Genomic DNA, 65,892 nt, shown 5'->3' with positions numbered 1-65,892 from the left:
CAGCGTCCTAGGGATTACTAACGTTCTGCAGCGTCCTAGGGATTACTAACGTTCTGCAGCGTCCTAGGGATTACTAACGTTCTGCAGCGTCCTAGGGATTACTAACGTTTTGCAGCGTCCTAGGGATTACTAACGTTCTGCAGCGTCCTAGGGATTACTAACGTTCTGCAGCGTCCTAGGGATTACTGACGTTCTGCAGCGTCCTAGGGATTATTAACGTTCTGCAGCGTCCTAGGGATTAACATTCTGCAGCGTCCTAGGGATTAACATTCTGCAGCGTCCTAGGGATTAACATTCTGCAGCGTCCTAGGGATTAACATTCTGCAGCGTCCTAGGGATTAACATTCTGCAGCGTCCTAGGGATTAACATTCTGCAGCGTCCTAGGGATTAACATTCTGCAGCGTCTTAGGGATTAACATTCTGCAGCGTCCTAGGGATTAACATTCTGCAGCGTCCTAGGGATTATTAACATTCTGCAGCGTCCTAGGGATTATTAACATTCTGTAGCATCCTAGGGATTATTAACATTCTGTAGCATCCTAGGGGTTATTAACATTCTGCAGCGTCCTAGGGGTTATTAATATTCTGCAGCGTCCTAGGGGTTATTAATATTCTGCAGCGTCCTAGGGGTTATTAACATTTAGAAGACATATTTTACATTTACGTCAATTAGCAGATGGTCTTTTCCAGAGCGATTTCCAGAAGCAATTAGAGTTAATCGCCTTGTTCAAGGGCACATCAGATTTTTCACCTTGTCGGCTCGGGGATTCGAACTAGCAACGTTTTGGTTACTGGCCCAACACTCTAACCTCCACTCATCATGAAACATATATCTTACCTCCACTCATGCCACATATCTTAGCCACTTGTGCGCGACACCACCTCTCCTGTTGGGGGAACCAGGCCATGACGTAGGTCCCGATGTCGGGAATACACTTCAGCTCTGCTAAACTACTGCAAGACAACCAGCCAACGACAGGGTTGAGAAAATGACTAAATGTAAAGGACTTGGGTAAAGTCCTGTTTTAGACTGGCGCTCTGCTTAAAAAGTAGTGCACTACATCAGGAATAGAGTTCCATTTAGGACACACCCTGAGTGTGTGTCTACTATATTTCTTACACCAATCCAATGCTTCTTCAGAGGGAGTGAATAAGAGCGCACTTTGAGGAGAAGGATACTACGGAGTACAAATGTTAGCTCAATGTGGCACCATATGGGCCCTGGTGAAAAGTAGTGCACTATATAGGGAATAGGGTACCATCTTGGACACTCAATATAACTCACTCAGTGTTGAGGTCCTCCAGCTGGAGGGTGGCGTCGGCCTGTTGGATGTAGAAGTTCCCAGGATGCACCACGTGACTCACCACAACTGCCATCTCCTCAAACTTACGGATCTGGAACTCCGGAATGCTCAGACACTGGTTGCCTGGGATTACAAAGGAACAACAGTTCTGGAATCTCTGGAGTTCTGAAGTCAAACTGATATTGTTGATATCTTCCTGAACCTCCCCCGTCACATGTCCCTCTTTGATCTGTAGGCTGTGGACGGATGGAGCTGTGGGGTGGAGGGTCGTATTAGAGATCTCGACACTCTGACACTGGAGACTAGCGGCAGACATCTTGTTCTCTGAGGTGGTGATGACGTCAGAGGAAGGACCGCTCCTTGTCGCCTCAGTAAAGACGTCTCCTATATCCCAGAGCTCTGTCTTGGTGGCAATGATACAGCTGAAGATCAGAGAGCCTCCAGAATCCACACGCTTTACTGTGAACACCGGGGCCTGGGAGGGGAGGAGAGGGTAGGGTAGGAGAGGGTAGGACAGGAGAGGAGATTGTAGGGTAGAAGATGGTGGGGTAGGGTAGGATATGGTAGGGTAAGAAAAGGGTAGGATGGGAGATTGTAGGGTAGGGTGGGACAGGGTAAGATAAGACAAGGGTAGGAAATGGTAGGGTAGGGGAGGAGATGGTAGAATAGGAGAATAGACGGTAGGGTAAGAGAGGGTAGGTTAGGAAATGGTAGGGATGGAGAGGATAGGGTAAGAGGGTAAGAGAGGGTAGGGTAAGAGGGGGTAGGATAGGTAGGAGAGGATAGGTAGGAGAAGGTAGGGTAGGTAAGAGAGGGTAGGGTAGGTAAGAGAGGAGATAGGAGAGGATAAGGTAAGAGAGGGTAGGATGGGAGAAGGTAGGGTAGGTAAGAGAGGGTAGGATAGGTAAGAGAGGAGATAGGAGAGGATAAGGTAAGAGAGGGTAGGATGGGAGAGGGTAGGGTAGGAGAGGACATGATTAACTTGAACGTCCTGAGGTGAAAATTGTTTTAGACACACAGTAGTGCTGTATATAAAATAGAGACTTTACATTACACTCAACATAATACATACATATTGGTTCAGCTGGTTATCTGGCAGCTCTGAGAACAGCTCCTTCTTCAGGACGCTGACGTTGTGGTTCTTAGTTTCAAGAACATTCTTTGTTTCCTGGGCATGCTTGGTTTCCGTGAGGGGGTCAGAGGTCGTTCCCGGGGCAGTGGAATCAGAGGAGGTGTACTGGTAGTAGTTGGTGTGCTGGAAGAAAGCAGCCAACTCCATGAATGGCTCGTTCCTGCAGTTGGTTTGCAGGAATTGCATGAGCTGAGAGGAAGTTTGCTTCTTGTGCTGCACTCTGGTGTCACTTCCTGGCTCTAGAGGGGGAGGAGGCAGGGCTGTCATCTGGTTGGCTGGGTTACTGAACCCTGAGAGGAGTTTACCTGGAGCAGGTAGGCCTAGATCTGTTGCTCCAGGTGTTTGTGTGATTTGAGTGGTTGTAACCGTCATTGTATTTGGCTGCTGCGGTGTCTTCTCCATGGAGATAAAGATCCCATTGTCTTTGGTAGGGTTCAGACTGGCTACGCTGGTTGAGGAGCTGGGGATTGGGAGCTTTGCCACGTCGCTGGAGGAGATGCTGCATATAAAGACCTGATCCTTCTGGAAGACCTCATCTTGAGAGGAGGAAGAGGAGCAGAAGAGTTTGAGTTGCTGTAGGGACAGCAAGGCTCCCAGCATCTGTACTGCCTTGGTGATGGAGCCGGCGATGAGGACGTTCTGCAGCATGGGACCAAACTTCAGCACGTCTGACGATGTCATGATGCCTCGGTCTCTGGATAGCGCTGGCTGCAACAGGCTGTTTAGCTGTCTGGTGGAAGCTGGGACACTGAATTGTGGATCTGTGGAACCAATGGCAGGGGGAGGGTGGGGGGGTAGAAAACATCCCTAAGAAATACAGACTATCCCAAAATGTTCCGTTGGACCAGGGTTCCCCCCTGGGTGCCCATTTGAGTTGTTGCCTTAGCACTACACAGCAGATTAAAAACAAGAACATAGCAAGCTTTGATTATTTTAAAAATCAGCTGTGTAGTGCTAGGGGGAAAACTAAGACATTCACCCAGTGTGTGTGTGTGTGTGGTGGGGGGGGCAGAACAGAGTTGGGGGATCCTTGCTTTAGACCAGTGGCCCCCACTAAGGGCTGTTGAATCAAGTGCACCTTCATTTAGCTGTTGGCGGTAGGTGCACTTGATTCAACAGCCCTCGCGCCGGGAAGGCAAAGTGTTGAGGTAGAACTCCGCCTACCCGGCAGGCCCAGAGAGCAAATCAAGTACACCTATAGGCCTACCTGTGGCCAATCAGATAGCTCGGATCACCATGTCTGCAGTTTCCTCCAGCCATAGGCTGTAAAAAGATACCTCGAGCGCACAGCAAAGCTGATACTGTGACTCAACCATTACAGCAAAGTTGTTTTTATAAGTTATTATTTAGCACTGTCAACACTTTGTTCAACACTTTTATAAGCCATAAGATGTGCTTTTCTCCCTACTTCCACTCACGCTGCACTACAGCTGTAATGAATGAGTATAGCAACATGTTCCCATATGATTGGCTGTTTTTATTAGAGGCTTGTCTTTTTTAATGACGAGGAATATTTCACTGTCTCTGGTCATAGGAGGAACATCAATTGGTGCATGAGGCAGAAACAATGCAGTGCAACTTGAGTTTCTCCATCAAGGAAGGACGGTGAGTCAGGTGAGAGGCAGCCTCACTGCTACTCCCTCCCTCAGACTGAGCATCAGACACAGCCCATCAGTCCAGTAACTCAGCTGGGCCTTACCAGTAATACAACAAATTATATATTAACACTGATCATATAGTGCATTCAGAAAGAAAAAATATTTGTATCCATTTTTGAAAGGCTGTAACGTAACAAAATGTGAAAAAGTCAAGGGGTCTGAATAAAAATAGAAATGGTATGAGAAGAACAACACTGGCAGGGCAATTCACAGACAATATGTGTAACAGTTTAGCTTCCGTCCCTCTCCTCGCCCCTACCTGGGCTCGAACCAGGGACCCTGTGCACACAGCCACCCTCGAAGCATCGTTACCCATCGCTCCACAAAAGCCGGGGCCCTTGCAGAGCAAGGGGAACAACTACTTTGCCACCGCTGCTGGAAGCAATTCTATGGGAAACACTTGTTGCCGCAGGTACAGCCAACTAGCGATAGCTAACAAAAAATGTATAATTATTGGGGTCAAAGTATCAATATAATATACACTGAACAAAAATAAAACGATTTTACTGAGTTAGAGTTAATATGAGGAAACCAGTCAATTGAAATACGTATAGAACTTTGTTTCCGGGTTTGTAGCGGGTAGTCGCACTTCGCCTCGGTCCACAGGTAATATTACATTTCATTACAACGGTTTGATTTGTTTGATCTGAGCAATTTTTTCTTAGCTAGCTACATAGCCGTCTTTGTATCAAAGATAATTGTGTAGTTCAGAGTAATTATCGAGGTTAGCTTGCCAGCCAGCTGTTTTCGTCCTCCTAACTTAGTCAACACTGCTAGCTAGCCAACTTCTACCGACTAGCAGCACTGTAGAAACTATTACATTACAACGGAACGACTTGATTAGTGTAGTGCTAGCTAGCTACATAGATGTCTTTGCTGTCTTTGTATCTAAGATAATTGTGTAGTTTAGAGTAATTATCGAGGTTAGCTAGCCAGCCGCAACGCTGTTGTCCAGACTTAGTCAACACACCTAGTCATCATCAAACCCACTGCTAGCTAGCCAACCTTTACTGACTAGCAGCACTGTAGAAACTATTACATTACAATGGAACGATTTGACTAGTGCAGTGTTAGTTGTCTTTGTCATAGTTTGATAATTGTGTAGTTTAGAGTAAGTATCGAGGTTAGCTAGCCAGCTATTTTCGTCGCCCGCGACGTCATTTTTCCAAACCTAGCCAACTATTACCGACGAGCAGAATTGTAGAAACTAAATACATTACAAAGGAATGTCTTGATTAGTGCTATGTTAGCTAGCTACATAGTTGCTTTTGTATCATGATAAGGTGTAGTACTGAAACTATCGAGGTTACCTAGCCAGCTACACGTTCAAACAAAGTAAACAACGCAGCCACTGCTAGCTAGCCTACTTCACCAGCCAGCAGTACTGTATCATCTTCGTCATTTTAGTCAATAAAATTTTTGCAACGTAAGCTTAACTTTCTGAACATTCGAGAAGTGTAGTCCACTTGTCATTCCAATCTCCTTTGCATTAGCGTAGCCTCTTCTGTAGCCTGTCAACTATGTGTCTGTCTATCCCTGTTCTCTCCCCTCTGCACAGGCCATACAAACGCTTCACACCGCGTGGCCGCTGCCACTCTAACCTGGTGGTCCCAGCGCGCACGACCCACGTGGAGTTCCAGGTCTCCGGCAGCCTCTGGAACTGCCGGTCTGAGGCCAACAAGGCAGAGTTCATCTCAGCCTATGCTACCCTCCAGCACCTCGACTTCTTGGCACTGACGGAAACATGGATTACCACGTGTTCTCGCATACCCCGAGAGCATCTGGCCAGCGGGGTGGTGGCACTGGAATCCTCATCTCTCCCAAGTGGACATTCTCTCTTTCTCCCCTGACCCATCTGTCTATCTCCTCATTTGAATTCCATGCTGTCACAGTTACCAGCCCTTTCAAGCTTAACATCCTTATCATTTATCGCCCTCCAGGTTCCCTTGGAGAGTTCATCAATGAGCTTGACGTCTTGATAAGTTCCTTTCCTGAGGATGGCTCACCACTCACAGTTCTGGGTGACTTTAACCTCCCCACGTCTACCTTTGACTCATTCCTCTCTGCCTCCTTCTTTCCACCTCACCCTCTCACCTTCCCCCCTACTCACAAGGCAGGCAATACGCTTGACCTCATCGTTACTAGATGCTGTTCGTCCACTAATCTCATTGCAACTCCCCTCCAAGTCTCCGATCACTACCTTGTATCCTTTTCCCTCTCGCTCTCATCCAACACTTCTCACTCTGCCCCTACTCGGATGGTATTGCGCCGTCCCAACCTTCGCTCTCTCTCTCTCCCGCTACCCTCTCCTCTTCCATCCTATCATCTCTTCCCTCTGCTCAAACCTTCTCCAACCTATCCCCTGATTCTGCCTCCTCAACCCTCCTCTCCTCCCTTTCTGCATCCTTTGATTCTCTATGTCCCCTATCCTCCAGGCCGGCTCGGTCCTCCCCTCCTGCTCCGTGGCTCGACGACTCATTGCGAGCTCACAGAACAGGGCTCCGGGCAGCCGAGCCGAAATGGAGGAAAACTCGCCTCCCTGCAGACCTGGCGTCCTTTCACTCCCTCCTCTCTACATTTTCCTCTTCTGTCTCTGCTGCTAAAGCCACTTTCTACCACTCTAAATTCCAAGCATCTGCCTCTAACCCTAGGAAGCTCTTTGCCAACATCTCCTCCCTCCTGAATCCTCCTCCCCCTCCCCCCTTGCGGATGACTTCGTCAACCATTTTGAAAAGAAGGTTGACGACATCCGATCCTCGTTTGCTAAGTCAAACGACACCGCTGGTCCTGCTCACACTGCTCTACCCTGTGCTTTGACCTCTTTCTCCCCTCTCTCTCCAGATGAAATCTCGCGTCTTGTGACGGCCGGCCGCCCAACAACCTGCCCGCTTGACCCTATCCCCTCCTCTCTTCTCCAGACCATTTCCGGAGACCTTCTCCCTTACCTCACCTCGCTCATCAACTCATCCTTGACCGCTGGCTACGTCCCTTCCGTCTTCAAGAGAGCGAGAGTTGCACCCCTTCTGAAAAAAAACCTGCACTCGATCCCTCCGAAGTCAACAACTACAGACCAGTATCGCTTCTTTCTTTTCTCTCCAAAACTCTTGAACGTGCCGTCCTTGGCCAGCTCTCCTGCTATCTCTCTCAGAATGACTTTCTCGATCCAAATCAGTCAGGTTTCAAGGCTGGTCATTCAACTGAGTCTGCTCTGCTCTTCACGGAGGCTCTCCGCACTGCTAAAGCTAACTCTCTCTCCTCTGCTCTCATCCTCCTAGACCTATCTGCTGCCTTTGATACGGTGAACCATCAGATCCTCCTCTCCACCCTCTCCGAGTTGGGCATCTCCGGCGCGGCCCACGCTTGGATTGCGTCCTACCTGACAGGTCGCTCCTACCAGGTGGCGTGGCGAGAATCTGTCTCCGCACCACGTGCTCTCACCACTGGTGTCCCCCAGGGCTCTGTTCTAGGCCCTCTCCTATTCTCGCTATACACCAAGTCACTTGGCTCTGTCATATCCTCACATGGTCTCTCCTATCATTGCTATGCAGACGACACACAATAAATCTTCTCCTTTCCCCCCTTCTGATAACCAGGTGGCGAATCGCATCTCTGCATGTCTGGCAGACATATCAGTGTGGATGACGGATCACCACCTCAAGCTGAACCTCGGCAAGACGGAGCTGCTCTTCCTCCCGGGGAAGGACTGCCCGTTCCATGATCTCGCCATCACGGTTGACAACTCCATTGTGTCCTCCTCCCAGAGTGCTAAGAACCTTGGCGTGACCCTGGACAACACCCTGTCGTTCTCTACTAACATCAAGGAGGTGACCCGATCCTGTAGGTTCATGCTCTACAACATTCGCAGAGTACGACCCTGCCTCACACAGGAAGCGGCGCAGGTCCTAATCCAGGCACTTATCTCCCGTCTGGATTACTGCACTCGCTGTTGGCTGGGCTCCCTGCTTGTTCCATTAAACCCCTACAACTCATCCAGAACGCCGCAGCCCGTCTGGTGTTCAACCTTCCCAAGTTCTCTCACATCACCCCGCTCCTCCGCTCTCTCCACTGGCTTCCTGTTGAAGCTCGCATCCGCTACAAGACCATGGTGCTTGCCTACGGAGCTGTGAGGGGAACGGCACCTCCGTACCTTCAGGCTCTGATCAGGCCCTACACCCAAACAAGGGCACTGCGTTCATCCACCTCTGGCCTGCTCGCCTCCCTACCTCTGAGGAAGCACAGTTCCCGCTCAGCCCAGTCAAAACTGTTCGCTGCTCTGGCACTCCAATGGTGGAACAAGCTCCCTCACGACGCCAGGACAGCGGAGTCAATCACCACCTTCCGGAGACACCTGAAACCCCACCTCTTTAAGGAATACCTGGGATAGGATAAAGTAATCCTTCTAACCCCCCCCCCTTAAAAGATTTAGATGCACTATTGTAAAGTGGTTGTTCCACTGGATATCATAAGGTGAATCCACCAATTTGTAAGTCGCTCTGGATAAGAGCGTCTGCTAAATGACTTAAATGTAAATGTAAAGTAAATGAGTAACGTCACCGATTGAAACACTATTAGCGCGCACCACCACTAACTAACTAGCCATTTCACATCGGTTACATATGCAGTCATAATGCATTTGGCCTACTGCACTAACCTTATGGTTCTAGATCTGTTTCTAAATGGTTAATGTTGCAACAGCTCACACTTTTTAAGTCCTGTTTAAAAAAATAAAATAAAAAAAACACATCCGAGTGGTAGATCTCTGCTTTCTTTGGAACTCAAAGTGATCTGGACTCAGAAAAGGTTGGTGACCTTAGACCCCTCACACTTGTGGAGATTAGAGAAGATCCTATTGTGCAATTACTCTTGGGCAGTACACCGTCTACCGGTGTATTTGGAAATTGCCACAGGATGGTATTTCAATACCATCAAAACAAATGTTTAAACTTTTTCCAATGCATTTTAATATTTGTAGCTATTTTGTTAAGTAAATACCTGCAGTCAACTTGTGCAATGCGTTAGGATATAAAGCAGATTGCATTCGTATCTCAACGGTCACATTAACATTATGAAGCTTATTTAGTTCCCCAGCACAGTTGAGACAGTTTGTTTGTAAGCAGGAGAAAGCGGGAGCAGGTGAGTCCAGCCGTGAATTGACAGAGGTCATGTTTTATATTGAAAGTCAGTGTTTTTTTGCTTCAATAGAGATGTTCAACTAGAGTTGTCCTTCACCGAACATACATTATTTCAACACATTCGGCAGAAAAAAAAGCTTAATTTTCATCAGATGACAACAGAAATGCAATGCAATTTGGATGGCAGCCACACAAGTAAATGAGCATATAATGAAAAAGCAACGTATTGTTTTGCAAAAAGATGCATGGCAATAATTTTTCAAATGTTTAGGCCTATCATAGAAAGAATGTAGCCAGCTACATGTCCTAATGTTTTGCAAAACCACCTGAAAACAGTAGCTCCACATCAGTCAGAGAGCTGTCTGCTGATAGAATGATGGAGAACAGTAGCTCCACATCAGAGCGCTGTCTGCTGATAGAATGATGGAGAACAGTAGCTCCACATCAGTCCGAGTACTGTCTGCTGATAGAATGATGGAGACCAGTAGCGCCACATCAGTCAGAGTGCTGTCTGCTGATAGAATGATGGAGAACAGTAGCTCCACATCAGTCAGAGAGCTGTCTGCTGATAGAATGATGGAGACCAGTAGCGCCACATCAGTCAGAGTGCTGTCTGCTGATAGAGAAATTCACGAACGGCATTCTGAGTTTAGAAGTGCAACTGAAGCACAAAATGAAAACCGCAAAATAACATGTTATCACAACCCCTAGTTTAACTTGCTATCTAAGCAAGTGGCTGAATTAATATGGTGACGGGACATCATATTGTGTTAGCTTTCTGCCGTGTTTGAGAAGTCAAAGCCCTTGGATCAGTTTTCTGTACAGCTGCTACTGTCATTTTGATTTCCTTGTGTTTATGGCCCGTCTGCTCCTCCCCAGTCTGCCTGTTGCCCTAGCGACTCCAGACAGACTGTAGACATGCTGCCGGAGAGCCAGTACTGCATGCGTCAAAACTGTGTTCATTTGTACAACGTCTCTCGTACAGTAAATGTCAATTTTCGTCTGCGCTCATTAGCATGTTAAGCTAGCAGCCTCCATGGAAATTCTCTATTACTTGTGCTAATTTAGTTGGCATTCTGTTTGTTTTTTTAGCGCCTTATTGTGTACTAAGCCGGCACTACCATAAATCCTGGGAAGGATACGAACATCTGGATACCGTTCAACCCTTTGTTCAACCAATATGGTAATAGCACCACCTTGCCCTCTGATAGGCCAAGTGGAAATATCACCATGTTACTTAAACCAATCAAATCCTCTCACAAATCCATAAGGGTCTCGGGTCCATTTGGGATTGGGCCATGATAGAATTTTATAGCTACACAAGTGGTTTCAATATTCTTTGTGTTCTAGTCATGATGACAGATACAACTGGCATAACAATCACTCAATGGAACTTATCGGTCGTCAGGTTTTTGAGTGCAGTTGAAAGTTTCTCAATGGCATAACATTTAGCATCCAAAGACCTGACGAGGTTGTCCAACACATTGATAGGATGAGGCGTGCTCAGGAAGCGTTGGACATCCACGTTGGCCTGTAGGAATTCAGAAACGTGTCAGTCTTGGGATCTTTTATTACAAAATATAGCTTATATGGACAAGTTACCCAACAAAGTCAGAGTTAGGTAAATAAGTCTGAAAATATAGTTTACCAAGCTAGACATGACTAAACACTGGAAGAAGATAAGCTACACTAAATCTACTTTAAGAAAAATATATTTACATAGGTCACTGCATCTAAATGACTTTGTGAAAATTGTGATACAGTGAATACCTACAGTTCCTTCAGAAAGTATTCATACCCCTTGACTTATTCCACATTTTGTTGTGTTACAGCCTGAATTCAAAAATGGTTTAAAAACAATTCACACCATACCCCATAATTAAAACATGTTACATAAATCTAATTTACATAAGCATTCACACCCGAGTGTGAATGCTTTCACAGCGATTACAGCTGTGAGTCTTTCTGGGTAAGTCTCTAAGAGCTTTGCACACCTGGATTGTACAATATTTGCACATTATTCTTTTTTTAATTCTTCAAGCTCTTGCTGTTTATCAATGCTAGACAGCCATTTTCATGTCTTGCCAAAGATTGTCAAGCCGATTTAAGTCAAAACTGTAAATATGCCACTTAGAAATATACGGAATAATAGTAGAGAGAATGATTTATTTCAGCTTTTAGTTCTTTCATCACATTCCCAGTGGGTCAGAAGTTTACATACTCAATTAGTGTTTAGTAGCATTGCCTTTAAATTGTTTAACTTGGGTCAAACGTGTCGGGTAGCCTTGCACAAGCTTCCCACAATAAGTTGGGTGAATTTTGGCCCATTTCCTCCTGACATAACTGGTGTAACTGAGTCAGGTTTGTAGGCCTCCTTTCCCGCACACGCTTTTTCAATTTTGCCTACAAATTTTCTATAGGATTGAAGACAGGGCTTTGTGATGGCCACTCTAATACCTTGACTTTGTTGTCCTTACGCCATTTTGTCACAACTTTGGAAGTATGCTTGGGGTCCATTGTCCATTTGGAAGACCCATTTGCGACCAAGCTTTAACTTCCTGACTGATGTCTCTCTACTATTATTCTGACATTTCACATTCTTAAAACAAAGTGGTGATCCTAACTGACCTAAAACAGGGATTTTTATTAGGATTAAATATCAGGAATTGTGAAAAACTGAGTTTAAATGTATTTGGCTAAGGTATATAAAAACTTCCGACTTCAACTGTACAGTACACTGACATTCTAAAATGATAAATCCTCCATCTCCTGAAGCTAATTGTAAGGATTTTTTTTGTTCTATTAATAATGTAAAATGAACATCTGTACAGAGACTCATGTGAAGGTGAAATTACAGAGGAGGAACTTGACGCAATTAAAGCCTTTAATTCCGGGAAAACTCCAGGGCTGGATGGCATACCAGTGGAAGTATACCAAACCTTTTCTGATATACTCAGAGGACTGTTACTAGCATGTTTTAACCACTCCTATATAAAATGGTTGATTATTAGACACTCAACAAGAAGGTCCGATATCATTATTACTGAAACAGGATCCAAGTAGGAAATATAAAGATCCAGTCCATTTAAACAATGGAAGGCCCCTTACACTTCAGTGTTGTGAAGCAAAAATTCTAGGCAAAATGTATAGCACATAGAATTTAAAAAAAGTATTGTCAGACATTATTCATTCTAATCAGACAAGTTTTTTTTTACATGGACGATACATTGGAGACAAAAGGCAAGTACTGGAAACAATAGAACACTATGAAAAATCTGGGAAACCAGGCCTGCTATTCATAGCTGACTTTGAAAAGACTTTTGATAAAGTACGACTGGAGTTGATATATAAATGTCTGGAACATTTCAATTTAGGAGAATCTATTATTAAATGGGTTAAAATCATGTATAGTAACCCTAGGCGTAAATAATGGCTACTTCTCTGAAAGTTTTAAACTGTCATGATGAGTAAAACAAGGTTGTCCACTATCGACATATCAATGTATTACGGCCATTGAAATGTTAGCTGTTAAAAATCAGAACCAACAATAATATCAAGGGATTAGGAATCCAGGGCTTAAAAACAAAACATGCCATTGTAAAATGATGATTCATGTTCTTTTAAATCCACAATTAGGATCCCTCCACAGCCTCATGGAGGATCTAGATATATTTTCTAACCTCTCTGGATTACAACCAAATTATGATAGGTGTACTATATTACATATTGGATCACTAAAGAAAAGTACAACTTTTACATTACCGTGTGGTTCACAAATAAAATGGTCTGACGGTGATGTGGATATACTTGGTATACATATCCCGAAAGAAAGAAATTCTCACTCCAATACATTTTAATAGAAAGTTAACAAAAATAGATAAGATCTTACTACCATGGGAGGGAAAATATATTAGTTTAGAAATCACCCTGATTAACTCTTTAGTCATATCACAGTTTACCTATTGTATCATGGTCTTGCCTACACCTATCAAACCGTTTTTAAATTATTTGAGAACAAAATATTAAATTTTATTTGGAACGGCAAGCAGATAAAAATTAAACTTGGTTATTTATATAATCAATTTGAATTTGGAGAGCAGAAATGATTACATTTTAAAGCATTAGACCTCTCACTAAATGCATCAGTCATACAAAAGTTATACTTAAAATCTAAGGATGCACGATATATCGGTGAGCATATCGGAATCGGACGAAATTAGCTAGAAATGCCAACGTCGGCATGATGCCGATGTCAAAATTGACGTGCGTACCTATATAATATAGCTCGATGACGCCACGAAAAATGTTGCTCTATACATTCAACACAGCATTCCTGAACTAGCCCACAATGTCTGATGTGATGGATCGAGCTGTCAACATGTCGAGCAGTCATTTGAAAGAGTAACAAAATTTCAGTGAGACAACTCAAAAGGCGAAATCCATTAACGTCAAGATAATAGAATTCATTGCCCTTGACAATCCACCATTCTCTGTCGTGGATGATGTTGGCTTTCGCCGAGTCTGACAGCACAGTGGGTCGACAAGGATTTCGTACTGAGGAAAGCCGTATTGCATGGTCAAGAATCTGCTGGTTCTCATACTGCTGCTGCCATTTCATTGGCATTTGAGAATATGTTTGAAACATGAACACACTCCTAGCTCCATTTGAACAACTGACTCGAGAAATAAGCTCATCAACTGCGTCTGCAGCAGACGTGATACCCTCTGTCATGGCATTGAAACGCCTGCTCAACAAAACTGCCGACAAAGACCGTGGGGTTAAAACTTACAAAAGTACTCGAGGCTGTGAACAAGCGATTGAGTCGGTTGCATTCTCTCTGAGCCTCTTCACTGTGTCGCCACCATGCTCGATGCTAGGTACAACGACCGCTACTTCGATGCAGACAAGAAACAGGGTTTACGTGAAATGTTAGACACAGCTGGACCAGATGGAAACGGGCACAGTGACAGTGTGCACCGAGGAAGAGAGGCCACGGACAGACAGAGCTGAAACTTCACTGCTTGACATGCATGATGAAATCCTGGTTGAGAATGAAATGACTGAACAATGAAACAGCACAGCAAGAAGGGGGAAGAAATAGGTTTTGATTATGTTTTACTGGTAATGGGAACATACAAATGCCAACAAAATAACTTTTTGGTCAGTGTGGGGTGTGTGTAACCTTTATTTAACTAGGCAAGTCAGTTAAGAACAAATTCTTATTTACAATGACGGCCTACACCGGCCAAAACCGGGCCAATTGTGCGCCACCCTATGGGACTCCCAATCATGGCCGGATGTGATACAGCCTGGATTCTAACCAGGGACTGTACTGACACCTCTTGCACTGAGATGCAGTGCCTTAGACCGCTGTGTCCATGTGTGTGTTAACTATTTAACTTTACTAGAATGCTTAAATGGCCACAAAAAAATTGTAAATATCAGTTATCGGTATACATTTTTTTGGCAAGGAAAATATTGGATATCGGTGCATTCCTACTGGTTCTCTAGCAAATTAGTAAGAATGTCTCACCCTATGTTCAAGAATGTTCTTTCTCCCTTTATTCAGATTACAACCTCTCACTTTCAGTTTTTTGAAAAGGAAATCTCCCAAATATCGCAATTCAATTCAATCCACCAGAAAAGACAGAACAAATAATACAACAAATATTGTGGTTAAAATACATAATTAAAATATACTAATTGATAAAAATATAATTTTTTGAAAAAAGCTTCATAAATTATATCATAAATAGGACTGGTGGAGTTGTCACACATGCATCTAACTAAAACATATGGAAATGTCTGCTCTTCCCAAAATTACAACCAACTACAATGAGGGAAAAAAGTATTTGATCCCCTGCTGATTTTGTACGTTTGCCCACTGACAAAGAAATGATCAGTCTATAATTTTAATGGTAGGTTTATTTGAACAGTGAGAGACAGAATAACAAAAAAATCCAGAAAAACGCAGGTCAAAAATTGATTAGCATTTTAATCAGAGTAATACGTTTTTAACCCCCTCTCAAATCAGAAAGATTTCTGGCTCCCAGGTGTCTTTTATACAGGTAACGAGCTGAGATTAGGAGCACACTCTTAAAGGGAGTGCTCCTAATCTCAGTTTGTTACCTGTATAAAAGACACCTGTCCACAGAAGCAATCAATCAGATTCCAAACTCTCCACCATGGCCAAGACCAAAGAGCTCTCCAAGGATGTCAGAGACAAGATTGTAGACCTACACAAGGCTGGAATGGGCTACAAGACCGTCGCCAAGCAGCTTGGTGAGAAGGTGACAACAGTTGGTGCGATTATTTGCAAATGGAAGAAACACAAAAGAACTGTAAATCTCCTTTGGCCTGGGGCTCCATGCAAGATCTCACCTCGTGGAGTTGCAATGATCATGAGAACGGTGAGGAATCAGCCCAGAACTACACGGGAGGATCTTGTCAATGATCTCAAGGCAGCTGGGACCATAGTCACCAAGAAAACAATTGGTAACACACTACGCTGTGAAGGACTGAAATCCTGCAGCGCCCACAAGGTCCCCCTGCTCAACAAAGCACATATACATGCCCGTCTGAAGTTTGCCAATGAACATCTGAATGATTCAGAGGACAACTGGGTGAAAGTGTTGTGGTCAGATGAGACCAAAATGGAGCTCTTTGGCATCAACTCAACTCACCATGTTTGGAGGAGGAGGAATGCTGCCTATGACCCCAAGAACACCATCCCCACCGTCAAAGATGGAGGTGGAAACATTATGCTTTGGGGGTGTTTTTCTGCTAAGGGGACAGGACAACTTCACCGCATCAAAGGGACGATGGACGGGGCCATGTACCATCAAATCTTGGGTGAGAACCTCCTTCCCTCAGCCAAGGCATTGAAAATGGGTCGTGGATGGGTATTCCAGCATGACAATGACCCAAAACACACGGCCAAGGCAACAAAGGAGTGGCTCAAGAAGAAGCACATTAAGGTCCTGGAGTGGCCTAGCCAGTCTCCAGACCTTAATCCCATAGAAAATCCGTGGAGGGAGCTGAAGGTTCGAGTTGCCAAACGTCAGCCTCGAAACCTTAATGACTTGGAGAATATCTGCAAAGAGGAGTGGGACAAAATCCCTCCTGAGATGTGTGCAAACCTGGTGGCCAACTACAAGAAACGTCTGACCTCTGATAGCCAACAAGGATTTTGCCACCAAGTACTAATTCATGTTTTGCAGAGGGGTCAAATACTTACTTCCCTCATTAAAATGCAAATCACTTTATAACATTTTTGACATGCGTTTTTCTGGATTTTTGTTGTTGTTATTCTGTCTCTTACTGTTCAAGTAAACCTACCATTAAAATTATAGACTGATCATTTCTTTGTCAGTGGGCAAACGTACAAAATCAGCAGGGGATCAAATACTTTTTTCCCCCTCACTGTAATTGTAGCATTACCACAAAAATGAAAATGGAAAGTGGAAGGGGGAAAAAGTAAGGAACTTGTCTGTCAGTCCTGCATTAAAGACCATATTTGGTTAAAGAAAATTGCAATAAATAAAAAAGTACACCAGTTTCATTTAAGGACCAACATTTTTTTAACATACTGATTACATGACACATGGTTTATGAACTGAGTCGCAAAACGACACCGGATTCAATTTAAATTATTATACAAAATTCTTGCAACCAATAGAATGTTATTTATATGAGGACACAACCATTCCAGCTCTGCAGATTTTGCTGCGAAGAGGCAGAGTCATTAGATCATTTGTTTTGGTACTGTCCATATGTAGCTTGTTTTTGGTCACATGTCCAGGAATGGCTGAAGAATTTGAATATTTACCTGGAGTTAACCCTGCATATAGCACTACTGGGTGATTTGAAAAGTCTTATCAATCGATCAACAATATAATAATACTTTTAGCAAAAATATGTATTTTAAATGTACAATCTATAGAAACTATGAGAATAGAAAGGTTAAGAACTTTTGTGAAACATCACAGCACAGTTGAAAAATAGATGGCAAATAGAAATCCAATATGGATGGTGTTAAGAGATAGATGGGAGGGGTTGAATGGAGCTGAAGGTTGGGACTAATAACAACAAGATAACTAATGTACAACATACTGTGTCCGTAAAACCTATATAGGTTCAGAACTTTTGTGAAAGAGCACAGTTTGAAAGATATGGCAAATAGAAATCAAACCGGAAGGACATCAGTAATAGATGGGAGAGGCTAGAGGAAGGACATCAGTAATAGATGTGAGAGGGTAGAGGAAGGACATCAGTAATAGATGGGAGAGGTTGAGGGTAGAGGAAGGATAGGAGTAAAAAGAAACTAAATAAAACTATTGTAAAATAGACTGTGTCGATAAAATGTATATAGTATTACCTCTGGTAATGAGTCATATTGAACCGTTTAGACTAGAGACCTCTGATAATATGAGTCATATTGAACCGTTTAGGCTGGAGACCAGACCTCTGGTAATATGAGTCATATTGAACCGTTTAGGCTAGAGACCTCTGGTAATATGAGTCATATTGAACTGTTTAGACTAGAGACCAGACCTCTAGTTACCTAGATTTTAATTTAGTTCAACTTCTACCAAGCCACTGGAAAATGTAATTAAAAACATTAGTTGAACTAGCTAGCTACATGTAACTAGTAGGGGTGAGCCGGGTACTCTGACAGAAAGACTATCATAACGGATAAGGAGAATTTTCAGAATACGATTATAAAACAAGTATATTTTGTAATTATCCGTGATCTGAAAGAAGTTATTTTCAACTGCCTGCACGCCTCTCTCTGTCACTCAGCGTGAAGCGCAGTGTGCTCCAAACAAATATTGGCTAGTTAGTCTGTCTGTAAAGAAACGAGCGGGTTATCGATTGAGGCTGTTGCAACGATTGGACTGGAACAAGCCGCTCTCATTCACCAGACAGGCACGCCGTGGCTCTGTTTCACTCATGTGACTTGTGTTGTCTCAGGGTACAAGTCTCCCCTTCTCCAAACATCCTGTATGAACCAGAATCCGGAGCTGGTCAATCTAGTTATTTTTCCTGTAGACTTTTCTGGGGCCATATGGTTGTTTTTCTCTGTCTACTTGGCGTTGTTTAGGAGGCCGACTTTGGGATCCTGAGTGGCGCAGCGGTCTAAGGCACTGCATCACAGTGCTAGAGCTGTCACTACAGACCCGGGTTCGATCCCGGGCTGTATCACAACCGGACGTAAATCGGGAGTCGCGGTTGGCCCAGGGTCGTCCAGGTTTGGCCATCATTGTAAATAATTATTTGTTCTTAACTGACTTACCTAGTTAAATAAAGTACTTTGTCTGTATCCAAGCCCATGCTTGCTATTATTAATGTTTACTGAGCGACAGATTATTAGAAAATAAAACTACAAATGTTGATTGTTTATTTTGATTGTACAAATGTTGTGGCGATAATGTCGGGAGAGAAGTTTAACTCCTCTATAAAGTCAAAACGTTTGGGGCAAGCGAATTAGCCTCCCTTCGCCTAAATCTGTATCTGGAATAAATGACAGTAGTAGCCAACCACGCATTGGTCTATTTATTACAGTATTTAGTTGATAATTAAATAGGACTAAATGGTGCATTTTCATCTGTCGGGGTCATTTACTTGTGAACATCGTATGGGAATAAGTGAAGGAACATAATGATGGACTCTGATATGTGCTTGAGCAATAAATAGTCGAGTAATGCGCACTTCAGGTATAGGCACAACCTTAGCTAGTTCACTACTCCCCAAAACTGCCTAAATGTTCACTAGCTAACCACCATATTCATTACCTTGCTAGCTAGTTATCAGTCAAAGAGTAACTCATGATTGAAAGCTCAATCACAAACAAAAATGGGACATTTACCCGTATATTTTTGCTCAATCTAGTTGACGTTTGCAAACTAGGTAGCTGGACCCCCAACTCTGCATTCCCACGTTTCCAGCTGGTGTTAGCATAGCCAGTTAGCTAGTTAATGCCTACCGATGTAGTTATTTAACTAGCTGTAGTTATTCTAATTACCTTTTCTGTTAAATGCCGTAGTTGTTTGTCCAATGTATCCCTGGCGTTCTCCAAGACGAGCAGTTTGTACATGACACATCTTTTGGAGACATTGAGGTCGGTGGGAAGCCACACAGGACTCGGCTGCAGCGGCATTATGGTGACTGTTGAGGCTGTCACACTGGACCAACGCTTTTTGTTTGAGAATGTAACCTGACAGCTTGTCACTTGATTTTATTCTTCTTTCAGGTTTATTAATGGCGGCGTGGCCGGAATTATGGGTGCGTTCGTATAATTGCCTCCAGTGGGTCAGAGTGTGCTCTGGGTCATTGGTAAATTCAGAGCGCACACTGTCGAAAACAAAAATATAAGCATCATGCAACAATTTCAAAAGGTTTTAATAAGTTACAGTTCATATAAGGGAATCAGTCAATTGAAATAAATTAATTAGGCTCTAATCTATGGATTTTACATTACTGGGAATACAGATATGCATCTTGTTAAAGTTGCGTCCTGTTCGTTTCTGGTATCAGAACAAAATAGTCAGCACATAGTAACTTCTGATTTAGCTGTACTTTAATTAATGCAAACACGTGTATGGTAAATATGTCGTTCGTATACGGTCTCTCTGTGACACCTCGCAGGGCAGACAGAAGAAGAGGACGTCACATTCTATTGTTCTCTCTTTTATACTCTGACAGAGATAGTTCCCGCCCAATGCTGGCCTGTCAGAGGGAGGAGGAGCGTGGTTTAAACTTGCTCCTCCTATTGTCGGCGTGCAGGCTGGTCCCAGCCTAGTGACGCACTTCCTGTCGCCGGGTGTCGTTCTTCCTGTCTTCAGCAGTTGATTTATCCGTAGTTTATATACTTAATATTGTAGCATAGCTTCCCCGGTATATTATAAAGGTTACGCATACAAATAGCCAGTTCAACCCTAACAATCTGTTGGTCACAAATAAAATTAAAAATGTAGGGGCATGGATCAGAAAACCGGTCACTATCTGGTGTGACCGCTATTAAAAATAAAACATTTACATAAGTATTGAGACCCTTTACCCAGTACTTTGTTGAAGCACCTTTGGCAGTGAGTACAGCCTTAAGTATTCTTGGGTATGACGCTACAAGCTTGGCACACCTGTATTTGGAGGGTTTCTCCCATTATTCTCTGCAGATCCTCTCAAGCTCTGTCAGGTTGGATGAGGAGCGTTACTGCACAGCTATTTTCAGGTCTCTCCAGAGATGTTAGATCGCGTTCAAGTCCAGGCTCTGGCTGGGTCACTCAAGGACTTGTCCTGCGCCCCAGTTTGAGGTCCTGAGCACTCTGGAGCAGGTTTGCATCAAAGATCTCTCTACTTTGCTCCGATCATCCTTCCCTCGATCCTGACTAGTCTCCCAGTCCCTGGGAGCATGATGCTGCCAACACCGTAGGTATGGTGCCAGGTTTCCTCCAGACATGATGCTTGGCATTCAGGCCAAAGAGTTCAATCTTGGTTTCATCAGACTAGAGAATCTTGTTTCTCATGGTCTGAGAGTCTTTAGGTGCCTTTTGGCAAACTCCAAGCGGGCTGTCATGTGCCTTTTACTGAGGAGTGGCTTCCATCTGGCCACTCTACCATAAAGGCCTGATTGGTGGAGTGCTGTAGAGATGGTTGTCCTTCTGGAAGGTTCTCCCATGTCCACAGAGGAACTCTGGAGCTCTGTCAGTGTGACGATTGGGTTCTTGTTCACCTTCCTGACCGAGGCCCTTTTCCTCCGATTGCTCAGTTTGGCCGGGTGGCCAGCTCTAGGAAGAGTCTTGGTGATTCCAAACTTCTTCCATTTAAGAATGATGGAGGCTAATGTGTTCTTTGGAACCTTCAATGATGCAGAAATGTTTTGTTACCCTTCCTCAGATCTGTGCCTCGACACAATCATGTCTGGGAGCTCTACGGACAATTCCTTCGACCTCATAGCTTGGTTTTTGCTCTGACATGCACTGTCAACTGTGGGACCTTATATAGACCGGTGTGCGCCTTACCAAATCATGTCCAATCAATTGAATTTACCACAGGTGGACTCCAATCAAGTTGTAGAAACATCTCAAGGATGGTCAATGGAAACAGGATGCACCTGAGCTCAATTTCGAGTCTCATAGCAAAGGGTCTGAATACTAATGTAAATAAGGTAAAACATTTTTGCAAAAATTATTCCAGACTCTTGACATTCTAGACTCTGACATTGCTCGTTCTGGTATTTCGTAATAAATGTTTTACTTTTTGGATGATGTGGAGCTAGACTACTGTTGGAGTTAGAAACACAAGCATTTCGCTGCACCTACGATAACATTTGCAGATCTGCGTACGCGATCAATAAACTTTGTATTTATCACATGCGTTGAATACAACAGGTGTAGACCTTGTAGTGAAATGCTTACTTATAAGCTCTTTCAGAGATATCACACCACGCACACTTTTTTGTTATTTGTTTGTATATTTTATTTAACCTTTATTTAAACTTTATTTAACTAGGCAAGTCAGTTAAAGAACAAATTCTTATTTACAATGACGGCCTACCAAAAAGGCAAAAGGCCTTCTGCGGGGACAGGGGCTGGGATTAAACATTTTAATAAATTAAATAAAAATATAGGACCAAACACACATCACGACAAGAGAGACCTAAGACAACCACACACACACACACACACACACACACACACACACACACACACACACACACACACACACACACACACACACACACACACACACACACACACACACACACACACACACACACACACACACACACACACACACACACACACACACACACACACACACACACACACACACACACACACACACACACACACAAAAAAAAAAACGGCAGGTAGCCTAGCGGTTAGAGTGTTGGGCCAGTAGCTGAAATGTTGCTAGTTCAAATCTCCAAGCCGACAAGGTGAAAAATCCCAGCCGGGGGCAGGAGGCCTTTTCCCTTTTCCTAGGCCGTCGTTGTAAATACGAATTTGTTCTTAACTGACTTGCCTCGTTAAATAAAGGTTAAATAAAATATACACATAAATAAATAAATTGTGTGTGTGTTGTGATATCTCTGACAGAGCTCATTAGTAAGCATTTCACTACAACACAATACAAACACTTAGAATACAGAACACATGACTAACATAATACAAACACTTAGAATACAGAACACATGGCTAACATAATACAAACACTTAGAATACAGAACACGACTAACATAATACAAACACTTAGAATACAGAACACATGGCTAACATAATACAAACACTTAGAATACAGAACACATGACTAACATAATAAAAACACTTAGAATACAGAACACCTGGCCAACACAATACAAACACTTAGAATACAGAACACATGGCTAACATAATAAAAACACTTAGAATACAGAACACCTGGCCAACACAATACAAACACTTAGAATACAGAACACATGGCTAACATAATACAAACACTTACAATACAGAACACATGGCCAACATAATACAAACACTTTCAATACATTATAGACTGCCGAGCATTTATTCTCTGGATGGGAAAACAGTATTGTGTAAAAAAAAAAAAATATGACAATTTGAACAGCCATAAATGATTTAAGTTACAGTGAGCCGTTTAAACGGAAATGAATTTCAGTACTGGACAGATCCTGTAAGGATGCAGTAAAGTTTCACTTTGTAAGGAGTACACTGCAAGGTGGTTTTGGAAAACACGTGTGACGTCTTTGGCGGTTATTTTTACGATGCATTGTTAAAACGTATCATTAAAAAACGTTTACTATTTCGTAAAAATTCATTACAATGTAAGGTTAGAAGGGTTAGGCCCATTTTAAAGAAGACCATTTTAGAAATAGCCGGGGTTTATGACTTTGTGATTGTGGTAACGAGTGACGGACCTTATGGGGTGGAGACTACACGGTATAAATACCGCTCCGGTGGCGGACAGCGTCACTATCTACCCACCTTCACAACGGGAAAAATGTGGCTCTATACACGACTGACTCTCACCCTTGTCTGTGTTGCCGGTGAGTGTTTAACTCTACTTTTACTTCATTCGTTTCAAGAGGCAGTCAAATAGTTGTGTTAAATAACAAATAGCTGTACATTAACTTCTAGGAGCAGACTTCTTAACTTATTTAGACAAACCATCGATACTACCGGCGGACTGCCTTTGTTGGCGAACGCACAAATGTATGACTAGAGAGAACATGCACCGTCTCCCGTTTAGATTGGAGATGTGCCGTTAAATCACAGTGAGACTGACACTTGCCATCTCTGTACTTGTAGTTTTGGCACGGGGAGCGCGTCTCCCTGACGGCACCACGGAGGTAAGCGACCTGTTTGTTTTATGGGGGAGGGAAAGACTGCGCATTCAAACACTTTGTCCTATGTGCTCGGTTAACAGTTTAATGTTACATTTTATTCTATCTTAGTCTATGCCACTCTGACATTGCTCGTCCATATATTTATACATTCTTAATTCCGTTACGTTAGATTTATGTGTATTGGGTATAAATTGTTAGATAGTACTGCACTGTTGGAGCTAGGAACACAAGCATTTCGCTACACCCACAATAACATCTGCTAAACACGTGTATGTGACCAATAAGATTGGATTTGATTATGTTTAGTCACTCCCTAATTAACAATTGGTTGACATGACAGTCTGGTGTATTCATTTTATTTAGCTAGTCAGTTAAGAACAAATTCTTATTTACAATGATGGCCTTCTGCGGGGTCGGGGCCTGGGATTAAACAAATAAATACAATATAAATATAGGACAAAATACACTTCTCAACACTACATAAAGAGACCTAACACAACATGAAGGCAACACAACATGGTAACAGCACAAACATGGGGCAAAGTCAACAGCACAAAGGTCAAGAACGTAGTGATAACACATCACACAAAGCAGCCACAACTGTCAGTAAGAGTGTCCATGACTGAGTGTTTGATAAGATTAGGAACTGTCCAGTTTGAGTGCTTGTTGCAGCTTGTTCCAGTCGCTAGCTGCAGTGAACTGAAAAGAGGAGCAACCCAGGGATGTGTTTGCTTTGGGGACCTTTAACAGAATGTGACTGGCAGAATGGGTGGAGGATCAGGGCTTCAGTAGATATCTCGGATGGTGGGGAGAAGTGAGACTTAAGAGTCTGATTACAAAACATTTTGCAACAAACGGTGTACTCAATGTTTTTCAGCAAATGAGAATTTATTGTACATTGTCCCTGTTTTTGCCTCATTTGATCTGTTTGATTTCTAGAGTTCAAGGTTTCCATTGTGAAATGTTTTGCAATAGAATCTAACTAATGAAAGCACCCTGGGTGCACTGCCAGTGGAAGGGCTGGGAAACGTATGGTTTGTTCCCTGTAATCTGTTCTCTTCCTAATGGTGTCATACCAGAACACTACCAATAACTTGCTATATTTATTGAGACCGAAGTCCTTTATTATATAACCTGGTTTGTCCAACAGCCTGACTGTTCCCAGTACAACATGCCCATGTGCACCCGCAACTACGAGCCAGTGTGTGGAAGCGACGGCATCAGCTATGCTAACGAATGCATGCTGTGCTTTGAAAACATGTAGGTATCCAACTAAAGCGTTCAACTGACTTGTCTCTCTCTCTTGCTCTGCATGTCTTAATTATGTTCTGTGTGTTCCCAGGGAGCAGAAGAGTAACGTTCACATCAGGAGTAAAGGAGAGTGCTGAACCAGACATGATCGTCCATTGTCTCGGCGACCCACCAGGCCACTCAACATTACCATTTCCTGTTGCCTTGTCAAAACACTGGCATAGTTTATTTTTGCGTCTAAACGCTGAGGAGTCAGTAAGCAACCTGTCAAGTGCCTCAATATACTTTGAACTGGTTCCTCAACACCCATTTCCTTTTTCCTGTCTGTCATAGTGTTCTGTAGACGACTCAACCCTTCACTACCTGGTCTTTAAGACTTGTGTAGTGTACTTGGTAAAATGGTATTCTTTTAGATGGAATAGTCATGTGTATTTTACTTGTCTACCTGTTTATCTGTAATTAAAACTATTTTAGTGAAATAGATTGTTTCCTTGTCAGTTGTCAGGGTCTGGATGAATAGTTGGAATGTGGAGAAACTGGTTCAGCTGGACCCATGACGTCTGGTTGTTACGATTTCTACAAAAGGTACAGTGGGAATGGAAAAAGATGTCCTTTAAAAGGGTAAGTGAAATGTGATTGTCATGCTGGCTGAGTTGGGACGGTTACCACTTTTCAAATCCAGATGCTGCCCCCCCAGGTGTGAATGACCTAAATCCACCATACTCACTGAACACCTGCATGAAGTTAGGGGGATGTTTCTTTGTTAGTGAAAACACCCTCAATCACATCTTGATTCCTGTGCACCATACAATAAGGATTCTCTTCAATCTGTAACGCTGAAGTGTTACAGATTCCATGATAGAAATATGAAGGTAATTGATCCGACATATGCAGTGTTTTAACCATGCCGCCTCCACTACAGCAGAAACGTTGCCATTCCACCCTCACTGTGTACTGGCTCTTCCAACCTGTTCACATTCCACCCTCACTGTGTACTGGCTCTTCCAACCTGTTCACATTCCACCCTCACTGTGTACTGGCTCTTCCAACCTGTTCACATTCCACCCTCACTGTGTACTGGCTCTTCCAACCTGTTCACATTCCACCCTCACTGTGTACTGGCTCTTCCAACCTGTTCACATTCCACCCTCACTGTGTACTGGCTCTTCCAACCCGTTCACATTCCACCCTCACTGTGTACTGGCTCTTCCAACCCGTTCACATTCCACCCTCACTGTGTACTGGCTCTTCCAACCCGTTCACATTCCACCCTCACTGTGTACTGGCTCTTCCAACCCGTTCACATTCCACCCTCACTGTGTACTGGCTCTTCCAACCCGTTCACATTCCACCCTCACTGTGTACTGGCTCTTCCAACCCGTTCACATTCCACCCTCACTGTGTACTGGCTCTTCCAACCCATTCACATTCCACACTCACTGTGTACTGGCTCTTCCAACCTGTTCACATTACACACTCACTGTGTACTGGCTCTTATAACCTGTTCACATTCCTTTCCTCTGGAAAAAGAACACAGTTAAAAGCACAAATAAACTCATATCGACCCCGCACTAGCTGTACCCCGTCCAGAGGTTGATCATCGTCCGGTACCCCGTCCAGAGGTTGGTCATCGTCCGGTACCCCGTCCAGAGGTTGGTCATCGTCCGGTACCCCGTCCAGAGGTTGGTCATCGTCCTGTACCCCGTTCAGAGGTTGGTCATCGTCCGGTAGTAAATCGCTCTCTTTTTAAAGCCAGTTTAAGGTTCTTCAAGAGTCTATAAGATATTATTCAATATAAGTGTCACAAAATGAATATGAGAAATGTGAAATACTGTTATTAAGAATGAAGATTCTAGAAAAAAGAAACGCACACCTATAAAGGTGAGGTGCTGGCTAGCGGAGTAGAAAACTAGAAAATAAGGGAAAGCAGCACACTAAGAGCTCAGATGCAAAGATTTAATAACCAACGTTTCGACAGCAAAGCTGTCTTCATCAGGGTATCATCACAAACACTGCGAGATGAGTCATTTATATAGTGTCAAGAGACACACAGGTGTTTGTAATCATGGCCAAGTGTGGCCTAATATCATTGGTTAACTCAAATATTTAAAAAAAAAAATGGCATACAAAGAACATACAAATGGATAGCATACGATCATATATTTTAGACTCCAAATGCTATCTAACAATTACAATGGCAAAATCACAATAACAAGAATGGCTTCAGATCAAAGTCTATGTTGAGACCGAAGGGAGCAAGGGTCTTTAAATTAAAGATCCAGGCAGCCTCTCGTTTTAACAATAAATTATCAAGGTCACCCCCTCTCCTCGGGAGGGTGACATGTTCGATGCCAATATAACGCAGAGACGAAATCGAATGGTTTGCTTCTAAAAAGTAGGCCGCAACTGGGTAAGTCAAGTTTTTGCACCTAATGGTGCTACGATGCTCTGAGATACGTACTTTTAATTCACGCTTTGTTTTACCCACATAATTTTTACCACAAGGACAAGTTATAAGATAAATAACTGCCTTAGTGGAACATGTAATAACACCTTTAATTGGGATAGATTTCCCTGTTTGGGGGTGTTTGAAGGATCTATATTAATAAGTGCCATTGCATTGAGCACAGCCATTACACTTGTAATTTCCATCCAGTATGGGCGCAAATAGACGTTGTTCAGGAATATCTTGGGGTGGTAAATCAGAGTGTACCAATTGGTCTCTGAGATTTCTGCCCCGCGAGAATACGACCAGGGGAAGGTCAGAAAACACATTACCGAGACTATTGTCATGACGTTGGCCTCTTTTGGTACAGGGAGGACAGTTGACCCCCCCCCTCCCTTTTGCACCACCAACCAACCTACCTTCCCCCAATCCACCCTGTGTGTAAAGGGTCGTAAAAACTCTACAATTCCAGGAGAGTCTCTGGCCACATGGCCCATAGAGAGACACAGGAAATTCTTCCAACTCATAGAATTGGAGAGCCAAGCGACATTTTGTGTTCTGGAGAAGGTATGGAAGATTGGTGAAGAATCCAGCTACGAACTGATCCGCTTGGTACAATTCTGTGATACTCAGAAGAGACAATATAGCCATATTACCATAAAACTGTTTATATAATAGCATCATAATGGTTGTATAGAATGTATTAATAAGGATAAAGCTTTTGTAAGACATTGAGATGCTATGTACTGATGTAATGTGATAGAATTGTATTTCTGTAACCAAATCTAACTCAGTCATAGGCACGCCCCCAGGGACCCAATAAGGACCAGGCGTCATTTGACAAGCTGTTCTATGGGCACTATAAAACACCCCCTGATTCACATTTCTTCAGACCAGGCCTACACTCCGTTGGCCAATAGGTTGACCATCCAAGTATTCTACTGAAAGTGAACCATACCACGTGGTTAACTTTTAGACTATTGATAGACCGAATAAGAACAAGTCTTTGATATTAATTATTAGTCTGTAGCTAAGTAAATTATATCATCGAACGCGAAGACCAACGAAACAACCATTCGATGACGACATTAATGAATGTCGCTCTGAAAGATCCATTCTAACCGAGAGAGAGAGAGAACGCGGACAAAACTCCCCAACAGAACAGAACTCTCGAACAAGGATCACGACGACACATGAGCGTAAATATATATTGATTGCAATTGTTCCCGAATGAGTGAGCCTTCAATTGTCAATTGTTAACCTCTATGGGCTAGGTGGGACGCTTGCGTCCCACCTACTCAACAGCCAGTTGAATCCTGTGGCGCGTTATTCAAATACCTTAGATATGATATTACTTCAATTTTTAAAAAATATGACTATTTTACACCATTTTAAAGATAAGACTCTCGTTAATCTAACCACACTGTCCGATTTCAAAAAGGCTTTACAACGAAAGCAAAACATTAGATTATGTCAGCAGAGTACCGAGCCAGAAATAATCAGACACCCATTTTTCAAGCTAGCATATAATGTCACATAAACCCAAACCACAGCTAAATGTAGCACTAACCTTTGATGATCTTCATCAGATGACAACCCTAGGACATTATGTTATACAATACATACATGTTTTGTTCAATCAAGTTCATATTTATATCAGAAACCAGCTTTTTACATTAGCATGTGACTAGCATGTGACTAGCATTCCCACCGAACACTGCCGGTGAATTCACTAAATTACTCACAATAAACGTTCACAAAAAGCATAACAATTATTTTAAGAATTATAGATACAGAACTCCTCTATGCACTCGATATGTCCGATTTTAAAATAGCTTTTCGGTGAAAGCACATTTTGCAATATTCTCAGTAGATAGCCCGGCATCACAGGGCTAGCTATTTAGACACCCAGCAGGTTTAGCACTCATCAAAGTCAGATTTACTATAAGAAAAATGTTATTACCTTTGTTGTCTTCGTCAGAATGCACTCCCAGGACTTCTACTTCAATAACAAATGTTGGTTTGGTCCAAAATAATCCATCGTTATATCCAAACAGCGGCGTTTTGTTCGTGCGTTCTAGACACTATCCTAAAGGCTAAATAAGGGTGACGAGCATGGTGCAATTCGTGACAAAAGAATTCTAAATATTCCATTACCGTACTTCGAAGCATGTCAACCGCTGTTTAAAATCAATTTTTATGCTATTTTTCTCATAAAAAAGCGATAATATTCCGACCGGGAATCTGCGTTTAGATAAACAGACAAAGGAAAAGAAAGCATTCGGTCGAAGCAGGCACGCGCCTAAGCCCATAGTACTCTGAGTGGCCACTTGCCAAAAGCGATAAAGTGTTTCAGCCAGAGCCTGCCTCGATATCGTTCAACGTTTTCCTGGGCTCTGAGACCCTATGGAAGACGTAGGAAGTGTCACGTTATTGCACAGATCCTGAGTCTTCAATAAAAAGAGCCAAGATGAAACACTACTTCTCAGACAGGCCACTTCCTGCTTGAAATCTTCTCAGGTTTTGGCCTGCCATAGGAGTTCTGTTATAGTCACAGACACCATTCAAACAGTTTTAGAAACGTTAGGGTGTTTTCTATCCAAAGCCAATAATTATATGCATATTCTAGTTACTGGGCAGGAGTAGTAACCAGATTAAATCGGGTACGTTTTTTATCAAGCCGTGTCAATACTGCCCCCTAACCCTAACAGGTTAATATTAATGAACTCTGTGTAACTGCCACAGCTGACCTTTTATGATCCATTGTTCAACAGGCCGACCTGCCTGTTTAGCCCACAAGGGCACATTCCTATACCAATCCTTTGTGACGATAATTACTGTTTGTATGTTTTTCTGTTAATTACTTAGTGTAGTAAATAAATGATTAAGACAATTGATGTATGGATGATTGTAGTAAAGACTGGGTTCGTGCAGATACAACAATTTACGACGTTTGGAATGAGACTGGACTAGAGGTAAAATACACCATTGAAACTAGAAGATAATCGGCCTATACTATAATAGAATAGAATATTATAGTACAGGAAAGTTATATTAGGAAAATTATAGCTTTGTAATCTGAATATTCTCCTTGGTGCCCCGATCTCCTAGTTAATTACAATTAAACGATTAATCAGTTTAATCGCGTGATAATAATTACAGGGAGCTAATTGATAAACATATCTTCCGTTTAATGGTAACCCAAAGACACGACACTATCATCATATTTCAGAATGTGCCAATGTTTGTGAACGATTCCTTTAATTTGTTCAGAGCACTTTGAATAGCGGGTAGTGAGAACGCAAGAATGCGTCTTTTTGCGAGACTGACCTTGAAAAAGGTCATGTCTCGTTTTGTTTTGAATTTTCTCAATGGCAATATTAATCTGATCATTGTTGTACCCCCTCTCCTTGAACTTATCCTGCGTCTCAGCCATATTTCTGTCGAAATCTGATTGTTTTATACAAATTCTTTTGATTGGACAGAATTGGCTGTAGGGCAAACTATTTTTCAAGGGAAGTGGGTGACAACTATCAGCCCTCAACAAACTGTTACAATCAGTAGGTTTCCTGTAAAGATCAGTGTATAGAACATTATCTTCACACAAGATCAGAAGATCAAGAAAACTGATTTGACGTGTATCAGATTGCATAGTAAATCTCAAATGTTCAGAACAGGAGTTAATAAGAAAAGCATGGAATGCCTGGAGCTGTTCTGCATCACCCCTCCATAGAACAAAAGTTAAGGTAGACATGTTCAAGTTTTTTAGAAACATCCGTTTAAGGGAATACTTTAGCTCCCCTAATCCTGACATTTCTATTGAACCAGTAGGTTACTCACCTGTACATACTCCGACTCCTTTTAGAAGCAAGAGTTATTTTGTACCTCCAGCCAATCGCAATCACTCTATCGAGACATATTGCAGACTTGTTGAAAAAGATGTTGCTCATTTCCTTAAGAATAAACAGGAGTTCAAATCTTTCCATAATTTATCTAAGGATGAAAAACAAGCTTTGCTTGATTTACAATCCGATACGTCAGTCCTTATTCATCCTGCTGATAAGGGTGGGTCGGTTGTACTCATGGATAGGACAGCTTATGTAAATGAGTGTCATAGACAACTGCTTGACAACACCTTTTACAAGAAACTCAGAAGTGAACCGACTTCCCAATTTCAGAATAGTATCTTTACTGTCCTAGATGGTTATTTAAATTCTGGTCAGATAACCAAAACATAATGACTTTCTGGCCATTCAACACCCTAAAATTGCCACTTTCTATACTTTGCCGAAATTACACAAGAATGTTACAAACCCTCCAGGGCGCCCTATTGTAGCGGGCATTGATGCAGTAACGGCCCCTCTATCTACTTTTGTTGACTTTTTTATTAGACCACTCGCAGAACAGCTCCCCTCCTCCTTTTGTAAAGGACACCAGCAGTATGATCTCTATCATTGAATCCCTTGGTCCTCTCCCTGAGAACACCTTGTTAGTTACTTTTGATGTTGAGTCATTATACACAAATATTCCACACGAGGGCGGTATTGAAGCCATGGAACATTTTCTTCTGCAACGTGACCCTAATGAACTTCCTTCCAGTGCCTGCATTATAACATTGGCTGAAATAGTACTCACACATAACTATTTCATGTTTCTAAATGATTTCTTTATTCAGACGAAGGGTACTGCTATGGGATCCCCCATGGCTCCTAACTATGCTAATTTGTATGTGGGTTACATGGAGAAACAATCCATTTTCAACCCTCTCAAAAATGTTTTCTTGCATAACATCATTATTTGGAAACGGTATATTGATGATATTTTTGTTCTATGGAGGGGTGATGCAGAACAGCTCCAGGCATTCCATGCTTTTCTTATTAACTCCTGTTCTGAACATTTGAGATTTACTATGCAATCTGATACACGTCAAATCAGTTTTCTTGATCTTCTGATCTTGTGTGAAGATAATTTTCTATACACTGATCTTTACAGGAAACCTACTGATTGTAACAGTTTATTGAGGGCTGATAGTTGTCACCCACTTCCCTTGAAAAATAGTTTGCCCTACAGCCAATTCTGTCCAATCAAAAGAATTTGTATAAAACAATCAGATTTCGACAGAAATATGGCTGAGACGCAGGATAAGTTCAAGGAGAGGGGGTACAACAATGATCAGATTAATATTGCCATTGAGAAAATTCAAAACAAAACGAGACATGACCTTTTTCAAGGTCAGTCTCGCAAAAAGACGCATTCTTGCGTTCTCACTACCTGCTATTCAAAGTGCTCTGAACAAATTAAAGGAATCGTTCACAAACATTGGCACATTCTGAAATATGATGATAGTGTCGTGTCTTTGGGTTACCATTAAACGGAAGATATGTTTATCAATTAGCTCCCTGTAATTATTATCACGCGATTAAACTGATTAATCGTTTAATTGTAATTAACTAGGAGATCGGGGCACCAAGGAGAATATTCAGATTACAAAGCTATACTTTTCCTAATATAACTTTCCTGTACTATAATATTATATTCTATTATAGTATAGGCCGATTATCTTCTAGTTTCAATGGTGTATTTTACCTCTAGTTCAGTCTCATTCCAAACGTCGTAAATTGTTGTATCTGCACGAACCCAGTCTTTACTACAATCACCCATACATCAATTGTCTTAATCATTTATTTACTACACTAAGTAATTAACAGAAAAACATACAAACAGTAATTATCGTCACAAAGGATTGGTATAGGAATGTGCCCTTGTGGGCTAAACAGGCAGGTCGGCCTGTTGAACAATGGATCATAAAAGGTCAGCTGTGGCAGTTACACAGAGTTCATTAATATTAACAATTGACAATTGAAGGCTCACTCATTCGGGAACAATTGCAATCAATATATATTTACGCTCATGTGTCGTCGTGATCCTTGTTCGAGAGTTCTGTTCTGTTGGGGAGTTTTGTCCGCGTTCTCTCTCTCTCTCGTTTAGAATGGATCTTTCAGAGCGACATTCATTAATGTCGTCATCGAATGGTTGTTTCGTTGGTCTTCGCGTTCGATGATATAATTTACTTAGCTACAGACTAATAATTAATATCAAAGACTTGTTCTTATTCGGTCTATCAATAGTCTAAAAGTTAACCTCTCTGGGCTAGGCGCGACGAATTCGTCCCACCTACGTAACAGCCACTTTAAGCCTGTGGCGCGATTTTCAAAACCTTAAAAATCCTATTACTTCAATTTCTCAAACATATGACTATTTTACAGCTATTTAAAGACAAGACTCTCGTTAATCTAACCACACTGTCCGATTTCAAAAAGGCTTTACAACGAAAGCAAAACATTAGATTATGTCAGCAGAGTACCAAGCCAGAAATAATCAGACACCCATTTTTCAAGCCAGCATATAATGTCACCAAAACCCAGAAGACAGCTAAATGCAGCACTCACCTTTGATGATCTTCATCAGATGACAACCCTAGGACATTATGTTATACAATACATGCATGTTTTGTTCAATCAAGTTCATATTTATATCAAAAACCAGCTTTTTACATTAGCATGTGACGTTCAGAACTAGCATACCCCCGCAAACTTCCGGGGAATTCGCTAACATTTTACTAAATTACTCACGATAAACGTTCACAAAAAGCATAACAATTATTTTAAGAATTATAGATACAGACCTCCTCTATGCACTCGATATGTCCGATTTTAAAATAGCTTTTTGGTGAAAGCACATTTTGCAATATTCTAAGTACATAGCCCAGGCATCACGGGCTCGCTATTTAGACACCCGGCAAGTTTAGCACTCACCATAATCATATTTACTATTATAAAAGTTTGATTACCTTTTGTTGTCTTCGTCAGAATGCACTCCCAGGACTGCTACTTCAATAAAAAATGTTGGTTTGGTCCAAAATAATCCATCGTTATATCCGAATAGCGGCGTTTTGTTCGTGCGTTCCAGACACTATCCGAAATGGTAAAGAAGGGTCGTGCGCATGGCGCAATTCGTGACAAAAAAATTCTAAATATTCCATTACCGTACTTCGAAGCATGTCAACCGCTGTTTAAAATCAATTTTTACGCCATTTTTCTCGTAGAAAACGATAATATTCCGACAGGGAATCTACTTTTCGGCAAACAGAGGAAAAAAATCACAAAGGCGGGGGCGGTCGGGTCACGCGCCTAAGCCCAGTGTCCCTTGATCGGCCACTTGAGAAAGGCGATAATGTGTTTCAGCCTGGGGCTGGGATGACGACATTCTGTTTTTTCCCGGGCTCTGAGCGCCTATGGACGACGTAGGAAGTGTCACGTTAGAGCAGAGATCCTTAGTAAAAGATAGAGATGGAAAAGAAGTTCAAGAAATGGTCAGACAGGCCACTTCCTGAAATGGTCAGTACAGGACGTTTCTTGCCTTTAGCATGGGTTTAACGCAATTCAAAACTTAATTGCAGATCATAGTGTTAAACGCAAAGAGAATGGTTTTCTGAACGTTTTGTAATATTGACCTTAGGGACCTGCATAATGGACATGCATATTGGCACATCACATTGATCCATATTTGATATGTACAAGTTGTACTTCTTTTGATTGAATTAATTTAATTGTATTCTATTTTTGTAGTTATTCTATGGTATGTTCACATTGAGGGCTTCATTTTAAATGAGACTAAGATTTCATGACTCAACTTTTAAGAAAAGTCATCGGTGCTAAAGTTGATAGACCACCTTTAAATGAACCTCCATTAAATGAATTAACTACATATTGCATTTAAGTTATTTACATGAAGGGCATCTGTACTTGAAAGTACTTAAAACATCATATCAGGTATTAAAAAAGGACATCTTACAAGTGTCATGCAAAATGTCACATATCCTGTTCTTCCACAAACTGAAATCATCACTGGAGATATACTGTTCTTCCACATTCTAAAAATGAAAACGGCAATAAAAAAAGTATTTTTTGAAATAACAAAAAAATATCAATTGTTGTTGGAAGATATGAGTATGGTGAATTATTTGTCAACCATAAAACACCCAATGTGGTACACACAATGAATAATATAAAAATAACAGATTATCTTAAAATGGAAATATTGTCACATATATGGTTCTTCGTCTGTAGGATTCAATTGGTACACTCTGATTTACCACCCCAAGATATTCCTGAACAACGTCTATTTGCGCCCATACTGGATGGAAATTACAAGTGTAATGGCTGTGCTCAATGCAATGGCACTTATTAATATAGATCCTTCAAACACCCCCAAACAGGGAAATCTATCCCAATTAAAGGTGTTATTACATGTTCCACTAAGGCAGTTATTTATCTTATAACTTGTCCTTGTGGTAAAAATTATGTGGGTAAAACAAAGCGTGAATTAAAAGTACGTATCTCAGAGCATCGTAGCACCATTAGGTGCAAAAACTTGACTTACCCAGTTGCGGCCCACTTTTTGGAAGCAAACCATTCGATTTCGTCTCTGCGTTATATTGGCATCGAACATGTCACCCTCCCGAGGAGAGGGGGTGACCTTGATAATTTATTGTTAAAACGAGAGGCTGCCTGGATCTTTAATTTAAAGACCCTTGCTCCCTTCGGTCTCAACATAAACTTTGATCTGAAGCCATTCTTGTTATTGTGATTTTGCCATTGTAATTGTTTGTTAGATACATTTTAGACTCCAAATGCTATGATCGTATGCTATCCATTTGTTTGTCTTTTTGTATGTTCTTTGTATGCCATTTTTTTTTAAAATTGAGTTAAGCAATGATATTAGGCCACACTTGGCCATGATTACAAACACCTGTGTGTCTCTTGACACTATATAAATGACTCATCTCGCAGTGTTTGTGATACCCTGATGAAGACAGCTTTGCTGTTGAAACGTTGGTTATTACATTTTTGCATCTGAGCTCTTAGAGTGTGCGGCTTTCCCTTATTTTCGAATTAAGAATGAAGATATCTCACCTGAAGTTGTTGTACTCTTCTTTTGGTTTACATTTTCATTTGCATTGAATACACCGCTAATTGCAGCCCAACCACTCTTTATCTGCCGTTCAGTAGCAGTACTATGGTTTTTACTTTCAATAACTAGATGGTTTTTGACAATTTGTTTTAGTAACGTTTTTTTCATACTCGTACAAATTATTTTTGCGTCTGCCATTGTTTTGTCTCAAGATTCACACCAGTAATGGTGTTTTCTATTCCAGGTTTTTATGAGCACCATTAGACCAACAGCATGTGTTCATACTGGACCTAATCAGGATTAACCCAGGTGTTCATACTGAACCTAATCAGGATTAACCCAGGTGTTCATACTGGACCTAATCAGGATTAACCCAGGTGTTCATATTTAGGCTTACTTTTCTTACTCCAGGACTCCATAGTCTCCGACTACTAAGTCAAATTTAAGCCACATTCATGAAAGCTTCTTAAATGTCCTAGTTTAACTATTACACATTAAGGCTTACTCCTGGCTTAATCTAAGCCCTGTCTGTGAAACCAGACCATAATGTTTCAATGTATATTTACAGTGCTTTCAGAAAGTATTCATACACTTGGACTTATTCCACATTTTGTTGTTACAGCCTGAAATCAAAATGGATAAAATAGATTTTTCATCCTCACCCATTTACACACAATACCCCATAATTACAAGGTGAAATGTTTTTAGACATTTTTGAAAATGTTTATTGAAAATTAGATCCAGAAATATCTCATTTACATAAGTATTCACACCCCTTTGCTATGACACTCAGGTGCGTCCAATTTCCGTTGATCATCCTTGATGTCGCTACAACTTCATTGAAGTCCACCTGTGGCCAATTCAATTGTTTGGACATGATTTAGATAGAAACACACCTGTCTATATAAGGTCCCACAGTTGACAGTGCATGTCAGAGCAGAAACTAAACCATGAAGTCTAAGGAACTGTCCGTAGATCTTTGAGATAGAATTGTGACGAGGCATATATCTGGGGAAGGGTATTAAACAATGTCTAGAGTGTTGAAAGTTTCCGAGAGCACATGGGTCTAGATTATTGGGAAATGGAAAACATATGGAACTACCCAGACTCTGTCTAGAGCTGGCTGTCCGACCAAACTGAGCAACCGGACAAGAAAGATCTTGGTCAGGGAGGTGGCCAACAACCCAATGGCCACTCTGACAGAACTACAGAGTTCCTTGGCTGAGATGGGAGAACCTGCCAGAAGGACAACAGTCTTTTCAGCACTTCACTAATCTGGGCTTCATGGGAGTGTGGCCATTTGGAAGCCACTCCTTAGAAAAGGCTCATGACGTCACACCTGGAGTTTGCAAAAGGCTCATGACGTCACACCTGGAGTTTGCAAAAGGCTCATGACGTCACACCTGGAGTTTGCAAAAGGCTCATGACGTCACACCTGGAGTTTGCAAAAGGCTCATGACGTCACACCTGGAGTTTGCAAAAGGCTCATGACGTCACACCTGGAGTTTGCAAAAGGCTCATGACGTCACACCTGGAGTTTGCAAAAGGCTCATGACGTCACACCTGGAGATTGCAAAAGGCTCATGACGTCACACCTGGAGATTGCAAAAGGCTCATGACGTCACACCTGGAGATTGCAAAAGGCTCATGACGTCACACCTGGAGATTGCAAAAGGCTCATGACGTCACACCTGGAGATTGCAAAAGGCTCATGACTGACGTCACACCTGGAGATTGCAAAAGGCTCATGACTGACGTCACACCTGGAGATTGCAAAAGGCTCATGACTGACGTCACACCTGGAGATTGCAAAAGGCTCATGACTGACGTCACACCTGGAGATTGCAAAAGGCAAAAGATTCTGTGGTCTGATGAGACAAAACAGAACTCTTTGTCCTGAATGCAAAGCGCTATGTATGGAGAGGAAAAAAACAGGCACAGCTCATCACCCGTCTAACACAATCCCTACCGTGAAGCATGGGGGTGGCAGCATCATGCTATGGGGACGCTTTTCAGCAGCAGGGACTGGGAGACTGGTACGGATAGAGAGAACAATGAATGGAGCCAAATACAGGCAAATCCTTGATGAGAACCTGCTTCAGAGTGCAAACAACCTTAGACTGGGGCGCAGATTTACGTTCCAACAGGACAACGTGACTAAGCATACAGCCAAAGCAACTCTGGAATTGCTTCAGAACAAGAATGTGAAAATCCTTGAGTGGCTTAGCCAAAGCCCAGAAGTGAATCCCTGTGGAACGACTTGAAGATTGCTGTTCACCGCCATTCCCCATCTAACTTGAGAACTCAAAAAAATCTGCAAGGGAGAATGGGAGAAAATCCCCAAATCCAGATGTACAAAGCTGATGAAGACATGCCCGAGACGACTCAAAGTTTATACAGATATACCCCAAGACGACTCACAGCTGATAGACATACCCCCAGACGACTCACAGCTGATAGACATACCCCAAGGATGGGTGCGAGAAGAAAAGAAATGTAATCCATTTTAAATTCAGGCTGTAACAAGTCAAGGGGTATGAATACTTTCTGAAGGCACTGTCTTCATAGTAAAAATCCCTGAACAATAAGCCAACATACGGTTCTATCTTGTTCTCATTTACATTAGACAGTCTTCTTATTTTGTTGCATAAAGCTGTCTGCTGTGACCAATGTGCTTCTTAATCAAATCCACAACACTTTGAACTAGAAGGTTCTGTTTCATTGTCAGCTGTCAGGGTCTGGATGAAGGGTTGAAATGTGGGGGAACTGGTTCAGCTGGACCCAAGACATCTGGTTGTTTTTGTTTAGTCATTATGATTCCTACAAAGGTACAGTGGGAATGGAAAATTGTGTCCTTTAAAATACAAAATGTTGTGATTGCCGTAGTGCGGACTCTTGATTTAGGATGGTTATTACGTCTCAATGCAGAGGCTACCCCCTAGGGGTGAATTAACTAAATACATCCTGTCTCTCTCCTCTCACAGAAGCCCTGTTTATACCTGGTTCTAACTTACTCCTTTGTCCTGATCTTGTCCACATTCTGATTGTGCCAACATTTTTTGACCGATGTAGACAAACAAAAGACACATTGTGATCAGATCTTCCTGATCACCTCCAGAGGTAGTCAGACACGCATTGTGTCTGGATATTTTACAAGTGTAAACAGATCTGGACAGAGAAACCATTTAAATAATAATTATTCTGCTCTCTAAAATCATTGACAGGTGGCTCCATTGATTTAATCTAGGTATCTTACAATAAATAAATAAATATTATTTTGGCAGAAGAGCTGTGAAATAATTTGCATAAAGGAAAGGACCAGGTAATCTGGTCACGATGCAGACACAGTAGACGGATAACAGACGCATGTTAATACCATGTGTAGACATATTTCTTGAAATGTGGGCACAATCAGAATGTAGACAAGATCAGGGCCAGAGGGATCAGGACAAAGCACCAGGCTTAAACGGGGCCAGAGGGATCAGAACAAAGCACCAGGTATAAACGGGGCCAGAGAGATCAGGACAAAACACCAGGTATAACCGGGGCCAGAGGGAACAGGACAAAGCACCAGGTGTAAACGGGGCCAGAGATCAGAACAAAGCGCCAGGTGTAAACGGGGCCAGAGAGATCAGAACAAAGTACCAGGTATAAACGGGGCCAGAGAGAACAACTGAATACACAACTAATCACATTTACATTCCAGCACACCACAGAATAAGGATGCGTCCCAAATGGCACCCTATTCCCTATATAGTGTGCTACTTTTGACCAGGGTAGTGCACTATAAGGATTAGGGTGCCATTTGGGACGAACACTGAGTAAATAAGGACTCATCAATATACTCTGTACAGCATACAGCACGTTCCTGGACTCATCCATATACTCTGTAGAGCATACAGCACGTTCCATGTGCAACATTATCCATTCTTCACTGATTGTCCAAAAAAACGTTTAAACACATACACTATATATACAGCAGTATGAGGACATCCCTTCAACATACACTATATATACAGCAGTATGAGGACACCCCTTCAACATACACTATATATACAGCAGTATGAGGACACCCCTGCATACACTATATATACAGCAGTATGAGGACACCCCTTCATATATATATACAGCAGTATGAGGACACCCCTTCAACATACCCTTCCCAACCTACCTGCCTGCCCTCTTTCAGGGCCCTGCCTTCCTACCTGCCTGTCCTCTTTCAGGGCCCTGCCTTCCTACCTGCCTGCCCTCTTTCAGGGTCCTCCCTACCTACCTACCTTCAATGTAGCCTTGCCTACTAGATAGATACTGACACGCAGAGTATCACACTGGTCCCAGGGTTATTTATGTACCATTAATATACAGTCAGACATTTCATTTCACCTCATCTCTAATGCTCAGAATAATCTTGGCCAGCCATTCAGCGGTCAAGTGACTTGACTCTGGGCAGTTAAATCAAGTGTTAGATTTCACATAATGTCATAATGTGATGTTGTTAATAAAGTTATTTCCCTTTGATAATCTGATAGGAAGTTATTACGTATAAATCATCTATCTGATCATATAGTAGTGATACATGTGGAGAGAAACGAGCTCTTAACTGCCATATGGTGGAAAACATTTATTTAACCTTTATTTAACTAGGCAAGTCAGTTAAGAACAATTTCTTATTTACAATGACAGCCTACCAGAAGAAAAAGGCCTCTTGTCTTGAAAAAGGCCTCTTGTCGGCATGGGGGCCTGGGATTAAAAAAATAAATACAATATAAATATAGGACAAAACACACATCACAACGAGAGACAACAACAGTAGCTCTACGTTTTCAACGCTAGGGGGCGCTCACATACCATGTCTTCCAGCAGGACTCAGGAGGAAGTTTACAGTGTTCTGGAGAGCTACAGGCTTTAGATCCAACCGGGGAACTAACCCACCCAATTAATTACTCACCAAGACCTTGATTAGTAGAATCAGGTGTGTTTATGCTGGATGGGAACAAAAGCATGCACGCCCCTGTAGAACTGTAGAACCAAGATTAGAAGAACGTGCCTTGTAGAAGTGAACTACACCACTAGGTTGATTCCCAAATGGCTAGGGAATAGGTTGACATTTAGGACACAATCCTACACTCTTTGACAGAACAACAGTTACAGATGTTGTGTTCTGTTGTTACAGATGTCGTGTTCTGTTGTTACAGATGGAATATTCTGTTACAGATGGAATGTTCTGTTACAGATGGAATGTTCTGTTGATACAGATGTTGTGTTCTGTTACAGATGGAATGTTCTGTTACAGATGGATTGTTCTGTTGTTACAGATGGAATGTTCTGTTGTTACAGATGGAATGTTCTGTTGTTACAGATGGAATGTTCTGTTGATACAGATGGAATGTTCTGTTGTTACAGATGTCGTGGTCTGTTGTTACAGATGTCGTGGTCTGTTGTTACAGATGTCGTGGTCTGTTGTTACAGATGTCGTGGTCTGTTGTTACAGATGGAATGGTCTGTTGTTACAGATGTTGTGCACAACGTTTTTGTGAATGTTATTAAAACTTTCCAATACTATTTCATTTAAACATTTACTGAACATGGGATGTTACATTCCTAATGTTAGATAAAACACTCAATCGACCTTAATGTGAAACTAATGTTCCCGGTTTGTTGATAAACACACACACGGTAGGCTTTTAGTGGTTAGAGCGTTGGGCCAGTAACCGAAAGGTTGTTGGTTTGAATCCCCGAGCTGACAAGGTATAAATCTGTCGTTCTGCCCCTGAGCAAGACAGTTAACCCACTGTTCCCCGGACACCGAAGACGTGGATTTCGATTAAGGCAGCCCCCCCCCACTGCACCTCTCTGATTCAGAGGGGTTGGGTCAAATGAGGAAGACATTTCAATTGAATGTGAGAGAGAGGTGTGTGTGTGTGTGTGTGTATAAGGTGAGATGCTTTATTCAGGATCTCATTTCTGCCTGCCGGGCACAAAGAGAGCGAGAGAGAAAGATTCTAAAGGAAATGATCTCAACAGAGAAACATGTCCTCCTGTGTGCTTACTTACCCCAGTAGAATCCACCTACTTTATTAAAGATAGCGTCTCCATCCTAGAAGGGGAGATCAATCATTTCCAGGCCCAGAAAACACATACTGGTCTGTGGTGACCTACCCGTCACTGACCTCAACCCAGAGTCTCTCAGAGCGTTCAGTCAGCTCACTGACACCACCATCAGAACACAGTCTACTTGAACAGAGCAGTAGTCAACCATGAGGCATCGAAGCCAAACAAACCGCACACTATTAAGATTTAATATAACCTTTATTTAACTAGGCAAGTCAGTTTAGAACAAATTCTTATTTTCAATGACAGCCTAGGAACAATGGGCCTTGTTCAGAGGCAGAACGACAGATTTGTACCTTGTCGGCACGGGGATTCAATCTTGCAACCTTTCGGTTACTAGCCCAACACTCTAATCACTAGGCTACCTGCCACCTCTACACTCTAACCACTAGGCTACCTGCCACCTCTACACTCTAACCACTAGGCTACCTGCCGCCTCTACACTCTAACCACTAGGCTACCTGCCACCTCTACACTCTAACCACTAGGCTACCTGCTGCCCCAAAACACACTATAGATGGAAGGAAAGTAGTGTAGAAACTGGGTGTGGGTGTAGAGAGTATATAGATAGCGGGAGGGGTTGTAGTCTGGGTGTAGAGAGTATATAGATAGCGGGAGGGGTTGTAGTCTGGGTGTAGAGAGTGTATAGATAGCGGGAGGGGTTGTAGTCTGGGTGTAGAGAGTGTATAGATAGCGGGAGGGGTTGTAGTCTGGGTGTAGAGAGTGTATAGATAGCGGGAGGGGTTGTAGTCTGGGTGTAGAGAGTGTATAGATAGCGGGAGGGGTTGTAGTCTGGGTGTAGAGAGTGTATAGATAGCGGGAGGGGTTGTAGTCTGGGTGTAGAGAGTGTATAGATAGCGGGAGGGGTTGTAGTCTGGGTGTAGAGAGTGTATAGATAGCGGGAGGGGTTGTAGTCTGGGTGTAGAGAGTGTATAGATAGCGGGAGGGGTTGTAGTCTGGGTGTAGAGAGTGCATAGATAGCGGGAGGGGTTGTGGTCTGGGTGTAGAGAGTGTATAGAGAGCGGGAGGGGTTGTGGTCTGGGTGTAGAGAGAGCGGGAGGGGTTGTGGTCTGGGTGTAGAGAGAGCGGGAGGGGTTGTGGTCTGGGTGTACAGAGTATATTAATTTTTATTTTATTTTTTATTTCACCTTTATTTAACCAGGTAGGCAAGTTGAGAACAAGTTCTCATTTACAATTGCGACCTGGCGATATAGATAGTGGGGGGGGTTTGTAGTCTGGGTATGGAGAGTATATAGATAGTGGGGGGGGGTTGTAGTCTGGGAATAGAGAGTATATAGATAGTGGGGGGGTTGTGGTCTGGGTATAGAGAGTATATAGATAGTGGGGGGTTGTGGTCTGGGTATAGAGAGTATATAGATAGTGGGGGGATTGTAGTCTGGGTATAGAGAGTATATAGATAGTGGGGGGTTGTAGTCTGGGTATAGAGAGGATATAGATAGTGGGGGGGTATAGAGAGTATATAGATAGTGGGGTGGTTGTAGTCTGGGTGTAGAGATTATATATAGATAGTGGGGGGGTTGTAGTCTGGGTGTAGAGAGTGTATAGATAGTGGGGGGTTGTAGTCTGGGTGTAGAGAGTATATAGATAGTGGGGAGGGGTTGTAGTCTGGGTATAGAGAGTACATAGGTGGGGGGGGGTTGTAATCTGGGTATAGAGAGTATATAGATAGTGGGGGGGGGTGTAGTCTGGGTGTAGAGAGTATATAGATAGTGGGGGGGTTGTAGTCTGGGTATAGAGAGTATATTGATAGTGGGGGGGTTGTAGTCTGGGTATAGAGAGTATATAGATAGTGGGGGGGGGGGTTGTTGTCTGGGTATAGAGAGTATATAGATAGTGGGGGGTTTTAGTCTGGGTGTAGAGAGTATATAGATAGTTTTGAGTTTTTGTAAATTTGTCAGTTATCCTGCGCTCTGGGACACTCAGACGAGAGTGCTCTGAAATTGGAGTAGGTAGCCAGAGCGAATTTACCAGCTACGTCTATTGACAGTTGTTGCAGTGACTTCATGAACATGCTATTGAAATGGTTACTTGCATAGTGGAGTCTTTTGTTTAGACATGTAGCTAGCTAGCTAAATTATGACCCATAATCCTAACTCATAATGTTACTACCCTGCATGAATCTGCAGGTAGCTAACCAACCAGGTTCAATGTTAGCTAGCTAACATTAGGCTACAACTAGTAATGCAAATGTCTCTGCGATACAAATAATATTACTACACAGATCATATACGTAACATTAGCTAGCGAGTCAGCCAGCTAACGTTAGCTAGCTAGCTAACAGTACACTTTAACTTAACCAATTTAGAAACGTATAATATCTGAAAATGTAGCTAGCTAGACTATCTTACCCGAATACATGGATGGACGCTTCTCCCTCTCTGTCACAGATGCCATGGTTGCTCTTAGTTTGAAGATGTAATCCGGAGACAGCTGTTTTATACAACAGCCTTCTGTGTGTTCTCTTTCGACCCCGTCTGCATAATTGCAATCAAACGCCAGAATGTTCTCCATCTCCTTAGCTATCATACTCTAATTCCACTGATTTCTAAACTCAGTCCTCCAGAAAGTGGAGAGCAACACTGATGCAGTTTTACTACGTGATATCTTTATTAAAAGCAGCGTTAGAAAGGATGACCTACACATACTGACCATTCTCATATTATAGACAGAAACGTGCTACATGGCAGACCAATCCGAACTCATTATATCAGCCAATCATGGCTAGCGGGAAGGTCGCTTACTTTTTCCCTTGCTAAACTAACTACGCTCGTAATTTAACAATTGTATTCGTATTTACAGATGGTATACAAGTTTTATTAAGGCACATGAAAGTTCACATTTTTCCGAAAGCATTTCTGCCAAAAAACGCATTTTGATTTAAAAATAAAAGTAAAAATGGCTCTCTTGTGAAGTAGTGACGCCCGACATATGCGTAGTTTCCTGAAACGAGTCACAACTGTGAAGCATCCACTTGGAGTTTCCACACACTACCAAATATGGTAGAGAGAGGAAGTCCAGTGGCCGGCAGTGGTAGAAGATGGAATGAGATGGATTTTTTGCCGGCATTCTGCACATTTTCTCATTAATGAAACATTTGATCTAAATATAGTTTTCAGTTCCCAAAACTAAAATATGTAACGAACAGAGTGGTCTAAGTTTTGTAGACTTTACCCTTTGCCAAAGTTTTAAAAAATGGTGTTGTTTAGAAAAGAAAGTAAATGCTGTATGGCCAAACAGCGGATTGACCAGAGTCTCAGAATCAGAGATGGCAGAACTTTACTGATGTCAACTATACTGAATAAAAATATAAAAGCAACACGCAACAATTTTCTACGATTTTACTGAGTTACATTTAATATGAGGAAATCAATCAATTGAAATAAATTCATTAGGCCCTAATCTATAGATTTCACATGACTGGGAATACAGATATGCATCTGTTGATCACAGGTACCTTTAAAAACAAAGTAGGGGCGTGGATCAGAAAACCAGTCTGTATCTGGTGTGACCAACGTTTGCCTCATGCAGTGCGACACAACTGCTTCGCATAGAGTTGATCAGGATGTTGATTGTGGCCTGTGGAATGTTGTCCCACTCCTCTTCAATGGCTGTGTAAAGTTGCTGGATATTGGCGGAAACTGGAACACGCTGTTGTACACGTTGATCCGGTGCATCCCAAACAGGGTCAATGGGTGACATATCTGGTGAGTATGCAGGCCATAGAAGAACGAGGACGTTTTCAGCTTCCAGGAATTGTGTACAGATCCTTGCGACATGGGGCTGTGTATTATCATGCTGAAACATGAGGTGATGGCGGCGGATGAATGGCATGACAATGGGCCTCAGGATCTCGTCACGGTATCTCTGTGCATTCAAATTGCCATCGATAAAATGCAATTGTGTTTGTTGTCTGTAGCTTATGCCTGCCCATACCCCCACCATAGGGCACTCTGTTCACAATTTTGACATCAGCAAACTTCTCGCCCAAACGACGCCATACACGTGGTCTGTGGTTGTGAGGCCGGTTGGACGTACTGCAAAATTCTCTAAAACAACATTGGAGGCAGCTTATGTTAGAGAAATTAACATTCAATTATCTGGTAACAGCTCTGTTGGACATTCCTGCAGTCAGCGTGCCAATTGCACACTCCCTCAAAACTTGTGACATCTGTGGCCCAGCACAAGGTGCACCTTTGTAATGTCCATGCTGTTTAATCAGCTTCTTGATGTGCCACACCTGTCAGGTGGATGGATTATCTTGGAAAACTAGAAATGCTCAATAACAGGGATGTAAACAAATTCAGACAAACAAAAAGGGGTAATGGGTCTGCCCTCAAAAAGATGTCTCCTAAAGTTTACTTCATTATTCCATGTTTTTACATTATTTTCACTGCATCGGGGATAACGTACACAGGCGTTGTGGCTTTACAGCCTTCAGTGTGTAAGTACTATTTTATTTTAATTCAAAACAGCATCTGTAAAGAACAACCAATGAGCAGCAGGTGCTTCTAATCAGTGTTGCCACCCATCTGCCAATCAGGGAGGGGGCTTCTCTGGTCTACCTGTATACAAGTTAGTCACAAAGAAATACTGAATTATAGGGTATGGGAGCTGGCACGAAGTGCAACTCACAAATCAACAGCCCCAGGTATCTGCTCACCTTAATACATAATATCAATTCATGAGATGGCCCACCACAAAGGACATCCGGTACAGCCGTTCATAAATATGTTGGGCCAACTCATAAACGATATACAAAATCTGATATGGACAGTGTTCGGGGTTTAACAGTCTAAATTTGGCCTTTAAGAAGGAGGTGAAATCTAAGTAGTGAGTAGTTTGGTTCATCAGGCTGACCCCCTGTCTTCATGGAGGAGATTACTGAGTAGTTTGGTTCATCAGGCTGACCCCCAGTCTTCATGGAGGAGATTACTGAGTAGTTTAGTTCATCAGGCTGACCCTCAGTCTTCATGGAGGATATTACTGAGTAGTTTGGTTTATCAGGCTGACCCCCAGTCTTCATGGAGGAGATTACTGAGTAGTTTGGTTCATCAGGCTGACCCCCAGTCTTCATGCAGGAGATTACTGAGTAGTTTGGTTCATCAGGCTGACCCCCAGTCTTCATGGAGGAGATTACATTTTTACATTTTACATTTTAGTCATTTAGCAGATGCTCTTATCCAGAGCGACTTACAGTGGTGAATGCATACATTTCATACATTTAAAAAATGAAAAAATTTTTTCTTTCGGTGCTGGCCCCCCGTGGGAATCGAACTCACAACCCTGGCGTTGCAAACACCATGCTCTACCAACTGAGCTACAGGGAAGGCCTGTACTAAGTAGTTTGGTTCATCAGGCTGACCTCCAGTCTTCATGGAGGAGATTACTGAGTAGTTTGGTTCATCAGGCTGACCTCCAGTCTTCGTTTTGAAGTTATTGAGAGATTATGAGGTTTTGGCAATGTGAAGATAAGAATTCCAGAATATTCCAGTAGTGTCTGATTCAATAGCCAGCCATTATTCTCTTTCACAGCCCTGATGGCGCTCATTACCAAAGACTCTTACTGAGTTAACACTTTCTAGTCTATGGCCAAATAATAGTTTATTTCCATAGACAGCAACAAAGAAGCACCATAAGCAACAAATAATCAACAACAACATAATTAATCCCTTTGAGGGACTGGCCACCCCTCATAGCCTGGTTCCTCTCTAGGTTTCTTCCTAGGTTCTGGCCTTTCTAGGGAGTTTTTCCTAGCCACCGTGCTTCTACACCTGCATTGTTTGGGGTTTTAGGCTGGGTTTCTGTACAGCACTCTGAGATATCAGCTGATGTAAGAAGGGCTATATAAATACATTTGATTTGATTTGGAAACACTAACTTTATCAGGAGATAAAAAGTGATGAGTAAAAAGTAGTATAGATTATATTGAAGTAAATTAGTGTAATATTTTCCAGGTGGTCCACAGCACCAAGTTGGTCAAGCTGCTCACAGGCTGTCAACATTAAGAGGCCACCATTTCCTATTTCAACGGTTTTAACATTATCTGTCACTGTGTTGACACACCAAACGGTGTGATCCTCCTCTCTGTCCTGTGTGTGATTTGACTGAAGGTTTTTCTCACATGTGCTTGCTTCTAAAGATGGTCCAATGAGGTGACACACACACACACACACACACACTCCCATCTCCTCTTTATCCTTTTGACCTCATCCTTAACAACAGGAAGTGAAAAGACACAAAAGAACAGGAGGCTGGGAGGAGAAGTGGGGGGAGAAGGGGGAAGAGGAGGGAGAGGAAGGGTGAATGGATGAGGTGGAGAGAGAGAAGGGGGAGTAGCACATATGTCACCAAACTCCCAGCTTGTCTGTGGTTAGTTGGTGGGGTGAGGTAAGCACTTCCCAGCTAGCACATAACGTTCTGAGAACCATACAGTGGCGTTAAAAAGTATTTGCCCCATTTCTAATTTTCGCTACTTTTGTATATTGTTGATACTGAATGTTATCAGATCTTCAACCAAAACCTAGTATTAGATAAAGAACCTGATATTAGATAAAGAACCTGATATTAGATAAAGAACCTGATATTAGATAAAGAACCTGATTATTAGATAAAGAACCTGAGTTTTTCAAATAACAACAAAAAGTTGACTCAAGTTACGCCAAGAAGCACCTGGAAGAACATGGATGATCATCATTTCCATCCCTAACTAGAACATTTTCTGACAAGATAGAACTGTCAAAGGGGGCTGTCATACTATCCAGGTCTGTACCCAAACAATTCAAACTTCTACTTTTAAAAATCCACCTTTCCAGAAACAAGTCTCTCACCGTTGCCGCTTGTTATAGACCACCCTCTGCCCCCAGCTGTGCCCTGGACACCATATGTGAATTGATCGCCCCCCATCTATTTTCGCACTGTTAGGTAACCTAAACTGGGACATGGATCTCAGCGATCACTGCCTCATTGCCTGCGTGCGTACTGGGTCCGCTGTCAAATGAACACCCCTCATCACTGTCAAATGCTCCATAAAACACTACAGCGAGCAGGCCTTTCTAATCGACCTGGCCCGGGTATCCTGGAAGGATATTGACCTCATCCCGTCAGTAGAGGATGCCTGGTTGCTCTTCAAAAGAGCTTTCCTCTCCATCTTAAATAAGCATGCCCCATTCAAAAAATGTAGAACTAAAAACAGATATAGCCCTTGGTTCACCCCAGACTTGACTGCCCTTGACCAGCACTAAAACATCCTGTGGCGTTCTGTATTAGCATCTAATAGCCCCCGCGATATGCAACTTTTCAGGGAAGTCAGGAACCAATATACTCAGTCAGTTAGGAAAGCTAAGACTAGCTTTTTCAAACAGAAATTTGCTTCCTGTAGCACTAATTGGGACACTGTAAAGTCCATGGGAAATAAGAGCACCTCCTCCCAGCTGCCCACTGCACTGAGGATAGGAAACTCTGTCACCACCGATAAATCTACGATAATCGATCATTTCAATAAGCATTTTTCCACGGCTGGCCATGCTTTCCACCTGGCTACCCCTACCCTGGCCAACATCTCAGCACCCCCTGCAGCAACTTGCCCAACACCCCCCCCCGCTTCTCCTTCACCCAAATCCAGACAGCTGAAAGAACTGCAAAATCTGGACCCCTACAAATCAGCTGGGCTAGACAATCTGGACCCCCTCTTTCTAAAATTATCCACCGAAATTGTTGCAACCCCTATTACTAGCCTATTCCACCTCTCCTTCATATCGTCTGAGATCCCCAAAGATTGGAAAGCTGCCACGGTCATTCTAGACCCAAACTGTTACAGACCTATATCCATCCTGCCCTGCCTTCATAAAATCTTCGAAAGCCAAGTTAACAAACAGATCACTGAACATTTCGAATCCCACAGGACCTTCTCCACTATGCAATCTGGTTTCCGAGTTGGTCATGGTGCACCTTAGCTACGCTCAAGGCCCTAAACGATATCATAACCGCCATCGATAAAAGACAGTACTGTGCAGCCGTCTTCATCGACCTGGCCAAGGCTTTCGACTCTGTCAATCACCGCATTCTTATCGGCAGACTCAACAGCCTTGGCTTCTCAAATGACTGCCTCGCCTGGTTCACCAACTACTTCTCAGATAGAGTTCAGTGTGTCAAATCGGAGGGCCTGTTGTCCGGACCTCTGGCAGTCTCTATGGGGGTGCCACAGGGTTCAATTCTCGGGCCGACTCTTTTCTCTGTATATATCAATGACGTCGCTCTTGCTGCTGGTGATTCTATGATCCACCTCTACGCAGACGACACCATTCTGTATACATCTGGCCCTTCTTTGGACACTGTGCTAACAAACCTCCAAACGAGCTTCAACATAATACAACACTCCTTCCCTGGCCTCCAACTGCTTTTAAATGCTAGTAAAACTAAGTGCATGCTCTTCAACCGATTGCTGCCCGCACCCTCCCGCCCGACTAGCATCACTACTCTGGACAGTTCTGACCTAGAATATGTGGACAACTACAAATACCTAGGTTTCTGGTTAGACTGTAAACTCTCCTTCAAGTCTAAGCATCTCCAATTCAAAATTAAATGTAGAATCAGCTTCCTATTTCGCAACAAAGCATCCTTCACTCATGCCGCCAAACATACCCTCGTAAAACTGACTATCCTACCAATCCTTGACTTCGGCGATGTCATTTACAAATAGCCCCCAACACTCTACTCAGCAAACTGGATGTAGTCTATCACAGCACCATCTGTTTTATCACCAAATCCCTATATACTACCCACCACTGCGACCTGTATGCTCTCATTGGCTGGACCTCACTACATATCCGTTGCCAAACCCACTGGCTTCAGGTCATCTATAAGTCTTTGCTAGGTAAAGCTCCACCTTATCTCAGCTCACTGGTCACCATAGCAACACCCACCCGTAGCACACGCTGCAGCAGGTATATTGCACTGGTCATCCCCAAAGCCAACACTTCCTTTGGCCGCCTTTCCTTCCAGTTCTCTGCTGCCAATGACTGGAACGAACTGCAAAAATCTCTGAAGCTGGAGTCTTATATCTCCTCACTAGCTTTAAGCATCAGCTGTCTGAGCAGCTTACCGATCACTGTACCTGTACACAGCCCATCTGTAAATAGCCCACCTGACTACCTCATCCCCATATTATTACTTATCCTCTTGCTCTTTTGCACCCCAGTATCTCTACTTGCACATCATTATCTGCACATCTTTCACTTCAGTATTAATGCTAAATTGTAATTATTTTACATCTAGGGCCTATTTATTGCCTACCTCCCTAGTCTTCTACATTTGCGCACACTGTACATAGATTTTTAGATTTTTCTTTTCTTTTGTGTTATTGACTGTACATTTGTTTATGTGTAACTCTGTGTTGTTGTTTTTGTCGCACTGCTTTGCTTTATCTTGGCCAGGTCGCAGTTGTAATTGAGAACTTGTTCTCAACTGGCCTACCTGGTTAAATAAAGGTGAAATAAATAGAATTTAAAAAAGACTTAGAATAATGTTCTATAGCCAGATGAGTCAAAAGTATAACTTTTTGGACGACATGGGTCCCATTATGTCTGGCGAAAACCAAACACTGCATTCCACAGTAAGAACCTCATACCAACGGACAAGCATGGGGGTGGTAGTGTGATGCTTTGGGGATGCTTTTCTAGAAGGAACCATGAATTCTGCTCTGTATCAGAGAATTCTACAGGAGAATATCAGGTCATCCGTCTGTGAACTGAAGCTGAACCACAGCTGGGTCATGCAGCAAGACAATGATCCAAAATACACAATCAAGTCTACATGAAAATGGTTAAAAAGCAACACATTTGAGGTTTTGGAGTGGCCTAGTCAAAGTCTAGACTGTTGTGGCAGGACTTGAAATGAGCAGTTCATGCTAGACAACTGAGAGACTGATCAACAACTACAGGAAGTGTTTGGTTTGAGTCATTGAAGCTAAAGGTGGAACAACCAGTTATTGAGTCTAAGGGGCAATTACTTTTCACACAAGGGCATTGGGTGTTGCATAATTTTGTGAATTAAATAAATAAAATAAGTGTTATTTGTAAACTCATGTTCCCTTTATCTAATATTAGGTTTTGGTTGAAGATCTGATAACATTCAATATCAAAAATATGTAAAAATAGAGAAAATCAGAAAAGGGGCAAAAACATTTTCACAGCACTGTATGTGCATCATTAATGCCTATGCAAATTTATTTCCATGTGTCATATCTTTACTTGGAGTTCAAAACAGTTAATCTAAGTTAGCAGTGTTATTTGAAAGTTTTATTGAAACATGTTATCAGAACGTTATTTAATTAATTCCCGAACATGAATAAAACCTCCCTGGAAAACATTCTCAGAACCTCCCTAGACCATAGTAAAATGTTCTCAGAACCTCCCTGGAACCATAGAAAAACGTGCTCAGAACCTCCCTGGAACCATAGAAACATGTTCTCAGAACCTCCCTGGAACCATAGAACATTTTTCTCAGAACCTCCCTGCAACCTAAAAATGCATGTTCCCAGACGAGGTGAAATTTTCACTTCCGTTCTATAAACGTTTGGAAAACATTCCGTTTTAACGGTCAGGAAACTTATGGCTTCGTTCCCAGAACCATTGGGAAACCAAAAAAAGGTACTCTACCACAACTTCCAAGGAACCAAATGTGCTAGCTGGGTTAACACTTTGCTCACACTGATGTTGTTTGTGGAGTCCTCTTTGTTTTTGAACAGTTTCCAAAACATTCTCCAACTTCTAGAATCTACAACTCACAAGCTACATTCTTTTGGAGTCATTTGGAATAACTCCAATTCTCAAACGATCAAACCCACCTGTATGAGATTCAGTTTCAATACGACTACACTGTTCACAGAATCAGTTCCACTGAGAGGAACGGGTTTGCCCTGGATGAAGGACAGGGGTTCCACTGAGAGGAACGGGTCTTCCCTGGATGAAGGACAGGGGTTCCACTGAGAGGAACGGGTCTTCCCTGGATGAAAGACAGGGGTTCCACTGAGAGGAATGGGTCTGCCCTGGATGAAGGACAGGGGTTCCACTGAGAGGAACGGGTCTTCCCTGGATGAAGGACAGGGGTTCCACTGAGAGGAACGGGTCTTCCCTGGATGAAGGACAGGGGTTCCACTGAGAGGAACAGGTCTGCCCTGGATGAAGGACAGGGGTTATTGTATTCCTGCACTAGAAGACCTTTTACACACACACACACACACACACACACACACACACACACACACACACACACACACACACACACACACACACACACACACACACACACACACACACACACACACACACACCTCTATCTCTCATTGGTCATGAGGAGAACAGAGGGACAAGAGGACAGGAGAGGACAAAGGGGACACAAGGCTCTTTAGTTTTCTTATGTTTTTACTTTTCACACTTTTCCCAAACGCTTTGCAGCTGCTCTTATTTTAGCCTCCAAAGGGGTGTGTGGAAGAGGGATGGGGAGGGGGGCTCCTTAATATGTGTGTGTTGATGGTACCCCAGACTGCTGTCAGCTTGGCTTATGATCACTTCAGTGGGGAGGAGGGTAACACTGTGTTGTCTAAACAATAGGAGACATTAATATGGATCCCATACGTAAGGCCCCGGGGATTCTATACAGGGGGAGTCTTGATGCAGCCTGCGGTATAGGGAGATTCCATCGCATTAGGACCCTAGCAGAATGTGTGGGGTCACAACTTGGAATGGGAACGTTACTTCACGTAGGAATTTTAGACCAGGCCATCTGCCTTCTCAGTTTGTCAGATGTCTTCACATGTCAACAATCACGCCTTTGATTTTTTTTTAAAGATCGTGATCTGGATCAATATGGAAAAATAAAAAATATAACTTCCACTGATCCAGTTTATAACAACAAAATAAATGCTGTTTTGTTACATCATGAACCTCAGAACAAGACATCTGGCTTTCCAGGCACACAAAATGTCCTAGGTATGGGAACTACAGTCTCCTAGGTATGGGAACTATACTAGGTATGGTATCTATACTAGGTATGGGAACTATATGGGAACTATACTAGGTATGGGAACTATAATAGGTATGGGAACGATATGGGAACTATACTAGGTACGGGAACTATACGGGAACTATACTAGGTATGGGAACTATATGGGAACTATAATAGGTATGGGAACTATACTGGGTATGGGAAGTATAGTAGGTATGGGAACTATATGGGAACTATAGTAGGTATGGGAACTATACTGGGTATGGGAACTATAGTAGGTATGGGAACTATATGGGAACTATAGTAGGTATGGGAACTAAATGGGAACTATACTACGTACGGGAACTATATGGGAACTATATGGAAACGATATGGGAACTAAACTAGTTATGGGTACTATACTAGGTTTGGGAACTGTATGGGAACTATATGGGAACTATAGTAGGTATGGGAACTATATGGGAACTATACTACGTACGGGAACTATATGGGAACTATATGGAAACTATATGGGAACTAAACTAGTTATGGGTACTATACTAGGTTTGGGAACTGTATGGGAACTATATGGGAAATATACTAGGTATGGGAACTATACTAGATATGGGAACTATATTAGGTATGGGAACTATATGGGAACTATACTAGGTAAGGGAACTATAGAAGTAATGGGAACTATACTAGGTATGGGAACTATACTAGGTATGGGAACTATATGGGAACTATACTAGGTATGAGAACTATACTAGGTATGGGAACTATATGGGAACTATACTAGGTATGGGAACTATATGGGAACTATACTAGGTATGGGAAATATATGGGAACTATACTAGGTATGGGAACTATAGTAGGTATGGGAACTATACTAGGTATGGGAACTATATGGGAACTATACTAGGTATGGGAACTATATAGGAACTATACTAGGTATGGGAACTATACTAAGTTTGGGAACTATACTAGGTATGGGAAGTATACTAGCCATGGGAACTATACTAGGAATGGGAACTATATGGGAACTATACTAGGTAGGGGAACAATACCAGGTATGGGAACTATATGGGAACTATAGAATTATACTAGGTACGGGAACTATACTAAGTATGTGATCTATACTAGGTACGGGAACTATACTAGGTATGGGAACTACACTAGGTACAGGAACTATACTAAGTATGGGAATTATACTAGGTACGGGAACTATACTAAGAATGTGATCTATACTAGGTACGGGAACTATACTAGGTATAGGAACTATACTAGGTATGGTATCTATACTAGGTATGGGAACTATATGGGAACTATACTAGGTATGGGAACTATACAAGGAATGGTAACTATATGGGAACTATACTAGGTATGGGAACTATACTTGGTATGGGAACTATACTAGGTATGGTATCTATACTAGGTATGTGAACTATATGGGAACTATACTAGGTATGGGAACTATATGGGAACTATACTATGAATGGGAACTATATGGGAACTATACTAGGTATGGGAACTATATGGGAACTATACTAGGTATGGGAACTATATGGGAACTATACTAGATATGGGAACTATATGGGAACTATACTAGGTATGGGAACTATACTAGGTATGGGAACTATACTAGGTATGGGAACTATACTAGGTATAGGAACTATACTAGGTATGGGAACTATATGGGAACTATACTAGGTATGGGAACTATACTAGGTATGGGAACTATATCGGAACTATACTAGGTATGGGAACTATACTAGGTAAGGGAACTATATGGGAACTATATGGGAACATTACTAGGTATGAGAACTATACTAGGTATGGGAACTATACTAGGTATGGGAACTATATGGGACCTATACTAGGTATGGGAACTATACTAGGTATGGGACCAATACTGGGTATGGGAACTATATGGGAACTATACTAGGTATGGGAACTATACTATGAATGGGAACTATATGTGCACTATATGGGAACTATACTAGGTGTGGGAACTATTCTAGGTATGGGAACTATACTAGGTATGGGAACTATATGGGAACTATACTAGGTATGGGAACTATATGGGAACTATATGGTATTTATACTAGGTATGGGAAGTATAGTAGGTATGGGAACTATATGGGAACTATACTAGGTATGGGAACTATATGGGAACTATACTAGGTATGGGAACTATACTATGAATGGGAACTATATGTGAACTATATGGGAACTATACTAGGTGTGGGAACTATTCTAGGTATGGGAACTATACTAGGTATGGGAACTATATGGGAACTACACTAGGTATGGGAACTATATGGGAACTATATGGTATCTATACTAGGTATGGGAACTACATGGGAACTATACAAGGTATGGGAACTATACAAGGTATATGAACTATACTAGGTATGGGAACTATATGGTATCTATACTAGGTATGGGAACTATACAAGGTATGGGAACTATACTAAGTATGGTATCTATGCTAGTTAAGGGAACTATACTAGGTATGGGAACTATACTAGGTACGGGAACTAAATGGGAACTATACTAGGTATGGGAACTATTTGGGAACTATACTAGGTATGGTGTCTATACTAGGTATGGGAACTATACTAGGTATGGGAACTATACTAGGTATGGGAACTATTTGGGAACTATACTAGGTATGGTGTCTATACTAGGTATGGGAACTATACTAGGTACGGGAACTAAACTAGGTATGGGAACTATTTGGGAACTATACTAGGTATGGTGTCTATACTAGGTATGGGAACTATACTAGGTATGGGAACTATACTAAGAATGTGATCTATACTAGGTACGGGAACTATACTAGGTATAGGAACTATACTAGGTATGGTATCTATACTAGGTATGGGAACTATATGGGAACTATACTAGGTATGGGAACTATACAAGGAATGGTAACTATATGGGAACTATACTAGGTATGGGAACTATACTTGGTATGGGAACTATACTAGGTATGGTATCTATACTAGGTATGTGAACTATATGGGAACTATACTAGGTATGGGAACTATATGGGAACTATACTATGAATGGGAACTATATGGGAACTATACTAGGTATGGGAACTATATGGGAACTATACTAGGTATGGGAACTATATGGGAACTATACTAGATATGGGAACTATATGGGAACTATACTAGGTATGGGAACTATACTAAGTATGGTATCTATACTAGTTAAGAGAACTATACTAGGTATGGGAACTAAACTAAGTATGGTATCTATACTAGTTAAGGGAACTATACTAGGTATGGGAACTATACTAAGTATGGTATCTATACTAGGTACGGGAACTATACAAGGTATGGGAACTATACTAGGTATGGGAACTATACAGAAACTATACTAGGTATGCTAACTATACAGGAACTATACTAGGTATGGGAACTATACTTGGAATGGGAAATATACTAGGTATGGGAACTATACTAGGTATGGGAACTATACTAGGTATGGGAACTATACAAGGTACGGGAACAATACTAGGTACGGGAACTATACTAAGTATGGTATCTATAATAGGTACGGGATCTTTACTAGTTATGGGAACATTACTAAGTACGGGAACTATACTAAGTATGGTATCTATACTAGGTATGGGAACTATACTAGGTATGGGAACTATACTAGGTCTGGGAATTATACTAGGTATGGGAACTATACTATGTATCGTAACTATACGGGGAACTATACCAGGTATGGGAACTATATGGGAAATATACTAGGTATGTGAACTAGACTAGGAATGGGAACTATATGGGAACTATACTAGGTATGTGAACTATACTAGGTATGGGAACTATACGGGAACTATATTAGGTATGGGAACTGTACTAGGTAAGGGAACTATACCGGAACTATACTAGCTATGTGAACTATACTAGGTATGGGAACTATACGGGAACTATACTAGGTATGGGAACTATACTAGGTATGGGAACTATACCGGAAGTATACTAGGTATGGGAACTATATGGGAACTGTACTAGGTATGGGAACTACACGGGAACTATACTAGGTATGGGAACTATACTAGGTACGTGAACTATACTAGGTATGGGCACTATACTAGGTATGGTAACTATACCAGGTACGGGAACTATACGGGAACTACACTAGGTATGGGAACTATACTAGGTATGGGAACTATATGGGAACAATACTAGGTATGGGAACTATATGGGAACTATACCAGGTATGGGAGGTATACGGGAACTATACTAGGTATGGGAACTATACTAGGTATGGGAACTATACTGGAACTGTACTAGGTATGGGAACTATATGGGAACTGTACTAGGTATGGGAACTACACGGGAACTATACTAGGTATGGGAACTATACTAGGTACGTGAACTATACTAGGTATGGGCACTATACTAGGTATGGTAACTATACCAGGTACGGGAACTATACGGGAACTACACTAGGTATGGGAACTATACTAGGTATGGGAACTATATGGGAACAATACTTGGTATGGGAACTATATGGGAACTATACCAGGTATGGGAGGTATACGGGAACTATACTAGGTATGGGAACTATACTAGGTATGGGAACTATACTGGAACTGTACTAGGTATGGGAACTATATGGGAACTATACTAGGTATGGGAACTACACGGGAACTATACTAGGTATGGGAACTATACTAGGTATGGGAACTATACTAGCTATGGGAACTATACTAGGTATGGTAACTATACCAGGTATGGGAACTATACGGGAACTATACTAGGTATGGGAACTATATGGGAACTATACTAGGTATGGGAACTATACAGGAACTATACCAGGTATGGGAACTATACTAGGTATGGGAACTACACTCGGTATGGTATCTATACTAGGTATGGTATCTATACTAGGCATGGGAATTATATGGGAACTATACTAGGTATGGGAACTATATGGGAAATATACTAGGTATGTGAACTAGACTAGGAATGGGAACTATATGGGAACTATACTAGGTATGTGAACTATACTAGGTATGGGAACTATACGGGAACTATATTAGGTATGGGAACTGTACTAGGTAAGGGAACTATACCGGAACTATACTAGCTATGTGAACTATACTAGGTATGGGAACTATACGGGAACTATACTAGGTATGGGAACTATACTAGGTATGGGAACTATACCGGAAGTATACTAGGTATGGGAACTATATGGGAACTGTACTAGGTATGGGACCTATACTAGGTATGGGAACTATATGGTATCTATACTAGGTATGGGAACTATACTAGGTATGGGAACTATATGGGAACTATACTAGGTATGGGACCTATACTAGGTATGGGAACTATATGGTATCTATACTAGGTATGGGAACTATACTAGGTATGGGAACTTTACTAGGTATGGGAACTATACGGGAACAATATAGTATCTATACTAGGTATGGGAACTATACTAGGTATGGGAACTATATGGTATCTATACTAGGTATGGGAACTATACTAGGTATGGGAACTTTACTAGGTATGGGAACTATACGGGAACAATATGGTATCTATACTAGGTATGGGAACTATACTAGGTATGGGAACTATATGGTATCTATACTAGGTATGGGAACTATACTAGGTATGGGAACTATACTAGGTATGGGAACTATACGGGAAGTATATGGTATCTATACTAGGTATGGGAACTATACTAGGTATGGGAACTATATGGGAACTATACTAGGTATGGGAACTATATGGGAACTATACTAGGTATGGGAACTATACTAGGTATGGGAACTATTTGGCTATCTATACTAGGTATGGGAACTATACTAGGTATGGGAACTATATGGTAACTATGCTAGATATGGGAACTATATGGGACCTATACTATGTATGGGAACTATATGGGAACTATACTAGGTATGGGAACTATACTAGGTATGTGAACTATATGTGAACTATACTAGGTATGGGAACTATAATAGGTATGGGAACTATACTAGCTATGGGAACTATATGGTATCTATACTAGGTATGGGAACTATATGGGAACTATACTTGGTATGGGAACTATACTAGGTATGGGAACTATACTAGGTATGGGAACTATATGGGAACTATACTAGGTATGGGAACTATACTAGGTATGGGAACTATATGGGAACTATACTAGGTATGGGAACTATATGGGAACTATACTAGGTATGGGAACTATATGGGAACTATACTAGGTATGGGAACTATACTAGGTATGGGAACTATATGGGAACTATACTAGGTATGGGAACTATACTAGGTAAGGGAACTATATGGGAACTATATGGGAACATTACTAGGTATGAGAACTATACTAGGTATGGGAACTATATGGGACCTATACTAGGTATGGGAACTATACTAGGTATGGGACCAATACTAGGTATGGGAACTATATGGGATCTATACTAGGTATGGGAACTATACTATGAATGGGAACTATATGTGAACTATATGGGAACTATACTAGGTGTGGGAACTATTCTAGGTATGGGAACTATACTAGGTATGGGAACTATATGGGAACTATACTAGGTATGGGAACTATATGGGAACTATATGGTATCTATACTAGGTATGGGAAGTATAGTAGGTATGGGAACTATATGGGAACTATACTAGGTATGGGAACTATATGGGAACTATACTAGGTATGGGAACTATACTATGAATGGGAACTATATGTGAACTATATGGGAACTATGCTAGGTGTGGGAACTATTCTAGGTATGGGAACTATACTAGGTATGGGAACTATATGGGAACTATACTAGGTTTGGGAACTATATGGGAACTATATGGTATCTATACTAGGTATGGGAACTACATGGGAACTATACAAGGTATGGGAACTATACAAGGTATATGAACTATACTAGGTATGGGAACTATATGGTATCTATACTAGGTATGGGAACTGTACAAGGTATGGGAACTATACTAAGTATGGTATCTATGCTAGTTAAGGGAACTATACTAGGTATGGGAACTATACTAGGTACGGGAACTAAATGGGAACTATACTAGGTATGGGAACTATTTGGGAACTATACTAGGTATGGTGTCTATACTAGGTATGGGAACTATACTAGGTATGGGAACTATACTAGGTATGGGAACTATTTGGGAACTATACTAGGTATGGTGTCTATACTAGGTATGGGAACTATACTAGGTATGGGAACTAAACTAAGTATGGTATCTATACTAGTTAAGGGAACTATACTAGGTATGGGAACTATACTAAGTATGGTATCTATACTAGGTACGGGAACTATACAAGGTATGGGAACTATACTAGGTATGGGAACTATACAGAAACTATACTAGGTATGCTAACTATACAGGAACTATACTAGGTATGGGAACTATACTTGGAATGGGAAATATACTAGGTATGGGAACTATACTAGGTATGGGAACTATACTAGGTATGGGAACTATACAAGGTACGGGAACAATACTAGGTACGGGAACTATACTAAGTATGGTATCTATAATAGGTACGGGATCTTTACTAGTTATGGGAACTTTACTAAGTACGGGAACTATACTAAGTATGGTATCTATACTAGGTATGGGAACTATACTAGGTATGGGAACTATACTAGGTCTGGGAATTATACTAGGTATGGGAACTATACTATGTATCGTAACTATACGGGAACTATACCAGGTATGGGAACTATATGGGAAATATACTAGGTATGTGAACTAGACTAGGAATGGGAACTATATGGGAACTATACTAGGTATGTGAACTATACTAGGTATGGGAACTATACGGGAACTATATTAGGTATGGGAACTATACTAGGTAAGGGAACTATACCGGAACTATACTAGCTATGTGAACTATACTAGGTATGGGAACTATACGGGAACTATACTAGGTATGGGAACTATACTAGGTATGGGAACTATACCGGAAGTATACTAGGTATGGGAACTATATGGGAACTGTACTAGGTATGGGAACTACACGGGAACTATACTAGGTATGGGAACTATACTAGGTACGTGAACTATACTAGGTATGGGCACTATACTAGGTATGGTAACTATACCAGGTACGGGAACTATACGGGAACTACACTAGGTATGGGAACTATACTAGGTATGGGAACTATATGGGAACAATACTAGGTATGGGAACTATATGGGAACTATACCAGGTATGGGAGGTATACGGGAACTATACTAGGTATGGGAACTATACTAGGTATGGGAACTATACTGGAACTGTACTAGGTATGGGAACTATATGGGAACTGTACTAGGTATGGGAACTACACGGGAACTATACTAGGTATGGGAACTATACTAGGTACGTGAACTATACTAGGTATGGGCACTATACTAGGTATGGTAACTATACCAGGTACGGGAACTATACGGGAACTACACTAGGTATGGGAACTATACTAGGTATGGGAACTATATGGGAACAATACTAGGTATGGGAACTATATGGGAACTATACCAGGTATGGGAGGTATACGGGAACTATACTAGGTATGGGAACTATACTAGGTATGGGAACTATACTGGAACTGTACTAGGTATGGGAACTATATGGGAACTATACTAGGTATGGGAACTACACGGGAACTATACTAGGTATGGGAACTATACTAGGTATGGGAACTATACTAGCTATGGGAACTATACTAGGTATGGTAACTATACCAGGTATGGGAACTATACGGGAACTATACTAGGTATGGGAACTATATGGGAACTATACTAGGTATGGGAACTATACAGGAACTATACCAGGTATGGGAACTATACTAGGTATGGGAACTACACTCGGTATGGTATCTATACTAGGTATGGTATCTATACTAGGCATGGGAATTATATGGGAACTATACTAGGTATGGGAACTATATGGGAACTATACTAGGTATGGGACCTATACTAGGTATGGGAACTATATGGTATCTATACTAGGTATGGGAACTATACTAGGTATGGGAACTTTACTAGGTATGGGAACTATACGGGAACAATATAGTATCTATACTAGGTATGGGAACTATACTAGGTATGGGAACTATATGGTATCTATACTAGGTATGGGAACTATACTAGGTATGGGAACTTTACTAGGTATGGGAACTATACGGGAACAATATGGTATCTATACTAGGTATGGGAACTATACTAGGTATGGGAACTATATGGTATCTATACTAGGTATGGGAACTATACTAGGTATGGGAACTATACTAGGTATGGGAACTATACGGGAAGTATATGGTATCTATACTAGGTATGGGAACTATACTAGGTATGGGAACTATATGGGAACTATACTAGGTATGGGAACTATATGGGAACTATACTAGGTATGGGAACTATACTAGGTATGGGAACTATTTGGCTATCTATACTAGGTATGGGAACTATACTAGGTATGGGAACTATATGGTAACTATGCTAGATATGGGAACTATATGGGACCTATACTATGTATGGGAACTATATGGGAACTATACTAGGTATGGGAACTATACTAGGTATGTGAACTATATGTGAACTATACTAGGTATGGGAACTATACTAGGTATGGGAACTATACTAGCTATGGGAACTATATGGTATCTATACTAGGTATGGGAACTATATGGGAACTATACTTGGTATGGGAACTATACTAGGTATGGGAACTATACTAGGTATGGGAACTATATGGGAACTATACTAGGTATGGGAACTATACTAGGTATGGGAACTATACTAGGTATGGGAACTATATGGGAACTATACTAGGTATGGGAACTACACTAGGTATGGGAACTATATTGGAACTGTACTAGGTATGGGAACTATACTAGGTATGGGAACTATATGGTATCTATACTAGGTATGGGAACTATACTAGGTATGGGAACTATACTTGGTATGGGAACTATATGGGAACTATACTAGGTATGGGAACTATACTAGGTAAGGGAACTATACTTGGTATGGGAACTATATGGTATCTATACTAGGTATGGTATCTATACTAGGTATGGGAACTATATGGGAACTTTACTCTGTATGGGAACTATACTAGGTATGGGAACTATATGGTATCTGTACTAGGTATGGTATCTATACTAGGTATGGGAACTATATGGGAACTATACTAGGTATGGTATCTATACTAGGTATGGGAACTATATGGTATCTATACTAGGTATGGGAACTATATGACTAAAAATGACTAAAATGTAAATATGGTATCTATACTAGGTATGGGAACTATATGGGAACTATACTTGGTATGGTAGCTATACTACATATACAGGGGCTAACCGCTTTGTGGTTCAGGCATGTTGTATGGTTTCAGGGTCCATATGGATTAGATTAATACACCAGAACTTTTATATTTTTATGAAATATGGTCTTGATAAAACTTATTTTTCAGATGTTTCAAGATAATTTTTCTTTTTTCTTTAATGTTTATCCTTAAGATCAGGTCCAACACTGCTACACTGTAATGTTTATCCTATTTGTAGGCCTAGATGTCAGTGTTACAGTAGATTGATGATGTAGGACTATGTGTATAGTCATCCTATCTTTATGTATATAACATAGATTGTGGTTTATTTGGGTCTAATATATTGAAGACAAAGTTCTGCAATGAAGTAGAAAAGACAAATTGGATTTATTCAGAGGTATCAAAAACAACTAACAAACATATGCAAAAATAGATGTAAGAAATATATTACTTTAGTTCAATAAATATCACATTGGTAATCAGACAGACAGCAGTCTCTGGTGAGTCTGATCCCCGTTTTAGTGCTTTAGGGGTTCTGACTCTCTCCCAGAGCTGTTAATAGTACAAATTGCTAACAGAGCTAGCATGCTAATGACGCTAACAGAGCTAGCTGCTAATAACAGTACATGATGTTAACAGAGCTAGCAGGGAAATAATGCTAACAGAGCTAGCAGCTGCTAACAGTACATGATGCTAACAGAGCTAGCATGATGCTAACAGAGATAGCGTTAGCTAACAGCTGCTAGCACTACAGAGGCATGGTGGTGTTTCAGAGGTATCTGATGGTTGGTTGGCGGTTTCCCCCAATATTGTCAGGTTTGTCAGGGTCTCATGGTATTTTATAAAAGGCCCACATTTGCATTTGAATGGGGCTTTCCAGTCCACTTTAAAATAAACCTTCTGGCACTCTCCGAGCCGGCTGATTAGCCAGAGATCAGAGATACATTCATTGTTTGTCAACAATAAAGAGTCTGAGCAGTGATTTATCCAAACCGGCGTCGTTCGGCGAGGCATTAGCGGGATTCCCTCAGGAAGACAGTTTGTCTCTGTGTGAACAAAGCTGTGGGACATTGAAAGTCATTTGTGATTCCTGAGAGTCTAGTTGGTAGCAATAAATATGACAACTGTCTATAAGTGACCAAGGGAGGGTTTACTTGCCCATTTTGTTAAGACTTGTGTCAGGCCAACAACAAAAAAAGTGATTATCAAAAGC

The 65,892-nt window shown here is 41.7% G+C and overlaps 2 protein-coding genes across 2 annotated transcripts in view; one reads left to right on the top strand and one right to left on the bottom strand.

Moving 5' to 3' along the window:
* Positions 1-23,009: 23,009 nt before the first annotated feature.
* On the top strand, positions 23,010-25,307 carry LOC106611915 (trypsin inhibitor ClTI-1). The gene is made up of 4 exons (XM_014212575.2): positions 23,010-23,275; positions 23,538-23,578; positions 24,726-24,835; positions 24,918-25,307. The coding sequence occupies exons 1-4, from the start codon at positions 23,230-23,232 to the stop codon at positions 24,961-24,963; spliced, it is 243 nt and encodes an 80-aa protein (XP_014068050.1). The 5' UTR covers positions 23,010-23,229; the 3' UTR covers positions 24,964-25,307.
* Positions 25,308-65,047: 39,740 nt separating this feature from the next.
* Positions 65,048-65,892, bottom strand: part of LOC106611914 (dual specificity protein phosphatase 1) — a 6,753-nt gene continuing 5,908 nt past the window's right edge. The window contains exon 4 of the mRNA XM_014212572.2: positions 65,048-65,892. This exon is cut by the window's right edge and continues 961 nt beyond it. The gene's annotated coding sequence lies outside the window, so the exon portion shown is untranslated.

This window comes from Salmo salar, chromosome ssa09 (assembly GCF_905237065.1).
Source record: "Salmo salar chromosome ssa09, Ssal_v3.1, whole genome shotgun sequence".
NCBI lineage: Eukaryota > Metazoa > Chordata > Actinopteri > Salmoniformes > Salmonidae > Salmo > Salmo salar.
This window is presented reverse-complemented; position numbering and strand designations above follow the sequence as displayed.

Coding starts and splice junctions, on each gene's coding strand:
- LOC106611915 (XM_014212575.2), top strand. CDS start 23,230: ATGTGGCTCTATACACGACTGACTCTCACCCTTGTCTGTGTTGCCG. Junction 23,579..24,725: donor TCCCTGACGGCACCACGGAG/GTAAGCGACCTG, acceptor TTTGTCCAACAG/CCTGACTGTTCCCAGTACAA. Junction 24,836..24,917: donor ATGCTGTGCTTTGAAAACAT/GTAGGTATCCAA, acceptor GTGTGTTCCCAG/GGAGCAGAAGAGTAACGTTC.